The sequence below is a fragment of the Chelonoidis abingdonii genome, chromosome 11 (genome assembly GCF_003597395.2).
Source record: "Chelonoidis abingdonii isolate Lonesome George chromosome 11, CheloAbing_2.0, whole genome shotgun sequence".
Classification (NCBI taxonomy): Eukaryota; Metazoa; Chordata; order Testudines; family Testudinidae; genus Chelonoidis; species Chelonoidis abingdonii.
In genome coordinates, this window is record NC_133779.1 from 33,411,999 (window position 1) to 33,484,087 (window position 72,089).

A 72,089-nucleotide genomic window follows, 5' to 3' on the forward strand; every position below is an offset into this window, starting at 1 on the left:
GAAGAACCCTGATGAAAAGGGCACCAGGGTCTGGGAGGGACACAGAGCCAGTGGCAGGCGAGACACTGGCCTGCAGAGGGTGCTCCATAGGCTGGAGAGCCAATTCCCAAGACGACCAGCAGGAGGTGCCACACCGGTGACTCGTCACTTCGCTACAAGGCCCCAATCCTGCCAAGAATAATGCAAACGTTTAACGTGTTTGTATGGGGTGTTGTGCTGACAGTAATGGTGTTGCCAGACCAGATCTCTCATTAAGCTCCTTCCCTCCCCATCTTAAAAGCTCGTTTCAGGTGTAAGTCTTTCCCAGTAACCACGAATAAAGGCTTGTCTACATCTGAAATGCTACAATGGCACAGCTGCAGGGTTTCACGCATAGGCCCTTCCTACACCAACAGGAGGGGTTCCCCAGTCGGCGCAGGCAATCCACTTCCCTGAGAGGCTGTAGCTGGGTTGGCAGAAGAATTCTTTCATCAGCCTAATGCTGTCTATGCTGAGGGTTAGGTCGACTTACTATACGGCTCAGGGATGTGGCTTTTTCAGATCCCTGAGTGATGTAACTTTGTAGAGTGGACTTTACACTAACCAGCGAGGTGCGCAGCCCTCACCCAGGAGCTTGTAGCAAATGTGTGTGTGTTTGCAGCCATCCTAAGTGACCCTACAACAACAAATCCGTGTGCGCAGCCCTTCCGAGCCACCAGAGAACTGTACACCACTGATAGGCCCCACGCCCCTCCAGGAATTAATTAAACATTTTCAAACCATGATAAAGCTTTCAGGTCAATTCTTGCTTAATCCAAACTGGTTCTCCTGTCCTTAGTCATAAATGCTTCTGCGGGCACTTCTATACTGATAAAAGACCCATGGCACAGCCTGGGTCAGCTGACTTGGACACCCAGGGCTGAGGGGTATAAAATTGCACAGTAAATGTTCAGGCTCCCGCTGGAGCAACGAGGGATAGGTCTCAGAGACCAGGCTCCAGCCTGAATCCGAATATCTACACTACAATTTTACGGGCCCACAGTCTGAGTCCTGTGATCTGGTGTCTGAGACTCAGTGCTGTGGGTTTTTAATCGCAGTGTGGACATACCTTGCATGTATAGGATGTGCAAACAGTGCATGTGCTTAGTCACATGGTTTGCTGGATCGGGGCCAGAACGTACAACATCTTGTAGGGTCCGGCCCTCAAATACCACAGATGAAATGCAAGAGAGGCCAATGATTAGAGAGAAGATGCAGCTGGTATTCAACTGATCCTAAATGTGATTTCAGCCAAAATGCCAAGAAGAACAACTTAGCCAGTTGAGCAGCAAGTTGGTGATGTAAATGAAAGAAAACGTGGATGTCAGCCAGTGCCGGGTCACCTCCTCACTTGGGAGTCCCACATTCCCATTCACGCCCTCGGCACACGCCCTGGATCTACTGATACGTTCTTTCCTCACAGCGGATGGTTTGTCATGTGGATGCAAAAGGCTGGATGGTCACAAAGGAGCTCCTAGGACACAATTCCCTCTCCATGCTGAGTGTACACGAATGGTGCAACAGGCTCATACTGGTAACTGGTGGCCATCCCATATCAGTGTTCGGTAGACAGAACCAGGAAGGGAGAGTTCTCACCACACCAGCCAAGGAGGAACTGCGGAGGGAAGCACTTCTTACCTAAGCCCCTCCGTGTCCCACAGGGGTAGGGGAGCTATGCACCCCCTTACTGTCACGCCTACTTCATAGAATCACAGAATCTCAGGGTTGGAGGGGACCTCAGGAGGTCATCTAGTCCCACCCCCTGCTCCAAGCACAACCAATCCCCAACTAAATCATCCCAGCCAGGGCTTTGTCAAGCCTGACCTTAAAAACCTCTAAGGAAGGAGATTCCACCACCTCCCTAGGTAGCCCATTCCAGTGCTTCACCACCCTCCTAGTGAAACAGTGTTTCCTAATATCCAACCTAGACCCCACTGCAACTTGAGACCATTACTCCTTACTCTGTCATCTGCCACCACTGAGAACAGTTTAGATCCATCCTCTTTGCAACCCCCCTTCAAGTAGTTGAAAGCAGCTATCAAATCCCCCCCTCATTCTTCTCTTCTGCAGACTAAACAATTCCAGTTCCCTCAGCCTCTCCTCATAAGTCATGTGCTCCAGCCCACTAATCATTTTTGTTGCTCTCCGCTGGACTCTTTCCAATTTTTCCACATCCTTCTTGTGGAGCCCAAAACTGGACTCAGTACTCCAGATGAGGCCTCACCAATGCTTGAAGGGCAAATGCAGTCCATGATGGTGGTAGTATTCTCCCTTACCCTGTTGAGCAGAAGATGATGGACAGGAGCAGAGGAGGGATAGTGCAGAAGATAGTGCACTCACCTGGGCTGTGGGTGATCCAGGTTCATTTCTACCCAATCCCAAACATTCTGGGTTATTTTGTGCAAGTCAGGCTCTGTGGGCCTCCATTCTGAGGCAATTTCCGGCAGGTGTACAGGAGCCTCTGAACCTGACAGCAATGTAAGAGACTGCTGGAGGCAGCTGAGTTCATACCGTTCTTTGAGGATTACACTGTCAGACAAGCTCTTCTACTCCTGTTCAGCAGGAATTCCATAATGTGCCTTGTAGCTTCACACTAGTAAATGATACATCTAGAAGGTGCTTTAGCCAGTTATGCTTTGGGCTTCTGGTTTTTGACCTTTTATTTTTTTAAATGTTTGCATTCAAGGAGGTTTTTTTTAATTATTATTCTAGAACCATGGCGATAGGTAGCTTCATCTGGAATACAGATGTAGAGACTGTACCTAAGTGAGTAGTCCATTGCTTTTAATAGGCTATGCATGTGCTTAATCACATGCTTTCCTGGATTGGGGCCAGAATCAGGGCTGCCCAGAGGTGGGGGCAAGTGGGGCAATTTGCCCCAGGCCCTGCAGAGGCCCCGTGAATAACTCCAGGTTTTCGGCGGCACTGCAGCGGCGTGCTCTTCACTCGCTCTGGGTCTTCGGCAGCGGGTCCTTCAGTGCAGCGAAAGACTTGGAGCGAGTGAAGGACCCACCGCTGAAGTGCTGCCGAAGCCTTGGAGGGCTGCATGGTGAGTACAAGCGCCGCAAGCGGCGGGGGAAAAAGAAAGCCACGATCAGGGGCACTTAGATTGCTCTACCGCCTCTGCTTCATTCTTTGGCGGCAATTCGGCGGCGGGTCCTTCCCTCCGAGAGGGACTCACCCCTGAATTGCTGCCGAAGACCCGGCCCTGCCCCGGGCCCCTGAATCCTCTGGGCAGTCCTGGCCAGAATGCACAGGACCTTGTAGGATCTAACCCTTAAATACCACAGGTAGCTAGGTACAATGCAGAAGAGTCCAATGGTTAGAAAGAACATGCATCAATTGATCCTAAACCTGATTTTAGCCAAAACGCCAAGAACATCTTATATGCTGCCAGCTGAACAGCAAACTGATAATGTAAATGAAAGAAAACTTGGTTGTTTGTCAGTAAGGGGAAATCTGTGCAAATTCAATCAATAAATTATAATAAACTTTGCTCTTACCTAGTGCTTCTCATCAGTAGGTCTCAGAGTACTTCATAGCTGAGGTCAGTAGGGTTCATTAGCCCCACTTTACAGATGGTAGTTAGTTTCAACAGAATCCAGGGATAATTTTTGATTTGGTGCAGCCCCACGTATCGTGTCTGGTTTTGAGATTATGCTGGAATTTATTTTTTATTTTGGAGGTGGTGGGGAAAGTAGGGGCAGGGCAAAGGGAAAACTCATCCGAAAATAAATCCAGAGCTAACGCTCCTCCAAGCCCAGTCGATAACAGTCCCTCCCCTTCCAGGGACGAGGTAAAACTGACAGCTCTGAGCAGTCTGGGAAGCGGAGTAGATTTGCTCATTGCTCAATTGTACTTTGGATACAGTGGTTTTAGTGATTCTGCACTGACTCCCTTTAAAGGGAAGCTCTCCAGTCACGCAGCCCACTGGCACCTTTGGAAGAGAACATTTGGCCACATGCTTTTAAAAAATCATTTATGTGGCCTGTTGCCTTCACAGGCTGTGGCTCCCTGCCCTGCTAGCAGGAGACGTGGTCTTCAAAGGGACTGAGAGAGCAACTGCTTCTGTTTGAGGCAGCAGCAGTGCCTGACTAAAAACCCCAGCCCAGGCTAAAGGCAGATGTTCCCAGCGTCCACCAAACTGCCCTGCACCTGCTTCTTAATCCTCACTGAAATCCAGGCCTAGTTCTGCTTCAGCTGCTCTTTTCCTTTGTGCCTTTTGCTGCCCTCTGCTGGCTCTTGTGTGGCTCAGATTTCGGTGGGCCTGAATTTTCAAAGGATGCGTTTGCTACCCTAGCCCTTGTAGGTTTTCGATACAGGCAGGAGTGAATGGGGAAGGGGCTGCCGGAGTTTCTTGCGTGGACTGGGGCTCCTGCTCCTTCATAAGTTTATCACCTCTTTTCCTTCCCTTTCCAGGCAAGAAAAGGTTGCTCATGTCATATTTATTTTTCCCTTCGTGTTCTGGTTTCTCTGAAAACTTCTCTCTCTATTCAGGACATGTTTCCTTTCTCCTACGGCCTTTCCCTTGCTACATATTCTTACCTTTTTGTCCCGTTTTTACCTTTTCTCTCCTCCATGTCTAAATAACTTCCCGTCCCCACTCTCCTCCCATTCCATTCCTGTCTCCCTTGGAAGAAGAGTTGAACAGAGTACGCTGCTGGCCCTACAGAGGCAACTAATGAGCATTATGGAGAGTGAGTGGGACTCTGTTACAGCTGGCAGCAGTAGCCAGTCTTACACACCAGCCACTAGGGGGCAATATCACATTCAAGTTCCAGTTGTCACTTTCCAAGTGCTGGGTGTGCTGAGCACCCATGCCCTGCTCTCGTGAAACACTTACGTACACACTTGACTTCAGGCATAAGCACTACTGACCTAAAGATGCAAGTCTCAAATGTGTGTGCCGACAGCCCTGTCCGCTCACTGAACTCCGGCACTCTATCCCACTGTGAGGATCTAGAAAAATCTCACGCTTTTCTGGGGGGTTGGGCTGTTCCCAGTTTCAGGGCAAAGCCAACTTCTAATGGACCATGTTGAGGAAGAAATGTCCCCCATGGGCAGGTTCTTCTATCCTTGTCCATTACGGAGTTACTTGTACTTTTCTCTGCAGCATCTGATACTGGTGACTGTCAGAGGCAGGACGCTGGACTAGAAAAGTCCCTGGCTTAGTCTGACCCAGAAGCTCCCTTTACTATTCTAAGTGGGTCTTTGATTTGTCAATCCCTGAACCTTAGAGAAACCAGACAGAACTTTCAATCCATTCATCACAACACTCAAAGCTCTCATAGCAAGGCAAAGAAACAAACACGTGGTAACGACAAGTGACCAAGTTCATTTAGTCTCTGTACATTTGATGAACATCCACTCCCTCTCCCACTCCCCCTCAAAAGCGCCAGTCAGATGTGCTGGGCTTCCGCCAGCAATTGTTTGTGGTTATCAAAGATGAAGAACTTTTAATAAAAACAGCACTTTATTTGATCTTATCAGATGAAGCCATTTTCTTCTTCCTTTCAAGTAGTGTCACTAATCTTTGTTTTTGGGAGCAGGGAAAGCTCTCAGGGCTGGTGGGAAAGGACAGCTCCCACACTCAGCAGAGTCATTCCCACCAAAGTCAGTCGCAACGGGAATATATTTTATATACACATGGGAGCTCAGGGACTGGGTGAAAAATTTTGAAACTGTCGTTGATCGCAACATGACAAGGTAGTCTCACCTCCTCCATTTGGATGCTCCCAGTGGTACGCTCTTCATGGCAGATTAGTTTTCACGCTGTTTTTTCACGCTGCAGCTCTGATCTGATAATTATACTCTTAAGGCAAAAGTTTAAAATGTCCTCTCATCCCTTCAGTCTACGTATATATTGCAACAGCAGGAGATCACTTCCCAATAGAAGGTGTGACAGTACGATAATACACCATGGATAGGGAAGGGTCTAGGATCTCAGAGAACTCTAGTGTCAGGAGAAGCTTGACACGAGAGAGGGCTGTATATGCAGAGGAAGGAATAAAGCTTGAATGTGGCACTGTCTTAGCTCTCTGTCTTTGTAGGCTTGAACACTGAACGTGGCCTAAGAAGTCAGCTTGCCCTGAACACTGGCTGCACTCCCTAAATTACAGTCGCATTGAGACACCACTCAAGACCAGGGCCTCACTGTGCTGGATATAGGGTGACCAGACAGCAAGTGTGAAAAATCAGGATGGGGGTGGGGGGCAATAGGAGCCTATATGAGAAAAAGAACAAAAAATCAGGACTGTCCCTATAAAATTGGGACATCTGGTCATCCTAGCTGGATACTGCACAAACATCATGGCCTGCCTCTAGGAGCTCACAGTACTTCATGCCTGTCCCCAAGAGAATCAAAGCCCCAGTGACATGTTCAAATCCTCCCTTTGGTCAGAGAGTTCAGATATCCAGTCAGGGGGGCATTTGCCAGGTGGACAGTCAATTGTGCAGTGGCCTAACCATAGGGTATAGGAGATGGCCATCTTCTCTGAGGGCAGCCTGGCTTCACTTCCATTGGAAGCAATGGGAGACAGCAGTCCTCATTACTAGGGGCAGACTCATTTCCATGTGCAAATGCTGTAGGGAAATGGTGGCCATTGTGACGGAAGGCAGCCTGTTGACCACTCGGGGCTGGGGTGAGATTAGCATGGCTAGTCCTGGAGGGGTTGAGACCCGATGCATCAAAACTGCTTGCGTCCCATCTCCCCTTGAGATCAGAGAACAGCACAGTCTATAGCAGTATTTAGAGACCAGAAACCTTTTCTGAACTGATCCAGAGTCAGCTGGGTGCAGATGAAAGCTGTCACTGCTGTGGTCCTTGCTGCATCAGGTGTATTAGAAATGAGTGATCTGGATCTCTTGAAGTGCATGCAAGATCCTGGGCGCTGTCTCCCCCGGGAGACTGTCAGGGGTCTGACTCATGCTGAAGACCCCCCCACAGCAAGAACTCAGTTTTAGACCATGGTCCCAGAGGCTGAGTGCTGGCACACCAAAATGGGTCTGGCCATTTTGGAGTCTCACACTAGTGGAAGAGAGGCTGACCTTGGTTATGGAGCCCCAAAGCACCCTCAGTAAGTACTAAAGCAATGCAGCATTTCGAATCAGGATCACAGCCTGATCCGTATGCCCTTGACCTGCCTCAGCCAAGCTATGACACTCAATCCCCAAAATTCCAGCATGAGAATAACAACATTGTGCCAGACTTTGACGGGGTGTTCACCCCACACTAGCCTAGAAGGAGTTAATGAGGCTGAGAAGGGGCCAATTAACCAGAGGAGCCACAGCTGAGGGGAATTAGGTGGCCAAAGTAACCCCCAAATGATGATGGAGCCCAGCTGAGAAGGGCTGGGTGGGGCTAGGATAAAGCCAGGCAGCTGGGAGCAGAAGGGGGCTGCAGTAAGGAAGCCTGCAGCCACCTCTGGACATTAGAGAGAGAAGGAGGGAAACCTAGGGGAGAGCAAGGAGGAAAAGGCTCAGCAAGAGGGCAGCAAAGTTTAAGATGGTGCAGACCTTGGTTGCTGATTAGAGGGTCCCTGAGCTGGAACCTGCAGTAGAGGGTTGGTGTGGGTTCCCCTTACCAGTCACTGGCGGAGTGGCATAATCTGGGTAGTGAATGGAAAAAATACCAGAGACAGTGTGTATGGAGGGACTTGGATACTCCAGAAGAGGAAAATACACAGTGACCTGGCCTGAGAGCCAAGCCACAAAGATGGAGCTAGTCAAGTCACAAAGAGGGACGTCCTGAGTCCCAAGGGGTGGCAGGGTACACTAACGAGAGGCAGAAGGGGGTGTTGTGCCTGGAAAGAGCTAATTCCAGAGCAGCCAGGAGGGGATGAGTGGACCCCATGACACGGACCCAGAAAACAATGCAGACCCATAGCAGCATGGCAAGTGTCTCAGCTGTGTGCTGCCGTGTCCACTGCTGGGAGATAACGTCTGGCAATGCATTCAGGTCAGCACCACTCAGCTGATCCTCACACGTGGCCAGCACCATTCATGCACAGGCCACAGTGCACCGCAAAGGGTGGAGCGTGGCATGAGCCGGGTCCATGCTATCTGCCATTGGATGAATGGGGCATGAAACATTGCATCTTTGGAGGCCTCTGGGTGCTATCAGAAAATAAAATCACAATACAAAGCCACCATACTTCATGATTGTCTTCTGTTCCACAATGACGGCAATGAACGTGCATGTCAGACCTATCAGGAAGCAGGTTACCCCAAGAGGTGGGGATGTTTGGCTCCAGATTTGGATCTCAGCTTTGTGACTTCAGACATTCTACACCAGTAGTTATTAGAAGACACCACTATGGCAACCCCCGTTCCTCAGATTATGACTCTGCAAACAGCCTGAGGTTGTTTGCAACGGGTACAGCGAGTCTCATGCAGGTGTGAAGGGAACAGACTGAACACGAAGGAACGTGAGCTTTCATAAGACTTAGATTTGTTTGCTTATACCTATTCAGGGCATTGATGGGACCTTTTGATCTTCTACTTTAAATGTTAACACTACATTTGAACCATCAAATTCCTAATCACCACCAAGTTCCCAGGAGTTAGGTGCCTGGAGTAGCATGTAGTCACCATACCATTTTAGTGCAGTTTTATCCAAGGTCGATCATTCCACATACCCAAGATAATAACCACACAAAGTTCATCCTTTACCCAGACTTTTGCTGAGGGAGCCTAGCTGGAGGAGAGGCCTTTTGAAGTTGACTTCGATCATTTTATTATGCTCTAAGCAGATCTACTTTTAAATTGTTGCTCGGAGTTTAATGATTTTGCGACAAAGTAAAATGACCCTCCAGGGTTCAGAGTGAGAATCCCACGAGACTTAAAGTACCCTGCCAGGCATTAGGTCCTAGAAATGAAACCTGTTACCTTTGTGGCTACTGCAGGAATGTATCCAGGGCCAGCAGGGGTTAAGAAGTTGGATGTGTTTGGCAGGTGGCTCTTGTTACCTGGCCAACTAACCTGGAAGCCTGATATGAACTCCTGACCTTCCCTGGAAGGGTGGCTGGAAGCTCACAGAGACAAGTCAGAAAACCTAAAAGGAGGTAGTGGGGTCCAAACAGCTAGGCGGGGAGATTAATACAGCACCACCAGAAGTGGGGGGGGGGTGGTAATTTTGGATAGATATTAACACACATTCTTTCTGGTTTTACTGGGGGAAGGCCAGCCCCCGTTACAGACTGTGATGTTTTATAAACACTCAGAAGTCAGATTTAATGGGAGAACCCTTTGCTATCCCCCAAGCAGTTAGCTCACTGTCTGAGGGCTTGCGTGCACGTACAGGGCTGCACTGGGGCTGCTGCTCCATTGTATCACTTAGGACGCTACCGCCTGTTGGCGTAGGTACTCCACCTCCCAGAGTTCACATAGGGCTTTACACAAGCATCAGCAGAAGCAGACCCGTCTGAATATTAATCAGCCTATTTGCATATCACCACCCACACTAATACCAACTTTTATAACAACTGGTGAATTAGAGATGGACTTGAACCCAAAAGATGTATCAGAACCCCACTAAATGTTCAGGAAAATCTGAATGCATATTGGGATCTAATTCTTGCAGCCTACCTCTGGTATGAAGTTAGTACAAATAATCAACATGGAAATAAAAATTTCCTGAACTCTAGAAACATTTATAGCTTTATGCAAGCTACAATGAGAGTGGTGAAGTGTCATGTTTCAGGGTATAAGATGATCACTTGCAGGGGTCAGGAAGGAATTCTTTCCCCTAACCATAGCATTGCACAATTGACCAAGTAAATGATTTGCAGTGTTGTTGTAGCTGTGTCAGTTCCAGGATGAGAGACATGGTGGGTGAGGTAATGTCTTTTATTGGTCCAAGGTCTGATGGTGAGAGAAACAAGCTTTTGAGCTTCACAGTGCTCCTCCTCGGGTGTGGGAAAGATACTCAGAGTGTCCCAGCTAAATACAAGGTGGAACAACTTACACTAAACTAAATTGGTCGACCTTATTTTAGCTGGGACACTCAGAGTACCTTTCCCACACCCGAGGAGGAGCTCTGTGAAGTTCAAAAGCTTGTCTCTGTCTCCAACAGAAGGTCATCCAATAAATGATATTGCCTCCTCCACCTTGTCTCTCAGGTAAATTATAGATGTTTCCACTTTCTTTGAAACAGCAGGCACTGGCCTCTGCTTGGAGGCAGAGATGGACAAATACTCTGATTCCAGTTTCAGGCTGCAGGACAAACCAATGCTCTGCTTGTTTGGTAAGCAGCTGCAAGCTATGAGATTAGCAATACCTGAAGTTTGATCTGATATAGCAATTCTTACATTTGAACCAAGGTGCAATTGGGCTCGGTTTGCATTGTCTACCCAGGAGGGGCCCAGGGCTGGACTAAGAGGAATGCTGCAAGTCCGGATGGAGGTGCAGTGTGCTGGGTGGAGGAGATGGCTCTGTGCCTGGGCTCGAGTTAAAGTCTGTCAATCTCCCGCTTTCAAAAGCAATGGAAGGCCCAAAGTTCGAACAACAATAACAATTTGTGAAAGAGAAACAGTTTCCCAAGCCCTGGGCGTTAGGTTATGACAATGAATGTGAAACAAGATCCATAACCACACCAAAGGTTTCAACATCTTAAATTCTGTACCTTGAAGTGAAATTCACATAGGATTTATCTAAGGTCCCTCCCAAAAACTTTCACCCTGGCCTTTTCTGACTAAGATGTTCTTGGGGCCAAAAGGAAGGAACATGCTCTGCATTTACACATGAGTTCTCCAGGCTGTCCCTGCTCTTGCATCTAAAATAGGGGCGGGCAAACTTTTTGGCCCGAGGTCCGCATCGGGTTTCTGAAATTGTATGGAGGGCCAGGGCCCCACCCTTATTTGACCCCCCCATGCTTCTCTCCCCCTGATGGCCCCCCCAGGATTCCTGCTCCATCCAACCACCCTTTCAATGTCCCCTGATGGGCCCCCTAGGATCCCTGCCGCATCCACCCCTCTCTGTCCCCTGACCTCCCTGACTGCCCCCCACCACCCCATTCAACCTCTCCTCTCTGATTGACCCCCCGGGACCTCTGCCCCATCCAACCAGCCCTTCTTCCTGACTACGCCCCCAGGACCCCGTCCAACCCCCCCTCCTTCCTGACTGCCCTCCTGGGACCCCTGCCCCCATTCAACCCCCTGTTCTCTGCCCTCTGACTGCCCCGACCCCTATCCACACCCCTGCCCCCTGACCACCGTCTTGAACTCCCCTACTCTCTATCCAATCCCCACCCCACCCCGTTCCCTGCCCCCTTACCGCACTGCCTGGAGCACCGCTGGCTGGTGGCCCAGAGCACCAGGACAGGCAGCTGTTCTGCCCAGCTGGAGCCAGCCATGCCACCGCGCTGCCCAAAGCACCGGTTCAGGCCACGGCTCTGTAGCTGTGCTGCCTGGCAAGAGCTTGCAGCCCCGCTGCCCAGAGCATTGTGCCAGGGGTGCAGTGAACTAAGGCTGCGGGGGGCGGGGGAGGGGAGCAGCAGGGGAGGGGCTAGGGGCCAGCCTCCTGGGCCAGGAGCTCAGAGGCTGGGCAGGAGGGTCCCGTGGGCTGGATGTGGCCTGTGGGCCATAGTTTGCTCACCTCTGGTCTAAAACAAGCTTTGGTCAAGATCATGGAAGATTTAAAAGGGAATTAAATGGGGCTGGCTGATTCAGAGGCAGATTCACAGCTGGTTCTGACTATTCACAGCAGCTGAGGAACTTGTCCCTCTGGGTATTAGAAACTAGCCCAGATCTGGGGATGACAAGAAGTAGATCCCACCTAATGGCTGTTCAAAAACTCATGTGAAATGAGTTGATAATCTGTACAAATAGCCACGCCAATAATCAGAGTGGGCACAGAATTCCTCTGGCTTGGGGCGAGAGCCAGCTTCTCCAGCCCCAGGCCATGGGGAAAGGAAAGTCAACTCCTCCAGTCCCGGGGGCACAGAATACGCCCTCCAAAAGTGGTCAAATTTTTATTCTTGCCCATGCCCCTACAATCAATCTAAATATTCCTTAATGAACTCAGGCTGGGAAGGATTTGATTTTTGTATGTAACACATCAGTTTCACTGCACACACACAAACCGACTACATTTACAAAACGGCAAAGAAAGAAAATGCTGCTTGAGAACCTAGAGTGTGATTTAAGGATATGTATTTTGTATATGTTGCATGTGATGTTGACAATCTGTGTTTTAATGGTGACGAAGCTTTAACTTTTTGAACCTCAACTTTACCGTCATTCGATTATTGTCTGACCACAGCTGTGGTGACCCTGCCTGTAATTTCCCACAACGGTGAAAATATATACATAAAAATAGAAAAAAAATGCTTAATTAAAAAAAAATCATTCTGCCAAGTCTATTCATAGGATGATCAAATTACGTACGAAATCCCATATAAATGATACTGTCTATATCTGTACCTTCATCTGCCTGACCCAACAGAAATATGAAGTTTGTCAGCTGCAGAGAAAAGCTTTTCTAAATATATATAATTAAATTAGCCCATCAAAAAGATGACCTAATCATATCATGTTCAATTATTTAGACTCATGCAAACTAGAACCCTTAATGTTATTTTAACCAGAAAACACTTTGGGCTGCCAAATTTTTCTCTGGTGTCAATCCTCTAAAGCAAATGGACTTACACTATAGATGAATTTGGCCATTGTTATTCTTCAGTGGGTAATTTTGAATAAAGAAACCTCTCAGCCTGATAACAATCAGAACAAAGTAATTTATCCCAGCTAAAGTACAGTGTAATTTTGCAGGATAAGAGTGGCTTTTATGATATTTTGGCAAACTGGAAGCAGAAAATTTCACAATATAACTTCATAAGAACAGGCTACCAGGCCTAGTTTGCATGTGGCCTTCTTGTTTTTAATACACTTTTCTGGACAGCGAAGTTATACAATATAAGGCCAGAAGGGACCCCCAGATCATCTAGTCCAGTGCCTCTCAACCTTTCCAGTCTACCGTACAAGGACCGGGAGTACGCGTTCTTTGGTCTGTTGAAGTGTTGGCGGTGGGACATTTATTTGAGATGTGAACGGTTTAGTGTAGAAATCTTTGCAGACTGCTTCCATCCCTGTTCTGTCAATTACTGCTTTTCCATCCTTGTTCTTCAGCGCTGTTATTGTCGACCTGTACGGTGCCAGTTCTTATTTGCATTTTTGGGGCTTCTGTGATCTTCCGTTGTCTTTAAGAGCCTTTCATTTAGGTTCTTCTCAAAGGCCTCCTTTAGTCTTCTTCTGATCAGCTTGCGGAGGAGGGAGTATTCAAGTTTGTCACCATCATTTTGCTTCATATTCCTCCGCTTCTATAGCAAGTTCCTTGTTTCCTCTGAGATTCTTCCCTTTGCTCTTTTTGGTCTTTCTTTCTCAGCTAATTTCACGGATTGCCTCAACTTATCAGCAAAGTTTTTATAGTCCTTGTTGCAGTTATCTGTGAGACTCCAGTCTTCCTTGGAAATGTTTGCTTTCAGGATTGCCTTGTCGAATATTTTTGGCCACTGTCTCTGATTTTCCATCTGTAGTGCTTTCTTCTCCACCTTTATCTAGAAGTTGAGCCTTGTTCTGAGCAAGTGATGGTCACTACCAGTGGCGAATGATGGCACTACTGAAAAGTCTTGTACAATGCGCCATTTATCGGTCAGAATATAGTTGATCTTTCCTGTTCTTCACATTGGACATGATCCATGTCCACCTTCTCTTGGCCTTTTTCTTAAACCAGATGTTACCAATGAACATTTCTTTTGTATCCGCCAGTGTTGCCAGTCATTCTCCTCATGAATTCCATTCGCTGATCATATATGTGGATTTTCGAGTGAGGGTTTCCTCAAGCTCCTGATAAAATTCTTCCACATCATCATCTCCACTTGTGCTTGTGGGAGCATAGATCTAGATAATCTTGAGGGTGCTATTCTTGTTAAGTTGAAGGTACAGTACTCCAATGCATGATGACTTGAACTTGCAGATGATTTTTGAAGATCGTTCCCTGATGACAATAAAACCAATTCCTCCAACAGTTCTTGTGCCTTCTCCTTTTCTCAACATGATGGTGCTTCTGTCTCTCCACTTCACTTCCATCTTCTTTCTTCATCATGTTTTGCAGAAATCAAGGACATTGCAGGCTGTCCTTGCCTTCTCCTCCATTAGATGGTTGATCGAGTCATCCCTCATCAGTGTCCTGCAGTTGTAGGTACAAACTTAGAGGGAAGTCCTTTTTCTGGCCCCTGAGATTCTTAGTGGCCTCTCATTGATCAAACTTTGCACCACCACCGTAGAATGGATTGAGGGACATGCAAGGAACTGCAAGGAACTGGGGTCCATTTATTCATGTTGTTTTAGCCATTTTTAGCTGAATCTCACAGATCCTGGACAAGCAGTAGCCGAGAGAGCAGGCAGGTTTTAGAAGAAATTTCAGCACACTGGACTATATCTTCACTATAAACCAGCTATTGGAGTGCTCAAGAGAATAAGAATTCCCTTTATGCATTGCCTTCATTGGCTATGAAAAAGCATTCGACAGTGTAGAGATCAATGCAATGCTGAAAGCTCCTGCAGAGCAGAGCATCAACACAAACTACATCAAACTGCTAAAGGAAGCAAACTCTGACTGCACTATGGATATAACTCTGTTCAACACTCCCCTTTGCATCCCAGTCAAAAAAGATGTGAAGGAAGGAGACATGGTTTCACTATAACTCTTCACAGCCTGCCTTGAAATGGTAATGAAGTAGATGAACTGGAAGGCTGGAACCAATGGAGAGCAGTTAAACCACCTCAGATTCATGGATGGTACAGTGTTGATTGCCAAAAACATTATCAAACTACAGAAAATGCTGCAAGAACTCGACATGAAAAGCAGCCAAGTTGGACTAAAAATGAACCGCTCTAAAATGAAATTTATGTGGTCTGATGCCTTGCCAAAACTCCAAATAATCAAGGGAGAAAAAATAGAAGAAACTGAACAATACATCTATTTGGACCAAGAAATTAACATGTGCCACCATCAGGGAGGTGAACTCTTTTGAAGAAAGAAAGCTGGTTGGCGCACATTTAGTTCTATCAAGGATATCCTCCAAGGAAAAATCAACAATGCAACACATGCCAACCTCTTCAACTCAACAGTACCGCCGGCAATGTTGTACAGCAGTGACGGTCACAGATAGGATGATGAAAAGAAGAATTCTGTCCACGACCGAGTCCCCAGTGAAATGATCAGACAGCAGAGTGGAGTGCAGGACATCGTTGTTGAAAACAATAAAATGCTATGGGCCAGGCGTAAAGCTAGGCTCACGGGCAATTGATGGATTGCAGTTGTCGCTGAGTGGTACCCACCAGAACTGAAATGATCACTCGGACGATCTCCAAATTGAGGGTAAGAGTTCACTGCAAAAAGGCATGGCCACACATGCAGAAGGAAGGCCAGGATAAGAGAAGAATGGAAGATATGTTGTGATCTGCACAATCTATATGAGGGCTGAAAGATCGATCGATCAAGGTGATCAAGGTGAAAACTGGTGCAGATTTAGGTTTAAAGGTGACACCTCCCACTCATGGCTGGCAAAGGCAAGGAAGGGGCACCAGGAAATATACACGATGCCTTATATAACTGTCTCCACTTCACTCCTTGCCCATTCATTTTCTGACACTTCTAGTCTATCATAGAATCATAGAAGATTAGGGTTGGAAGAGACCTCAGGAGGTATCTAGTCCAACTCCCTGCTCAAAACCATGTTCTCCTAAGAGTTTAACAAATGCTCACGGTCCATTATGAAAAGGAAAAAAGTGGTTTAAAAAAAGGGCTGGATAGATCAATCCCTGACGCTTAACAGTTGGTTGCTGCAACCCCTCCCCTGCATTTTCAAAAACACATCTTTCTCAAGACAGACACCACAAGTCCACTGCAATTGTGGGTTTCCAAAAGTGGACACTGTAGAGGATAGTTCCACTTATTGGACTTTCTGCAACCACTGCTCTGCCAATACATCTCAGTCTTAGGGTATCTCTATCGTACCCACCAAACCGGCGGGCAGTGATCCATCCATCTAGTCTAGACGTGATAAATCAACCACTGAGTGCTCTCCTGTTGATTCCGGTACTCCATCAGAGTGCAAGGTGCAGGCAGAGTTGACAGGGGAGCATCAGCAGTCAACTCACTGCAACGAAGACACCATGGTGAGTAGATCTAAGTACGTCAACTTCAGCTATGTTATTCACATAGCTGCAGTTGCGTAACTTAGACTGATCCCCTGCCCCCCCCAACGTAGATCAGGCTTTAGAATCATAGACCTGTAGGGTTGCAAGGGGCATCTACTCCAACCCCTTCCAAGATGCAGGATTTGTTGTGTCTAAACCATCCAAGACAGGTGACTATCCAGTCTCCTTTTGAGAACCTCCAGTGAAAGAGCTTCTACGAACTCCCTCATCAGTCTGTTCCATTGTCCTACTGTTCTTACAGTTAGGAAGTTTTTCCTGAGATTTAATCTAAATCTGATCTGCTGTTGTTCGAGCCCAGGGCCTCTTGTCCTGCCCTCTGTGGCAAAAGAGAACAACTTTTCCCCATCGTTTTTACATCTCAGCCTTGAACAGCAACACCTTGTGGTAGCTCATCTTGCCCTTGATTCCTTGCCAAAGCAGCTAAATCCAGGCCTACAGCATCCCTGCTATTCCTGTCCTCGGTCCCCAGGCAGCTCTGCCGATTAGCCATATTCCTTCGCCTGCCCTTCCATTCCAGCCCTAAGTCAAGCATGCAGGATGATTCTGTGATGCATACCTATAAGGACCATACTGTGGACACCAAATGCATTTTCACTTATGACCCGAGTCAGAACTGGGGTCTTGGTTTCCAGAGATGAAGTGATTTCATGCTCACCTGCGTGTCACTGCCATCTGATCTGGTTGTAACATTTCAACCTGCCATGAACTCAATTCTTCCTCCCTGAGAAAAACAAGAGATGACTGCGAGAAAGATGAGTTTGGAACCTGAAGCCACCCCAAAGATACATAGAGGTTGGCACTGACTAAACAAAATCAACAAGCACACCCCTGGAGCCGCAATAATCTCCTACTTCCTGGCAAGTTCAGACTTGATGCATTCACCTCAAATTCTTAAGCTTGAAGAGGAGTATCAGGAGAATGCAAACCATTCAGTTGCAGTGTTTGTTTCTTTATTTTAATTTAATGTATGCAATTCTAGAAGCCTTTCACTGCAGTGAAATAAATAAATCAGACGACCAGAGAATGAATCATACTTATCAGATGTGTCTGTATTGTAAGAGTCATGGAGAAAATATCCCACTCTTAGGATGATTTGAGTACCTGCCACAAAGATGAAAATCAGGCTGCCTCGGAGAGGATGTGTATTTTCTTTTTTCTTTTTTTTTACTAGGGAATGTTGGTAATGAAAATACAGAGTTAGATGAGCATGTTGGAGTCAAAGCAGCATGAATGGCTAGGTAGCTATGGAGTGAGAGGAAGAGTTCTGTCGTGGATGAGAAGCTCATTAAATGTTTAAAATCAAAGTGTAGGAAGAAGTGGTCAATTTTCAGCACAGCAAGGTTAATAGCTGTGTGTCCCAATGGCACAAACAAGAGGCAGGATTATTTAGTAACGATCTGGAAGAGAGGGCAAACAGTGACCGGCGTAACATTTATGGAATTCAAAAGTAATTAGTAGGGGTAGCCATGTCTGTCTGGATCTGTAAAAGTGGCAAAGAGTCCTGTGGCGTAACATTTATGGAATTCAAAAGTAATTAGTAGGGGTAGCCATGTCTGTCTGGATCTGTAAAAGTGGCAAAGAGTCCTGTGCATCAATGTTAGTTATAAACTAACAAACGTGTTGGAGCATGAGCTTTCAGGGGTGAATACCCACTTGGTCAGATGCATGTATTTGGGTTTGTCAAGACTACAGAGGAATTTCCAAGGACCTAACAAAGCTATGTGTGGGGGAGGAAGTATGTTGATTTGAAAACGGTTTGATCTGAGATGCTGTCATAGGAGAAATGAAAAGCAAAATTGTATGATGGGGGATGTTGTGGGACAGAGGGCAAAAGGACCACCTGGTGCTGGGTGCCTGGAGACACAGAGGCTGGGATCCCTGGAGAGAAGCACTATTCAGACTGCTTGTTCAGAACCTGGTGTGTGTGTGTGTGAATTTGGAGGATTGTTAGTTGGCTCCCGCGAGGGAGGGAGCAGGCTCACAGAGGGTTATGAGGGGAAGAACTTCTGGGCTCTTATAAGATTAGGCTCGCCTTGTTGCACTGGGAAGTAGGAAGATTACCGAACACTATAGTGTTGGTTATGTTTACTTGGGTTAAATAGAAGCAGGGCCGGCGCCTCCATTTAGGCAACCTAGGCGGTCACCTAGGGCGCCAGGATTGGTGGGTGGCAATTCGGCGGCAGGAGGTCCTTCCGCTCTCCGGGTCTTCGGCGGCAATTCTGCGGTGAGTCCTTCACTTGCTCCGGGACCTGCCGCTGAAGTGCTCCAAAGACCAGGAGCGCGGAAGGACCCCCGCCTAGGGCGCCAAAAACCCTGGTGCCGCTCCTGAATAAAAGTACAGTGCTTTGTCAAATCCAGGAGTCAGAGATGTGGTCAGTCGGTGGGTTTTAAAGAGAGTGGCAGGGTCCTCAAAATAGAGTTAAGAAAAGCACCCACAACTGCCCAATAAAAGGCTGTTCTAGCACCCTAGAGACACCCCAGTGCTGAATAAGGTGTGAGCCAAGGAAGGGGCAGGTCATGAAACTATTTACCTGTGCAACGTGAGGGTGGTGAAGCCCAGGAATGGGTTCCCTAGGGAAGTTGTGGAATCTCCATCCTTAGAGGTTTTTTAGGCCCGGCTTGACAAAACCTTGGCTGGGATGATTTAGTTGGTGTTGGTCCTGCTTTGAGCAGGGGGTTGGACTAGATGATCTCCTGAGGTCTCTTCCAAGCCTAATCTTCTATGATGGCAGATGGAAGTAAGTGTAGACAAGTGCAAGGTGATACCCATTAGAAGAAAAAGTTTGAACTACTCATAGACATTGATGGGTCCTACATCTGCTGGAAGACCCAACCATCATTGTAGAGATCTCATTACAAACACATGCTCAGTGAGCAGCAAGACATTAGGTTATATGTGAAAATGAGTAGTAATGCTGAAAATATTATCATGCCATTAATTATATAAAGTGATGGCACATTTCCACCTAAAATATTATATTCGGTTCTGGTCACCTTATCTCAGAAAGTATAAATCAGATCTGGAAAACGAGAAAAGAGTCTTGGAATGATTTCCATTTGAGGAGAGATAGCTAGGGATACTTCATTTTTAGAGAAGAGATGAGTAATGTGGGACATGCTAGAAGTAATAATAATGAATTGTTTAGAGAAGGTAAATCAAGTCCACCTATTTGCCCTGTATCCATGGTAATATGAGCACAAAGGAAACTAAATATAATTAAAAGGCAATAACATTTATGTATGTATGCACCGTAATTAAAGTTAAGAGGAAATAATTTTCTACATGAGACATACTTAACACGAGGAATTCATTGCCACAAGATATTGAGGCCAAAAGCTTAGTAGAATTTCAAAAACAGGATTAGACATTTGTATAAAATTAAAATATCCACAGTTATTCTAGCCAGGATAAAAATATATTAAGCACAGAAACTCCCTGCTTTGGACCATAAGCCAATCCACCACTGCCTGGATTACTAAGAAAGTTGTCCCAGGAAAGGCTGCATTTTTGCTGCCCAAACCACAACCCATAGCTAGAGCTTGGCCAAATTTTTCTGGCATAAAATGCAGGTTCGGCAACATGAAAGCATTCTGTGAATTCATGTTGATTTCGCCAAATTATTTTGGTTAAAAAACTCTGAAAAGGTCAAAACATTTAATTAAATATGTTAGTCCACAAACTCAAAAGGTTTTGAGTCAGAATTGTCAGCAAACTGGAAAATCGGTCATTCGCTCAGTTCATCACGGGTGCCCAGCAGTCTAGTTCCATTGGTGACAGCAATAGTGAAAGCTGCAGGGTATAAGACTCTGATGGGCTCTGATGTGCTCACAATTATTTTGCCTAAAAACGCTCCCATCCTGTCTCCACTACAGCTTCTACCAGCAGTGGGACTGGTGGAGCTGCATGGGCACATTAAGCCATGAATTTTTGCATCGGAATGGCTCACTTGATGATTCCCTCTTCTGTTCATTCCCTCTGGGGCACCTGGCATTGGCCACTGTCGGAAGACAGGACACTGGGCTAGATGGACCATTGGTCTGACCCAGTATGGAAGTTCTTATGTTCACAATATAGCCAATTCCCACACACAGGGTATAAGGAAGACATTTTTTTTAACTCCTGTACGAGATTTCAGGTGGATACAATCCTTACCTCTTGCAATGACTAAATCATAATTCTGCAGGACCCTCTTCCCAGCCTAGTGTTCTGTGTGAGCGGGAAACAGCCAGAAATCTTGATGAATGATTTGTAGTTTCAGAGGAAGTCTACACTGCTGGGCTACATTGACACACTATGCTGACAGGAGAGCGCTCTCCCATTGGCATAATGACTCAATCTCCGCGAGAGCTATGTTGGTGGAAGAGCATCTCCCCTCGACGTTGCGTGGTGTGGACAGCACTTAAGTCAATGTAATTTACATCGCTCAGGGGGGTGTCTTTCTCACCCCAAGAGACGTAAGTTACATTGACTTAAGCGGTAGGGTACACCAGCCCTAAGATTAGATAAATCCAGACTGCTTTTATCTGCCAGCCAGCTTAACTAACCATTTAACTATTAAGCAATGAGAAACATCAAGAGTAAATTCATGCATGAAGTTCATATCTGAATTTTATCATCCATATGGATTCCCCAACTTATCTCCACCCCTCAAAAAATAAACCCACCTACCCCCCACCACCACAATCCCCACTCACTCACAGATCAGAAACTGCATTATAGTCCCTCTGTTTTCATCTAACTGCTGGATGTGACTCTTTGTGGAACCTTCACCAACACTACTTGCCCAGCATTAAGTTCCACAAACCCAGCATTGCATTGGTTTCTGATTTTAATACCTTTTGCCATTGACATGGTCAACAGGAGAAGACCTGTGATGGGTCTGCCTCAAACTGAATTTTTTTGGAAAATTTCAGCCAAGATTCTTCAGCCATTTCCAAGAATGAGGCTAGTGAAAAAGCACTTTGGTCTCCTGTATTAAAAACGCTGGGCAACCTCTTCTTTGAGAAGCTCTAGTGCCCCCCAAGCATTGGAGCAGGGACTTGACATTTGGCTGCAGGGTGGCCTTTGTGGCAGGGATGTGCCCTTTGCCACCTTGTGAAAATTTGACCATGTTCTAAGCCTCTGGAAAAAAAAATCAGAGTTCACACATGCTCAGCAGAGATTTGCTAGAAACGAGCCTTTAGCTGCAAAATAAGAGTTCATCGGCAGTGAGCACGCTCAAGCCCAGCCACATTTTCCTACTTTTGCAGCCATGGCTTGTAGTGGTCTGTTCGGGTCTGGGGCCAGACAGCGGAGCTGAAAGCAAGGAGACAATCTCTCCTGTGCTCACATTGCCCTCGCTGCTGGGCTCAGCCATATGGAGGAGGATGCTGCTTAATCTGAAGGCAGAGGGGATAAGAGCCAGACCTGAGGGGTGGGGAACAGATTGGGACAAGAAATCCTTGGGGTGGGAAACGGAAACTTGGAATTGGGATGTGGGAGACTGGGAGTGGGAGCTGAAGGTGGGCAGGGGAGGAGGGCTGGGAGCTAGCAGGTCAGGGGCTAGTGGGGTAGCCTATGGAAAAATAGCAAGTGATCAGGCAATTCAACCCTGTATCATAATGTATACACACCAGGGAACTGAATTAAGGTTGCATAAGGCAACCATAATTCTGGCATTTCCTAACTTTTGAGTGCTTGACTTTGCAACCTAATAATATTCTTTTAATCCAGTGGCATTTTTGTATAATATGAACTCTGTTGCTGATATGCTGAACTAAGTAGTGTAGCAGAGACTTCACTTACCCAAAAACCTAAGGCCAGACCACTTCCACTAAAGCAGTTAATCAGATGAAAAAGAGGAGGATTTATGAATACACATTTCACAGTGAGAATATTCAATATCCTTGGTCAGAACTCTGCCACAGAAACAAATAAATGAGCCAGATGAGATGTCCAGATCCTTTGCAACGCGGGCTGTGCACATACACATGCTTAGTTGGCATGAATAGGACAAGAGGAACTTTAAGGGGCTGTAAATAGGCAGTAAATCTTATTGTCACAGTTGGGTACTTCTCTTTCTGGCACTGACCCCAGAATCAAAGGAACAGACACCCAGCAGACCCAGACTTAGTTAACAACAGGCATATGTTTATTAAGGCATGGAATTCAGAGAGGGGGTGATGCTTTGCCTTGCCGATAGCTGTCCAGAAGCGTCTGTCTGCATTCTCACAGAGCTAGAGCGGGCACTAGGGTGACCAGATGCCCCGATTTTATAGGGACAGTCTTGATTTTGGGGTCTTTTTCTTATATAGGTCCCTATTACTCCCACCCCCATCCCAATTTTTCACATTTGCTGTCTGGTCACCCTAGGGGGCACACAGCCTTTGACCAGATTGGTGAGCAGGAGTCCTTGGCTAATATTCAGAGTGCGGTCTCTGGCATACCACTGATCACATTCTAACCTGTTCTAAGGGCCACTGCCCTGTCAACATCTACTTTGTTGGTAACCGTGGGGCAAAGTCGGGCACTGCATGCTGCAAAGAGTGGAACCTGGCACAGGCTAGGCATCGGTTGTGGTGCCAGGCATCAGTCCATGCAACATCATGTCTAACGGAGACCTGACTATAGCTATGTCTGGGGCAGGCCTGTACCTTGAAGCATTGCACCCCTAGAAGGTGACAGGGAGAGAGCCTCAGTACCACGAGAACGTGGGCCTAGCTGAATTCAGCAGAACTTCACATTCAGGGGGCACAAAACAATGTTCGTTATTTCATTACTCAGACCCCAAGACAAGGTCTATTCCTACTTCCCAGCCAGGTACAAGCATGGAGCACAATCACAGAGCAGGGCCACCATTGATTGTCACTAGCCATTGGAAGCAGGTCTGCCCAGATGAACGATCGCAGGACACATGGGGCTTGCAAGAGTCAGACCTGAAGGGAGAGGACTGGGATTCCACATGGGCAACACTGCACTGCGTCACCAGACATGCCCCTGTCACCACAATGCTGGGCCCAGAGGACACCCTACCCAGGAGGAGAATCAGCGTTCAGCACACCCTGGCGGGCACATTGCTCCACAAACTGAACCCCTGCCTGTGGCATCAGCTGAAGGTAGGTCTCTGCCACAGAAGCTCCCTATCTTATTCCGTACATGCCAACGTGGTCAATGGCTGGATAAATGGCTTCGCCAACATATAGACATTCCCTGCAGAACCAGCACAGGGCTACTTCAGTGCCTGCCATCCCACAAGATGCATAGCCCCAAGCCACCACACAGGTCAGATGGCTGTGCTCTCCTAAGTGCACGTGAGGACACATTTCTCCTTGCTGTCCCAGGGTCCTAACTATCATGCATGAGTTGTCGGAAGAAGGTGATGCCTTTGGCTCAATTCATTATTGCCCTGCATCTTGCGTGGTCATTCCCGCCACTATGAAGGGACTGTACAGTAGATTGTGTATGTGTTTGTGAAATATTTCAGCTGAAGGAAGCCAGTCTCCAGCACTGTCAATTCAGCCCCTTTCACCAACACTACAGTTAATTGCCAAGTGTAACAAGAGAAAAACTTGGAACATGGCTTACTTTTAAATTCTATTGCTAATTAGGGCTTGATCTGTTGGTCTTGAATCAGAGTTGCTGATTCTCAGTACTCCTGAGGTTCAAGCACTTGATAAGTCATCATTAGCTTAAATATTAACCACCAAAGAAGTGAATCAGAAACATGCACCTCAGTGGCTAGACCCCAAGCAGGGAATAAAGAGTGTTGTAATCTGACTGCATGTCCATACAGGCCTGTGCTGGAGCCGCTTTAAAATGTTAGTGAATAGTTCAAGAGGGACTCACGGTTTAAGCTTCTGTTTCTACAGATTAATGGGTTTGTGGCTTAACAGTCAACAAAGCGGAGTTTTGTTCACCTCTTCCACTGACTCTCGTAAAAAAGCCACAATTGTCACTTCCTCAAAGCAGTGATAAATCTTGTCTCCGTTAATGGAAGTTAATTCCATACAGCAATGGCTTTAAGTTTCTTTAATGTGTACTGTGAATCAAAGCAAATAGATCGTAAAGCAAAGTGCCTCTCATCTTTACAAAAAATCCAAGTGTTGGGTACAATTTGTAATCAGTCTTACATCAGAGCATTTTATTCTATCTGATTTCACTAAGAGGGTGGTGAAGCACTGGAATGGGCTACCTAGGGAGGTGGTGGAATCTCCATCCTTAGAGATTTTTAAGGTCAGGCTTGACAGAGTCCTGGCTGGGATGAATTAGTTGGGGACTGGTTCTGCTTTGAGCAGGGGGTTGGACTAGATACCTCCTCAGGTCCCTTCCAACCCTGAGATTCTATAATTCTGTGATAGAGCTGGGACATAAACTGGTCTCACTAATCCTGCTGGCCAGAGAAGACAATTTACAAGGAGTTTAAATAGTTATTCACATAGCTTATTCATTAATGCATTGTACTGGGTTTTTTGACTCACTGGCTGAACCAAGGTTTTGGAGAAAAAAATTGTTTTATGTTGACCTGAAACAGATATGTGCTACATTTTTCAGCAAAAATATTTAGTTTGAGCGTAACTTAAAAAAACAAACCACAAACCTAAACTAGAAGTCACATTTGAACAAAGAGTTGTTTTGTTTTGAACCCTAGGGACAGGGAATGGGACAGTGACTCCTTTGGAGATCAAGGTTTACAATTTGAGAACCAGTGCAGTAAAACACACAGAGACTATTGCTTTCACCATCTAAAAATGCCAAGTCATAGCAAAGAGAAAACAGATGTTACATCTACAGATGTGAGGATGGCCCTTACAGTATGAACTGGTGAAAACTAGACTAGCATTTGAAGGAGGATCAAGGAGAATATTCTCTAGTGCAGGGGTCCCCAACAAGGTGCCCACGGGTGCTGGGGCATCTAAATGCGCCCACGTCCTGGCCGGCGGTGGAGCATCCGTCGAAATGCCGCCGAATTTCTGCAGCATTTCGGCAGCGACGCCTCTCGATGATGCCGCTTGCCGCTAACAAGTGGCGTCATCGAGAGGCGTCGCCCCAGAATTTCTGCGGCATTTTGGCAGTGATGCCTCTCAATGATGCAGCTTGCTGCTGACAAGCGACAACATAGAGAGGCGTCGATGCCGAAATGCCGCAGAAATTCAGCAGCATTTCGGTGGATGCTCCACCACCACCACGGTCCTTTGTCTGGCGCCTGCCAGACGAAAATGTTGGAGACCACTGCTCTAGTCTGTAGCCTACAGGGCTAGCCTGCTTGCTTGCCTATATATCTTCTCGTATAGGTTTCTTATTTTCTTATGGTTTTGATGGTTTGTTTTATGACAATAGGTTTATAAATTTATATTAAAGTAGTTTGGCTGTGCAGTGGATGGACTACTCTCTGCTGTGGCGCCCCCTGTTGGTTGTCCAGGGAATTAGCTCTCCAGCCTCCGGAGCGCCCTCTGCAGCCCAGTATCTTGCCTGCTGCTGGCCCCCGTGTCCCTCTTGGACCCCTGTGCTTCTCTACGTCAGGGTTCTGCCCCAGCAGTAACCCACAATCTGGGTCTCCCCACCCAGGGGAACCCGCAACCCTCTATCTCCACCTTGTCTTAGTGACTACAGCCAGTCATCATCTAGTCCCCGCTCACTGGGGCAGACTGAAGTCTGTAAATCACTCATCATCGGCAATGCCTATCTCTGGGCTGCCCCTATGCAGCCTCCCCAGCTCCTTCTGCCCTTCCCCAGCACTGCTTCATCTCAGGAACCCTTCTCAGCTCCCAGGCAGCCAGGTCCTTCTCTCTCTGAAGCTAGAGAGAGAGTGTCCTTGCTAGCTTCTGGCCCACAGCCCTCTTAGAAGGGCCAGCTGGGCCCCGATTTAGCTGGCCACAGCTGTGGCTACTTTCCCCATCAGCCTCCCTTTTCCCAGCTGCAGCCCTCTCCAGGGTTGCTTTAACCCCTCCAGGGCCAGAACGGGTGACCACTCCGCTACGGGCTGTAACACAAGGGACCTACAAGTGACATCCTGTATGTTGAGCCAAGGCAAAGTTAGCATATATATGTCTGGGACTTTTCACCTAGATAGACAGTGATGAGTTAAAGCATAGGGTCCATATATGACTGCAACCTTTAACACAGAGAGATAAAGGATGCGTTGAAGCAGGTTGGCATAGGGGGCTTTCCTAAGTTCATACCCTCTGGAAACAGGTACAGCGCAAGGAAAGAACTGAAATAACTGGGAGGACAAAAATAACAAATGATCGAATGATTGAATGTCGTTATTATACATGTACGTGTCATCCATACATACAAACATACCAGCCTATGGAGGAAATGTCCTCCAACATTTTGGTAGGTGAGGAAATGAAGTTTGGCATAGAAGGGAGGCTCCAGCATCCATGCCCTATAAGAGGGGTGACCCACCATGCCAGGCTAGTTGTTTTTCTGAGCTTCAAAAAGTTGCTTTCAAAGTTTTCTAAGCTCCAAGCTTCTTCATTCTTTGTTTTACGAGTCTATTCGTCTGTGAGTTCTTAATTTTAAGGTTTAAGTCAATAGCTCTTAGCTCTGTAGCTTCTTCTAAGCTCTGCGCCTCCCACACAGAAATTGAGGAACCTGGACCTGAGCTCTTTTGGCATTCCAGAGGCGAGGCTGGTCCTTTGTCTCTTACCACCAGGTCATCAAGAAAGGTTGTGAGTATACTAATCAAAAGCTTTACAGTGTGTAATGTCACATGTGCCTTTATAATAATAGAACTGCATTTGTAACTCTGATTATTTGACCTTTTGATTACTATTTGATTGTAATTCCATTTATCTCAATAAAAGTCTATATTTGTCTCAGTGTGAGCGTCCTGTCATACCCCCGAGGATCCTTTGCAAACTCTGTGTAGCCTGATTCTGGGACAAGAGCCTTATTATCTTCTGATCAGATTAATTGGTGCGCCTATAACCCATACTATCCAAACTAATAATATTAACCTCCTAAAATCAGGCAAAAAGTGAACCACAGAAAAAAGACGCTGCACAAGCTTCCCCTGCACGTCTCATCTCCATGCAGAGCCAGAGCTTTGCACCACTAGGGCTAGAGGTGACTCTTGTCCCCATGGTCAATCCAGTCCTTTGTCCTGATTCAATAAGAGTCTAGGCCACAAAATTCACTTCCAGACTCTCCAGCATTTAGGGCTGTTCAGATCTGGGGTTTTGGTTAAGCCCATTTTACAGATAAGGGAGAGCTGCCAAATTCGGATGGCCAGATTCCGAGCCCCTCTTAAAATTCAGAGTTCTTCTGATATAGGGTTTAGTTTGCCCCATTTCTAATGCTGATGAACAGCATCTACAATATTGTGAGGTCACTTACCCACTAGGGCCAACAACAAGATAGCAGTAATGCAGTTACTATTGACCTGGGCCAGATCTGCCCAGGACGAGAAGGGCATTAGACCCATCTACAAGCCCTCTGACCCATTCAGTTTCCTCCATGGCTTCATTCTGAGTCTTACCCCTTTCTCTAGTGATGGTTTGTGCTAGGTCCTTTTCCTTTTCCTCCACCCTCCTTTCCCCTCTTTGTCTTTTTATTCTGCATGCACCATTTGGCATCTTTCTGCCAGTGCATAGTTCCTAGGTCACAGGAAATAACACAAAAGGCTCTCGTCACTCAGCACATGGCTTTTTGCCAGTAGAAACACGGTGTTGGATGAATTGGCACTCTCGCTATTTTTAGCCATGCTTCGTTTGATTTCTGGCTGATTTGGGGAGCTCCCGTGCTTCTACGCTGTATTTCTGACTGATTTACTCTAAGGTGGGAGAACATTTTCCAGGAGGGGAAGACGAAATACAAGAGGGCGGCCACTTGGAGTGTGTTACAGCCAGAAAGCAGTGATGAGCCATATGTGCTGAAGACTCACTGCTGTGCTGGAGAACCAACAGCACCAGGGGCATGAAAGTGGTCCAGTCAAGTCCCCATTCAATCTCCCCAAACCCAGACTAGATGCAGGGGGCGGGGGGAGCAGGAAGGGGCAAGTGCCATGGGTATTGAGATCCATTCTGGCCTCTTGGACTATCACACAAACTTGGGGGAAGTAAAGGCAGCAGCAACTGGGGAGCTGGCCTTGGAAGATAGAGACTTCCCTTGCAGCAGCCACCGGAGAACTGGAAGCAGTGGGGGAGCTCCACTGGGGGTAGTTGAGGAAAGACAGGGGGGAAAAAGCAGCTCTAAGTCATCTCTCTACTCTTCCAATCCTGGATCAGCTAGGGGCCAAAATGGCACCTGGGATATCTTGCAGGATCATAAGCTACCCCAAAGCTACGCATGCTGCTGTCTCTAGGGAGGTAATTCTTATTGTTTGTAGAGTATAGACTAGTGGCTGTAATGTGCTACGTACAGTAAATGGTCAGTATTACTGTGTTTTGTACGTGAAGGGGCTAATTACACTCATCCGCATTCTGTAAAAACCCCACCGCTGGATCTTCTTCTGATTGGAGGCCTGAGGACTGATGTCACCTAAGTATGGTAGGAACAAAGCTCTTGCCGACCTATAGAGCTGCTGGGAGGCTCCAGGGGGGCTGTGGAATACTCCCCGAATTGCCATTTCCTGCCCTTCATGGAAATCTCCTTACAGGAAGGAATTAATATTGGGAGGGCAGGAAGCAAAGCGGCCTAGGTCTGAAATGAAATTTACATTGGTTATATTGTGCATGTAAACTGGCTGCTTATGATGAATTCCACATGGTTTGCAGGAGGCCCTTTCATTCACCAGTAAAATACTCCTGGTTGTATATGTAATGCAAGAGTAGTCGTTCTGGCTCAGCTCAAACCAGGTAGATCAGACTAGATTCACTTCTGCTTGCACAGGAAGGTATCAATTACACCTCCTTGCAACAACCTGTTCTCTTGCCTCCTAGGCCAGGGGTTTTCAAACTTTTTTTCTGGTGACCCAGTTGAAGAAAATTGTTGATGTCTGTGAGCCAACGGAGCTGGGGATAAGGGGTTTAGTTTGTGGGAGGGGCTCAGGGCTGGGGCAGTGGGTTGGGGTGTGGGCTGCGGCTGGGAATGAGGGGTTCATGGGGTGTGGGGGGGATCTGGGCTGGAGCAGGCTCTGGGTGGGGCTGGGGATGAGGGTTTGGGAGCAGAAGGGGGCTTCAGGTTGGGGGAGGCTCAGGGCTGGGGCAGGGGATTGGGGCACAGGGTCGGGGCATGGGCTTACCTCAGGCAGCCCCCAGCCAGCAGCACAGCGGGGGTGCTAAGGCAGGCTTCCTGACTGTCCTGGCACCATGGACTGCGCTGGACCCTGGAAGCAGCCAGCAGCAGGTCCGGCTTCTAGCTGGAGGCAAGCAAGAAGCTCAGCACGGCTATCGCCCGCAGGCACCATGGCCTTCCTGCCTAGGAGTCAGACCTGCTGCTGGTTGCTTCCGGGGCACAATGTGGTGTCAGAACAGGTAAGAACTATCCTGCCTTAGCTGGGCAGCACTGCCGATGGGACTTTTAACAGCCCAGTCGGTGGTGCTGACCAGAGCCTCCGCCACCCAGTGCCTTCCATTTCGTGACCCAGTACTGGCTCGCAACCCGCAGTTTGAAAACCACTGTCCTAGAGGAAACCCATGCTATGGGAGAGCACACGGTGCCCCCGCCTTGCTTTTTGCTGGAGGGAGTAGCGTCAGTGTTCGTTGGGAGGTCTACAGAGGCTGAGGAGACTGCGGTAGAAACAGGCTTGAACTGGCCTGGCAGTGCAGACCACTTCTTGCTGTGCTATCCCCTGGAAGAACTCCCAGGAGAAGTAAGATTACAGTAGCTTTCTGCCTCTCCAGCAGACATTCGCACCCCATGGACATGAAACTATTGCTAGTGGAAGCTTTTTCAGCCCAAATTCCCTTTTATTTTAGGTAACAGTGTAGGCAACAGAGGAAAAAAATGAGCTGTTATGAGTCAGCTAAAAACATTGTGCTCAACAGTTCTGGGTCTAGTAGTTTTGGCCAGGCGTAAAGTGTCCCTTTCCCATCAGAATACTGACATACGGCTTGCGTATAAGCAAGCCGTGTAATATTGGTCACCATAGCATAAAGACACAGTGTCCTCAAACAGTACGGTCCAGCGAAGCGTATAATGCAGCATCAGTGAATGTCCTCTGTGATAAATCCAAACAGGATTAAAATACCAGTCATTGAAAGAAGGAACGCAATGCATCTGACCGACAGCTTTTTTGGCCACTGTCGGAAGACAGGATACTGGGCTCGATAGATCTTTGGTCTGACCCACTATAGCCATTCTTATGTTAACAGCTTGTTCCACGACAGTGGAATGGAGTGTTTGCTTCAAAAGTACAGGAAACCCAGCAAGCTAGAAGGAACAGCTTCATTAACACAACTGGCAGAGAAAAATGTAATATTGATGTTGACTTCTTCCAGCAGCGATGCACATAAGAACAAATTATTCATCAGAGTGCAAGATTCTCTGAACCTTCCGGCCAATGTGTTTTAAATCCTACAACCAAAAGTGAGAGGGTAGTTCAGTCTCCAAGACTGTTTTGTTCCTGGCTTCTCTGAAGGTGCCAAAACACGGTGCCACTTATGATAGCGATTGAGCTTGCATGAGATGTGCACATTTGCCCCCAGGGACTGAATTAAAACCACATGAACTACATTCCCATCGGGTACTGAAGGAATTAATATGTTTTCTATCTAGGCATTTATAAAGTGCCCATCGTTGTGGTATCTGGGTATTAACAATGTACATATTCTATATTAATATAAAATCTAGTATAGTGCCTTTGTTCTGAAAGATCCCAAGGGCTGCACAGCTCTTGTGAAATCAGACCATGTCACAATGGGAGTTTTTGGTTGCTGAACAGTTTGGAAAATGTGACCTTATTTCGGTGCCTGCATAGGAGATGAGCTCTTTTTTGAAAATCTGACTCCAGATGTGGGTGCTAAGTACTTGAAAACCTGACCTTGAACTCTGTTGAAAATCTAGCACTGTAACCACCACGGATTATACTGACACGCTTCAAATGATGACAGGAAGTGGAGGAAAACATCATAAAATGTTCAAATTCAGATTTTATGTTTTGCATATCAAGAACGCTTACTAAGGATTCAAGAAACTACACTGCAGTGACTTTATTTGGAGTTCGGGTGTGCAAGGAATAGAAGATGAGATTCACTGGGGGGAGGGAGGGAGAAAGTTATGCTTATGAATGTAATTGCAAAGTAAAAAGCCCCATGAGTAGCTTTGCTCCCTGTCACGGCCCTGCTAAGAAAACTTTGGTTATATTTGAATCTTCAGAATAGAAGCGCACTGGGCTGCATCTGGTTGGCTGGCCACGCCCCTTCCAATCAAGTAACAAAACAGCAGAATAAACAAACAAGGGCCCAGGTGCTCGGTCACTGATCCAGCTGTTTTGTGCTAAAGGTCCATGGCTTTCTGAAGCTCCCATTGGCCGGGAACAGTGAACTGCAGTCACTGGGAGCTGCGGGGGGCCGTGCCTGCAGATGGTCAATGTAAACAAAATATCTCATGGCCCACCAACAGATTACCCTGATGGGCCACGTGCTGAAGGCTGCCAACCCCTGTACTATATATTTTTTAAAAACTCCTTATTTTCCTTAACTGTGCTGGCCAGAGATTTCTCCTTGAGTCTCTATGCTTCCCTTCTGAATTTTCTACAATTTCTAACTTCTGATTTATATTCATTACTTTTAACTTTCCCTCTTTTCCATTTCTAAGATACTATTTATTATTATTATTAAGAATAGCTGCCTTGTTAGGAGTGCTAGTGACAATGTAGGATTCAAGCCTGTATTTTTGCCCGAGATACAATTTTAGGTCGTTTGCCCGTTTGGTTCTTGATACACTTATATTCTTACTAATCTGTGTAAGCAAAGGGAAAAGATACTATATGTTGCTTCTGCCTAGCCAGATGGGTTTGTTAGTATAATGGGAACAGATAAGAACAGTTAAAGTGTTGCTGGGCCAGGTGGAAGTATAATATATGCGCTCAGGAGGGGTAAGAATGGGACACTGGGAAACAAGGCTCTGCGGTGTCAGAGTTATGGACATGCTGGCTGGAAGCTAACCCCGACAAACATCTCATTGCCTGCACCTTGGACTTCTGGTCTTCTGCGTTCCATCAGATTGACAAGAACCAGGGGAGAGGGTGAAGGGAAAGCCCTCTGACATGCCTCTACTTCCCCTCTAAATCAGGTTGGTTTTTTAACCAATATGAGGCCTTCCTTGATTGTGTTTTTTGGGGGCATCTAGTGAAGTGTTCTTAAACGACTCCCAATTATCATTCACATTTTTCTGATTAAATTCTTCCTCCCAGCTGATTCGGCTCATAGATGTTCACAGCTATGTGAAATTGGCCCTGTCAAAGCACCAAATATCTATCTATCTATCTCCTTAGGGTCAGCACGTGAGAGAATACCACCCGCAAAGAGAACAGCACATAGAGGGATATTGATCCCATGGAGAGCAGCATGCTGGGGACATATAGATAAGCACCAAGTAAAATTAAATAGATAGATAGATAGATAGATGAACACCAAGTTAAATATATATATATAATCTCCATAAGCTACCACTAATTTTTAGTTCTGTGATCAGTTCCTCTTTATCTGTTAAAAAAACATCTAGTACAGAATTCCCACATGTTGAAGGCAACACTTTTTGAGTTGGGAAATTGTCATTTATAATGTTTAAAAATTGCAAGAATGTTTTGGTAGTGCCAGCTTGAGACTTCCAGCATATATCACTCAAACTGAAGGTCCTCTTGATCATACTTTTTTTTCTTTACATATTATAGTTAGGTGCAAACCAAACTGGTCATCCTGTTCCCAGAGATGACTTGGGGGTCTGTAGCAAATACCAGATAACACCCCATCTTGTGCTTTATCTGTTAGGACACTGATCCATAAGCATCCAAGATCACTGTTGTCCAAGTTCTCAGTGGCTCGGAAACAGGTAATGCTTGGGGCAAGCTGACCCTGGGGAGGTCAGAACCTAAGTTCCCTCTAAGCTTCAAGGCCATGCAGCAGACTATCAAGGGCCCCACAGGCGGGGAGAGGGTCCCATCCCCTGGCCCAGTCCAGTCCAGCCCAGCCCAGCCCTGCCCCACCCCACCAGAGCTGTCGAAGCCGGGGAGAGGTGTCCCTCCCCTGGCCTGGCCTGGCCCAGCCCAGTCCTTCCAGAGCTGCTGCAGTGAGGGAAAGGTGCCCGCCTGGCCTGGCCCAGCCCAGCCCTGCCCCAGCCCTAAGCCCTTTTCTGCAGCCCAATCCCCTCATCCCCAGCCCACCCCAGAATGTGCATCCCCAGCCAGAGCCCTCACTCCTGCCCTCAACCCAACCTTCTGCCCCAGCCCTGAGCCCCTTCTCACACTCCAAACCCCTCAGCCCCAACCCCCCAAACACATCACCTCTATATTGGTGCACATAACAAAATTCATTCTGCACATGGATGTAAAAAAATTAGAGGGAACGCTGGTCAGCGCGTCAGAGATTACCACCCCTCCAAAGACAACAGAACATATTGGGATATTGATCTCATGGAGAGCAGCCTGCTGGGAACATAAACTCCTTGGAAAGCAGCATACTGGGGGCACTACCCTTGACGACAGCTGCACATCAGGTGACACTGCCCCTGTGGAGAGCAGCACACCCCAACAGCAGCAGTGCAGGAGCTGTCAGAGAACAGGATGTGGGTGGTCATGCCTAGTGGTTGGAGCATGAGTTCAAGCCAGTGATTGGCGCAGCCTAGTGGCTGGAAGAGGAGTTGGTAGCCAAGAATAGGAGCCCAGAGCTAGAGGCAGAGCCAAGGGTACGAGCTAGGTTATCTGGAGTGACTAAAGATAGGGACAGAGCTGGGAGCCAGCAAGCACAGACGCTAATGCAGTCATAGGTCAATGCTTTGAGCACCCACCAAACTGCTGCTGGGCTTAAGCGCTGGTCAGCTGACTCTTCCCCCCAGTCAGGCGGTGCAGCCAATCCGGCAGCCTGCTACATGCCAGTTATGTTCATTAGGTTGCCCGAAGACTGGCCAGGCTGCAGGCCCTGATTCCTGACATCAGAGAACACTGCCCTTCTAGAGAGCAGAATGCTGCAGGATGCCTTTCCTCTGGAGACAGCCATGCAACCAGGGACTGGACCCCTGTGGAGGTCAGTGTGCTGAGGGATGCTGCCTCTGGGACTGCAGCAAGATGTGAAACGTTGCTGTTTCAGAGAGCAGCCCCCAAAGACAGCAGTGCCCTAGGCAATGCGGCCCTGGAAACATCAGCTAAGGAATATTAAAATGCTATGGTCTAAAAAAACCCATCACTGTCCCATCTCTGGTTTTATCAGAGCAACTTTAAATGGATTAGAAATGTATTTAGAGATGCCCTTATGAAAAAGGAAGAATGTCCCAGTGGGTAAAGCACTAACCTACTACTTGGGAAACCAGGGTTCATTTCCTTGCCCTGCCACAGACTTCCAGTATGACCTTGGGCAAGTCACTTAACCTTACTCTGCCTCAGTTTCCTATCTGTAAAATAGGAATAATTGCCCCACCGTGTGGGTGTTGTGAAGATTAAATACACTAAAGACTGAAGTGCTCAGCTACTACAGTGATGGAATCCATATAAGTATCTTAAATAGGAAAATGTTTATTCTATAGTTTCTAATCCAGGAATCCCACATTGTATTTTAAATTCTAAAGCAGGCATCATGAAAGGGGGATTCTGCTCAGCTGCTGAAGATTGATGCCATCTGTCATGACCTGATAGAGTCAGAATTCAATAGCCATTTGTTACAAAAATGAAATGAAAAATAGCTTTTCTACAACATAATTCTAGAAATGCAGTTATACTGGATCCCTGCACGTCTTAGGGGCTGAAGATACTTGACCTTTACATGAATGCCTCATAAAACACCCTAGGAGTACAGTATAACCTCATGCCTCCAGTATCTATTGTTGCTTAATTGCAATGAGCTATAATGTCTCTCTTTGTTAACTCTGGTTTGTTTTTATCATTCATTGGTCTTTCCACCCAGCCTGGCTCCCTTCACCATTCACTTGTTAAACCATTTGATAGCTGAACAGATGGGAGTAGTTGATTTCAAATCCAAGATCAGGGCTTGGATTTTAACCTTTCCAGAATTCAGAAGTATTTAGATCTGGGATTTGGTTTAATCTCATTATCAAGAAAGGGACCATTTGCAAAATTGGGAGCAAGTTTCAGGTTCTGACTCACCCTCCTGCAGGAAGTTTAGGGGAATTCATACTTTGGGTTTTAGAGCAAGCCAAAGGATTTCAAGGGTGTTGCCACTGCTAGCTAATGTCCTTTAAATGTAACACAAAAGTACATTGTACAAAGATTTACCTTCGCCTCAGATGCCAGTTGAAATGGAATGCACCTGCAACAGGGTAAATTTAATCCATGGAACTGTGTCCCTGCAGAATTCTGGCCTATTTCCCCCACTCATTTCAAATAAATGCCCTTTGGACTCTTAAATACAGGATTCATTTCTGTTATTTGCAAACTGAGAGGAAAGAGGAAAAAGAGAGAGAGCGAGCAACCAAACTTGCACTTAGCTGAACAATGTAGAGTTCCTCCTTTTACTAATGCAGCTACGCAATTATATTCATACCCACTGTGTTGTGTAAAATTCAACCTTTTGAAATGCCCTTTTGCAGAGAATAGGCACACATAGTTTACGAGTATCTGCCTTCGACTGTCAGTGACTCAAACTGGCTTCAGCAAATTGATACCCTTAATAAAGTGTTTGTGTCTCTGCAAAGTTTACACACAGGTTTCCCAACAAAAGAACAGAGAATATATTACATGGGAAAAACTGTAAGTGAATCTGTGGCCTTTGAGGAAGGTACACAGCACACATTCTTCATGTCCCTGCCTTTGCTAATGTGTTCCTGATCAAAGGAAAAGCAAGGAAAACAAGCAGTGGAACTAGAGATTAAAATGATACGCCATCTTTCCTCTACACTCAGAATGCTAGAACTGGTCAAGCAGTTTAGAAGATTATTTTTTAGACTAAAAAGGCCCAATCTGGTTCTCGAGCATTAGCGGGGCCGTGTTATTAATGATTCACGATCAGTGTGACAATGTTTGTAGATCCTGAGTTTCACACACATGTATGGACCGGGTCTTCTGTGTTGCATGCAGGGCTGAGCCCAATGTCACTGCCCAATGACAGGTGCTGAGAGAAACAGCGTCCCTTTGAAGATGTGTGTCCTCAAATTCTCTCCTATATTTCAAGGGGCTGAAACTGGAGTGGCCAAACATAAAGGTCCCTTTGGAAAATACAGGGGCCACTCTGATGCATGGAGTTCCAGATTAACTGAGTTATTGGACTCAATCTTAATCCACCATTGTGCAAATATTAAGTGTACAGCTCTAACTGGCAATATAGAAGCAAACTGTTCCTGTTTTCTTACAAACTATTTAGGCAAAACAACCAGGCAACCAGTATAGTCCAAGGAGAAAGGAAACCATATACCGTACTTTAAGTATATATATTTATCTTCAAAAACAACAAGAAGTCCAGTGACACCTTAAAGACTAACAGATTTTTTTGGGCATAAGCTTTCGTGGGTAAAAAACCCCTCACTGCTTCAGATGCATGGAGTGAAAATTACAGCAGCAGGTATTATCTAATGACACATGAAGAGAAGGGAGTTACCTCACAAATGGAGAACCAGTGTTGACGGGGCCAATTCGATCAGGGTGGATGTGATCCACTTCCAATAATAGATGAGGATATGTCAATTCCAGGAGAGGCAAAGCTGCTTTTGTAATAAGCCAGCCACTCCATATACTTATCTTCAAACCAAAGAATTTCTACATCTGTAAATGGTTTTCTATTTCAATTGCTGTGACACAATATCTTTATTTTTCCTTACAGAGATCAATTGCTAATAAAATAACTATTTACTCTCTCTCCTGGGTGCCCATCTATTTGTATTTTGTTAGCTCAGTTTTAGGTCATTTCTACTGCCTGCCTCTATTGCATAGAAAAAGTACTTTCTATTTATAATTTTGATTAGGTGCCAATTTAAAGCAAGGCCCCATTGTGTTAACTTCTGTACAAATATATAAGGTTGTCAGCTCTCAGGATCTGGTGGCCTGCGAGCCTCACAGTATTTAGAACTTTCCTTCAAGTCTTGCCTTGTGGAGTCATGTTACGTAGTGAGAAACTCAGCTTTCATTTTGAAAACAGAAGTAAGCCTCTAGCCTTTTTGATTGTGGAGAAAAACTTGAAGTTGTGACCCCTTAAAGCTCAAAATCCAGGAGAACCCCCAAATGTATTTATTTTTTAAAATCTCATGATTTTTAAGCCAATATGTTTTTGGGGGGACCTGACTCATGATTTTTGAACACCTAGAGTTGGCAATACTTCATAGAAAATATGGCCCCTTGAAGACCTTCCGAGGTACTGATCCTCCAGGTCAGGCTATTATTTCCTGAATGAGGTTTGGAACAGAGCAGGGGAAGTGGAGTTGGGAGGTTAAAGGTAGCAAGGGCCTGTTTTAGTAGCGGTTTGTGGAGGTGCAGAAGAGAGCAGGGGTAGGGGGCAGGCAGGTGGATTGCACTGCATAACAAGCTGCAGAGAAGGTTCTGGAAGAACGTGGCACTGACAGACTGGCACTTACAAGGACTTTGGGTGGTGGGAGAAGATTCTGGAAGGGTGGGGCAGCTAAGTGAGGGGAAACAAACTGGCATCGAGTCAGGGCTGTCACAGGGAACAGGGTGGCAGAGAAGTTTCTAGACTGTCAGGGCATTTCCATGGACTTCAGTAGGGTTTGGATCAGGACCTTGGTGAAAGGAGACAAGCCGTTCACTAGGGATATTATGGAGCCCTGGGGGAGCTAATGGGTGGGGAGGAGAACGGCCTGGAAGGGCAGGGCTGTTAATAAGCAGGGTGGGGAACACATTAGCCTCTTCTCCCGCTACTGAGGGAAACAACAGCGTAACCCACACACCTCCTGGGGGTGGTGGTCTGTCCCATCTAGTGGCACCCAGACCACTTACAGAGAGATTAATGAGTCTACTCTACAGCCTTAGCTAAGAACCAGGTGGCTTTTAGCTCATGCAGTAGAGGCTCATGCATTTTCCAGAGGTCCCAGGTTCGATCCTGCCCGCCCACCCACTGGGGGCTGTTGGCCTTACAAGAGCAGGGCCCCAGAAGCAGACATCCTGCTCACTGAGTGGGTCTCACGTGTGTCCCCACTCAAACTTTCACCTCAGTTTTACATCACAGTTTAGGACTACTCTGGTCTCACCGGAAATGAGAATTTTTGTTTAGGATTTTTGTGCTAAATCAGTGATAAGTGTGACCACCTCATGGTGGGGACACTGGATCAGGAGACCCTGCTCAGTTTCTAATCCCTGCTCTGCCAAGCCAGAGCCGAGAGACGGGCAATGTTGCCATTTCAGTATTGCCAAAATCAAATGTCCAAAAATCATGAGTCAGGCTTTCCAAAAATCATGAGCTTGGCTTTAAAATCATGAGATTCTGTAAAAATAATAAATTTGGTGTTCTTTTTATTTGCCTTGTGCTTTTTGACACTTTTGGGGTGCCCCGGGGTCATATTTTGAAGCTTTCTTCACAGCCACGAGGGCCACGAGGGCTAGAAACATACTTTTCCTTTAAGAATGAAGGCTGAAATCATCACATCTCCACAGAACTCCAGGAGCTGGGGCTTTAAGAAAAACAATAATTACCATGAGACTCACGACAAAATCACAAGAGTTGGCCACACTGCAGATTGTGCGTTCATTCAGATAAAAGCCCATTGTCACTCTCTAAAAGACACCACTAGAGCTACTTTGAAGCATTTACACGATGAACCCATAACACAGGGTGTGAACTGGGGGAAGGATCCGCAAAATTCAGCACAATATTGTTGGTGTCTGGGGAACTTTGGTCCCTTACTTAATGTCACACAGGTGGGAATGGCACAAAGGAGCCCTGTCTCTGCTCTGCTGCCTGCCTGGATTATGGACAGAATCATATAATGAACCTCTGTGTCAGGCAGTTGCTTCCTCTATAGGGCTTGGGAAACAGCAGGGAAGAATAGGGCTGGGAGGCTAAGCCAGCAAATTAAGGGCCTGTTTTAGTAGCAGTTTAGGGTTGGGGAAGCAGAAAAGTCGGGAAGGGAATGTAGTGTGTGTGGCAACCAGGAAAGAAGATTCTGGAAGAGTGTGATGGTGGGTTGGTTACATACTGGCAGTTAGTCGAGGATATCACACAGATGGACAGGATTAAGGAGGGCACTTTTTGGAAGGGCAGGGCAGTCAGTGAGGGGGAGACAGAATAGCAGTTAGTCAGGGATGTCACAGGGAACTGGAGGGAAAAGAAAGTTTGGTAAGACTGGGGCAGTGAGGCAGCGGGGCAAGCAGGAGAGAAAGTTCTAGAAGCAGTTAATGAGGGGAGCTAGGCTGGCAGAGATATCATAGGTGTCAGGAAGAGAAGGACAAGTCATGAGAGAGAATCAGACTGCTTGGAATCAGAATCAGTGATTCTGTAGCAAACCGATATCTGAGTGGCATTTACTTTGTTTTATCTGATATGCTATTTACAAAGGCCACTGGCTTCTAGCACTTCCCTGTGTTTATCTGTGCTCACAATAAACACTCACCAGGACAGTTCACTCAGGGACTGTAGGTTTCCCATGCATTTCCTCTATCACAGGGATTGGCAACCTTTCAGAAGTGGTGTGCCGAATCTTCATTTATTCACTCTAATTTAAGGTTCCGCGTGCCAGTAATACATTCTAACGTTTTTAGAAGGTCTCTTTCTATAAGTCTATAATATATTACTAAACTATTGTTGTATGTAAAATAAATAAGGTTTTTAAAATGTTTAAGAAGCTTCATTTAAAATTAAATTAAAATGCAGAGTCCCCCGGATCAGTGGCCAGGACCTGGGCAGTGTGAGTGCCACTGAAAATCAGCTCACGTGCCGCCTTCGGCACCTGTGCCATAGGTTGTCTACCCCTGCTCTATCAATTTCTATGCTTAATAAGCAGTCAGGGGTCTGATTTGTCCAGAGAGGAAGCCCAGCAGTTTCTGAAGCTTCATGAGCTTTCAAAACAGTCTATATATGTACAGGCTTCTGGCAACATATTTTTCATACCACACAGGCTTAGCACAATACAGACATTTACATAATAGAAACTTTATTCCTATCCTTACTTCACTGCTTTGGAGCAACCTTAATTCCAGCAGGACAACACTTTTAAGTTCAAAATAACCTATAACTAAATGGATAGATAAAAGATTTTGAAATTCTTGACCAAGTCACTTATTATTGATAGCTTATTTCAGTCCTCAGACATTTTCTAGGAACACAGCTGCTGGAACACAACTCACTCGAGTTATGATTATGTTATGCCTACAGCCAGTAGCTATTTGATTAGTGACATTTTCAAGGCTGATTATCTGTGATAATTCCGCACTTGAGAACTCTCTGACATTGCTGCGACTTGCAATGGTTCTGTAAGTATTACATAGACTCTCTCTTTCCCTTATCTACTTATCCCTATACTGTTATTTTATTACCTAAATATGAAATTAGTTTTGCTTCAGACTTCTCTAAAGTTTCCTTATTATCTGTCTTGACCTAGTATTGCATTGTGCTCCATTATCTAGTTTAAGGGGTACAATTCTGCCATGTATATTTAGCCCTATTTGTCATTCTGAAATATTTTTCTTGAAAGTCACTGTATCTACACAGAGATTTGAGTCACTGATCTGAGATGTCTTGGCTTTGACTGTGACACACACCTTTGTTCCTCACCCTTCTCCCCAATTGCATTTTTGGCATATTTGACCATGACCAAATGATGGGAATTTTTTTTGTTTCCTATTCTCAGCCACATCTAGTGCATAAGAGCATATGAAAGGCCATACTGGGTCAGACCAAAGGTCCATCTAACCCAGTCTCCTGTCTTCTGACAGTGGTCAATGCCAAGTGCCCCAGAGAGAATGAACAGAACAGGCAATCATCAAGTGATATATCCCCTGTCGCCCATTCTCAGCTTCCGGCAAACAGAGGTTAGGGACACCATTCCTGTCCAGCCTGGCTAATAGCCATTGATGGACCTATCCTGCATGAACTTATCTAGTTCTTTTTTGAACCCTGTTATAGTCTTGGCCTTTACAACATCCTCTGGCACGGAGTTTCACGGGTTGACTGTGTGTTGTGTGAAAAAATATCCCCTTTTGTTTGTTTTAAATCTGCTGCCTATTAATTTCATTTGGTGACCCCTAATAATTGGGTTATGAGAACAATTAAATAACACTTCCTTATGTACTTCCTCCACACCAGTCATGATTTTATAGATCTTTATCATATCCCCCCTTAGTCGTCTCTTTTCCAAGCTGAAAAGTCCCAGTCTTATTAATCTCTCTTCACATGGCAGCCGTTCCATACCCCTAATCATTCTTGTTGGCCTTTTCTGACCTTTTCCAGTTCCACCATATTTTTTTGAGAGGGGCCGAACACATTTGCATGCAGTATTCAAGATGTGGGCGTACCATGGATTTATATAGAGGCAATATGATATTTTCTGTCTTATTATCTATCCCTTGCTTAATGATTCCCAACATTTGGTTAGTTTTTCTGACTGCTGCTGCACATTGAGTGAATGTTTTCAGAGAACTACCCACAATGACTCCAAGATTTCTTTCTTGAGTGGTAACAGGCAATTTAGACCCCATCATTTTATAAGTATAGTTGGGATTATGTTTTCCAATGTGCATCACTTTGCATTTATCAGCACTGAATTTCATCTGCCATTTTGTTCCCCAGTCACTCAGTTTTGAGAGATCCTTTTGTAGCTCTTCGCAGTCTGCCTAGGACTTAACTACCTTGAGTAGTTTTGTATCATCTGCAAATTTTGCCACCTCACTGTTTACCCTTTTTCCAGATCATTTATGAATATGTTGAATAGAACTGGTCCCAGTACAGACCCCTCGGGGACACCACTATTTACCTTTCTCCGTTTTGCAAACTGACCATTTATTCCTATCCTTTGTTTCCTATCTTTCATTCAGTTACCAATCCATGAGAGGACCTTCCTTCTTATTCCTTGACAGCTTACTTTGCTCAAAAGCCTTTGGTGAGGGACCTTGTCAAAGGCTTTTTGAAAATCTAAGCACACTGTACCCCCTGGATCACCCTTGTCCACATGCTTGTTGACCCCCTCAAAGAATTCTAGTAGATTGGTGAGGCAGGATTTCCCTTTACTAAAACCATGTTGACTCTTCCCCAACAAATCATGTTCATCTTTGTGTCTGATAATTCTGTTCTTTATTATATTTTCAACCAGTTTGCGCAGTACTGAAGTTAGGCTTACCGGCCTGTAATTGCCAGGATCACCTCTGGAGACTTTATTAAAAATTGGCATCACATTATCTATCCTCCAGTAATCTGGTACAGAAGCTGATTTAAATGATAGGTTACATATCACAGTTAGCAATTCTGCAATTTAACATTTGAGTTCCTTCAAAGCTCTTGGGTGAATAACATCTCGTCCTGGTGACATGGGTGGTGGCTTTTGACTGAAATGCTACTATGTGGACTATTTCTGCATCCTCTGCTATGTCACTAAATGCTGACATCTGCATTGCATTAGTATTGCTGGCTCTGCAAATGGCTATAGCACACATTATCTTCAATCAGCTTCTCACAGCAGTCTGTGCATTACAGTATATTTTGCCTTCAACATACAGGCCCAACTTTTATTAATTTCCCCCATCATATATTCATCAACTCGTTCATATTGTCCTTCATCAAAACCATCTCTTCTATGCACAACTTTATTCTCTGCAACACACTACTATAGTCACTTAATCTGCTGCTACAACGGTGAATTTATTTAAAGGACCAACACCTAGGCAAACTTTAATAAACTGATAATATATTTTGCTAACTCTGAATGTTTGAATGGTTGGATGTGAGGGTTAGGATTTAGAGGCCGTGCTGCATGTTGCATGAAAAGTAATTTCAGATATATATGCAGTAAGGCCTTAGGTTGATTTCTGACTTTGATTTTTGGGTGTGATCACCTTCTACACTATTAGGAGTGGAGGCATTGCTATATATCAGGAGAAAAGGAATTTCCTCCACATTTGCAATAATTACTTGAATTCCACATATGACCTCCATGGCATGATATTTTGGGCAGCTGTTAGATCTGCGTTCCCCAAACATCATCCCCAAATGGGGCTGAGACTATGGTAATATTGATTTAATTAGGTTACATCATAAGTCAGGCTAAGATTCTGTCATGGATATTTTTAGTAATAGTCAGGGACAGATTAAAGGCAATAAAGAAAAATTCATGGAAGCCCCCTGACCTGTCCCTGACTTTTGCTAAAAATATCCATGACAAAATGGGGTGCCTGGGCAGCTGCAGGCTGACTGGGATCTCCAGGGGCCCCCTCCACCGGTAGGAGCTCTGAGCTCCACGGGTCCCCCCTGCCACCCACAAGGGCAAGGAGCTCCGGGAGCCCAGTCTGCTGCCCGCAGCAGCCCAAAGTTCCAGGGGTTCCCCGTGCTGCCTGTGGAGGCGGAGAGACCTGGGGATCCCCCTGCTGTCTGGGGTGGCCGGGAGCAGGGCCGACGAGAGGAGGGGGAGAAGCTGGTACAAATTATCAGGGCCCAGCAGTCTGGAAAGGAACTCGGGACCTGGCTTCGTCGGCCCTGTTTAGCTGGTCTGCCCTTGCTGGGGGGGCCCGAAAAATTTTTTTTCATTGGGACCTGAACCCGCTCTCGGCGGCCCTGGCTAGGAACTCCGGGGGTCCCCCTGCTGCCCACGAAGACAGAGAGCTCTGAGGATCCCCCTGCCACTCACAGTGGCCAGGAGCTCTGGGGTCCTCCTGCCGCCCACAGCGGCCTGAAGCTCCAGGTGTTCCGCCGTGCCATCCGCGGTGGTGGGGAGCTGCAGGGGTCCTCCTGCCAAGATTGCAGCCTTAATCATAAAGGTGTCTCCCCAAGGTTAATAGCTTGTCAGAGCAAGCTGCTGATTCATGTTCACATGCAAATATTGTGGCAAAAATGAATAGGAAATATAACTATTCCTATTCGTAAGTCTTATATTAAGTAGCAACCGTTGGTCATTAGATGACTGTCCTCACCATAAATCCTACCAGTCCCACAGGTTTTGTGTTCTTTGTCTTGTGTTCCACATAAGTGATAATCCCACGTTGACATTCAGGTAAGGCACAGGCGATTATTACAGACTATGAAGCGACTACCATACAAGGAGAGTCTAACTGAATCGACCTGGTTTGGTACAACAGGAAGAGTGATTGACAGTGATGTAGATATTCTTAAGAGAAAGAAAGAAAACCCAAGATAAACCAGTTTATGACTTAAGCACCTTTTGTATATTTACGTGTAAAGAAACCCTGGCAGGCTGATTAGCAAAACAAGCAGGGAGAGTTATGCAAGAGAAGGAAAATTAGAAGAAAATCTGACATTTGAAAACAACCACATCAACTAGAAAACAACAATGGAAGAGGATTTAAGGATTAAGGGAAACCCAGTAATAAACAAAGAGAAAACATTCAACCTTCTGTCAGCCATAAAAGCCACTGGGAAACCAACCAGCTGAGGGATCTGAAACCTCCCTGGTGTAGAGAGAGTACAATTCCACAGTAACAAAGCACAGATCTAGGCCTAGTCTCTCTCTTCACCCAAAGAGCCAGAAACTTCAGCTTGTGGGCACAGAGCACAGATGCGTTATGAGGAAAGAACATAACGTAGACAGTAGGTTAGCCAACTAATGACAAAAGAAGAGGAAGGGTGGGATAACATAACTGTGCACAGTCGTATAAAAAATATAAACACCAAGGAGGAGACAAATGGCTTAGGGGCATCATAACGGCGGATAACTAAGAGTAATGGGATGAAATCAATCAAAGGATAATGCAGGCTGAATATCATGAACATTTCCACTATAATTGTTGTGGTAGTAGCACCTTGGGCCCCATCTGAATTTGGGGGCCTTTGTGCTAGGCACTGTACAAATCCATTGTAAGTTGGAACTGTCTCTTACTATCTAAATACCCAAGACAGACAAACAGCAGGACCGAAAACAGAGGCAGAGAGGTGGGGTGTCTTGCGAAGGGCACTCAGTAAGTCAGTGGCAGAACTGAGAACCCTGGTTTTGTGATAGAACCCAGTATAGTGCCCTAGCCACTGGACCCCACTACCTCTCCCACGGAAAAATCTATTTAAAATGCTGGCGGTCCCCTTCAGAAGACATTTATACATCATCTTTCCTCTGTGTATCTCACATCTCTTCATGGACTTTTAAACCAATTCTCACATCCTTGTGAGGTTAGGTAGAGTATTTCTGCACTCACCAGAGAGGTGCATTTATGACTAGAGATGTTGAAATGATTTGCCCAAGGTTGCAAAGCAAGTTAATAGAAGAATCAATAAGAGAACCCAGGAGCCCTGACTTCTAACTCTCTGCTCTGCCCACTAGAGACAGATGTGAAGAGTAAAAACATCATAGAATCATAGAATCTCAGGGTTGGAAGGGACCTCAGGAGGTGTCTAGTCCAATCTCCTGCTCAAAGGAGGACCATCCCCAACTAAATCATCCCAGCCAGGGCTTTGTAAAGCCGGGCCTTAAAAACCTCTAAGGAAGGAGATTCCACTACCTCCTTAGGTAACCCATTCCAGTGCTTCACCATCCTCTTAGTGAAAAAGTTTTTCCTAATATCCAACCTAAACCTCCCCCACTGCAACTTGACACCATTTACTGCTTGTTCTGCCATCTGCCACCACTGAGAACAGCCGAGCTCCATCCTCTTTGGAATCCCCCTTCAGGTAGTTGAAGGCTGCTATCAAATATTAAGTCTTCCAAGATTGCAGAGAAATACAGTCTATGGGAGCAACCTTGGCCTAAATTTGATAGACATTTGTGTCAGACTAGGATAAGTACCGTTGACCAAAGTCTACCATAGACTGGTTGTGATCTATGAATTACCAGTACAAATGTAATCTCTACTATTCAGAGAAATCATTATTAGCAGCAGCTGTATCGTTTCCACAAAATGAATGGATAGGTGGTGCAGTGACAGCAAAAGGGGCTGTTTGAGAGGGCCCCGAATCCTGAGTGGTGGTGCAACCCTGGGCACCAGGTTGCAATATCGCTCATTGAAATTTGGCCTGGTGACCCCTCTGTCACAATGGTAGGGTGGCTGGATCAAACTTGAGTGTACTGCGACCCCACGTGCCATGTCATGTGGAGCCAGGCCTAATGCTTCAACACAGGAGTTGAGTGCTGCTGCAGGATGAGTGTGGGATGGGCTCACCTGCTGGGTTGCAACAAGTCCCTCTTGCAAATATCCTTGAATCTGAGCCTTGGTGGACCCAGTGGCCTCGGAACATCCAGAGGTTCTCCACGCAGGAGCTCCTTTGGAATGCCTCCATTGTCCATCTGCTGCAAAGGGCCAAGCTAGCAGAGACGTCTGTGTTCGAGAAGAGGGATTAGACTTGGCAATTTTGCTTTCTCAAAACATGTCAGGAACCATAAGTGTTGACTCTGTGGGTGCTCCAGGGCTGTAGAAGACCACGAACACTTTACACAACCAGTCACCTTTTTGTCTATCATGTGAGATGAGAGTTGATCTTCAATGGACTTAATTAGAAATTCTGATTATCTAGTATGTCTGCCAGGGAAATAATTTAAGCCCAATGATGCTAAATACTAATATCAGCTTCACTTATGAGGCCTCACTCCCCGCACCCCATAACATGCTGAGAGACCTATTACAGGTAAAAGTGATGTGTACAGCTGTGTTTTGGTGCAAAGGAGAGGTTAACATTTTGGTACTCTCACCACTGGAAATACTCTTACCTAGAGACCATTGGAAACTCTATGAGATCTGTCCCCAATACAGTTTTTTGGAATGAACACTATTGACTGTAATGAGAAAACCTGGCTTAAAACTGCAGTGGTATCCGAAAGAAATGGTCAGTCTTGCATTATGAAGCCTTTAACTTTGGATCAAATAGAGGTAGCCAGTTTCACCTGCTTCATACTTAACCATGCATAAAGACAATAGAGGTTTGTTCTCAGTCTTAGCAATTTCCTTTAGAGTCATAAATTTTCTCTACTCCCAAATTTGCGATTGAATAAATGAAGAAACAATGGGTCCCTATCTGGCAGTTGCATGGAGGCAGGCACCAAACAGACCTCATAATTACATTATTGAGTGACAGTCATAATGTCTAACGAGTGACTAATGGGCAACTCCCAAACAATTCTAAAAGTTCCAGATGCTTATCCGGGCCTCTTTGATCAATAAATCAAGTCAGAAATATAGTGAGAACAGCTTGGCATCTTGACATTTACTTCCTGGCCATTACCAGGAAGTAGTGGAGAGGTGCATGAAAAGTTTAAAGTGAAACAGACAAAAATTTACTTAAAATACATTTTTGGGACCTCAAAAATGGTTAGCATTTTGGATCAAGTTCTGAGTCTGTTCTTGTTTGATTCAGACTAGTTTCTCTATCCTTATTTCTTACCAGTGAAGGAGGCTTGGCGATTTACAGGAAATGCATGAGGATTGTAAAACACAACTAGGTCTTTTTCAGAAATGTAATAAGTATTATACAGTTGGTCATATTAAAAAAACACTTTATTAATCTACAGGTAAGGTTTTATACACATTTAAACTCGTAAAAACAGAAATTGCTACATTAAATTATAAAAAAAGCCACCACAGACATCTTACACCCCCAAAAATTAATTTAAACAACCACCTTAATCAGATCTTTATATTGTATACATATTTCAAAGAAATTCTAAGTGAATGTTTTAAAACTGTAAAAATGTATCTTGTGCTGTCACGTTATTATATTTTTCTATGACACTTATTTTAGATGCATTCACAATTTCAATATAATGATGATTCTTGTTTATAGGAATACAAACCATGGGCATAGCTTTTGTAAAGTGTTTTATCTATCTAACAAATTGCCTGAGTCCTGGGCAATTACTCCTAGTAACCTAACAGAACTTGCTCTAGGTGACAAAAAATATCCAAAGCAAGCCCTACCTAATATGTATTTGTATGCCTGGAAACTTTACTGTTTCTCTTTGGGTGCTTTAATCACGTAGAGGCAAAAGCCTGAGCAGAAATGTGATCACCTTACATTATAACTGTAGTCAATGCAATGTTTGGAAGGAAATAATAGAACACGAGCCTGCATCATAATAAACTACAGTCTAGAAATGATTGTCAGATCAACTGCTGGAGGACATTTACAGGAAGTTTGTTTCTTTGTCTATAAGAGCAACCTGCTTCAGAGGAGCAGTCAGTGTGACAGCCTGAGCCCTTCACACGCTATTGCCATTGGAGCGGTAAACTCTGGAGGCATCTGGGGGTAGTGGGCGACATTCTGTATCTAGCCAGGCAAAGCCCTCAAAATCAGAATTGCTGCCTGACCCAAACCTTCAACTTTTTTTTGTTTTTTCCATATCTCTAACTGCTAATGGGATCAGTTATTATTGCACTGTTGTTGAGTATTCGACCATGTCTTTTCCTGAGTAACTATGTTAATAACATTAATTATCATTTCTTTCTGTAAAAGTAGCTGGATAGCTACCTGGGCTCTTGATTAAATTGCAAAGGCAAAGAAATCTCACTAGTAGATTAAAGGGTGAGAGCTAAAGACACAGTGGGCATTCCAACTTGTCAGTCACGTGTAAAAACTGCGTCAGTCACGTGTAAAAACTGTCATCGTCACAGTTTGTTTCTACATATCGGATAGGTCTCTTCAAAACTGATATTAGTTCTAGTGTTGAAAAGCTTACAATCTAACATAACAAGAATGTGCAGAAATTCAAACCTATTTATTTATTCTACTGTATAATTGTGTCTCTCAAGTTCTCTATGCACAAAAATTGGAGGTAGCCAAGAGATGGAAATATTGCAGAGCAGTGTGTATTTATGCAAGTAATACACATCTTGAAGCTAGTAAGTCTAGTGTAGGTACCCTATACCTACATATAGAGGGGATGCATATATATATCTCTCCAGATAAAAGCTTTGTTAAAAATGAAGTTAAGTTTGAGAGTATATATCAGTAATTTAGGGTAACTAAACACAAGCATTATAAACCCAGGACATTCAAAGTTAAGATTAAACTTAAAAGAAATCCAAATATGTTAAGGTATGGAAATGCACACTTAGGTTAGCCAGACAACCTTAACTCTGCCCTACAGTGACATTTATACATGTATGTATATATATAAACACACACACACACACTTTGACAAAATCTACTCATCCATCACTTAGGATAGGTAGTCTTTTTATGGGCAAGTAAAATATATTTGATATTGTTTAAATTATAATTTTGCAAGACTGATTTTATATATATATAAACACACACACACTAAGTGGCTGACTTTGCCAAAATGGTTTGATTAGTTCTTATCTATTATTCACTACATTCTCCTGGATATACTGTTGAGCGGGATGTAGAACATATATGTGCTAGAACAGGGATTGGCAACCTTTGGCACACGGCTCGCCAGGGTAAGCACCCTGGTGGGCCAGGCTGGTTTGTTTACCTGGCTGCAGTTCACTGCTTTGGGCCAGTGAGGGCTGCTGGAAGCGGCGCGAGCTGAGGGATGTGCTGGCTGCCATTTCCTGCCTTGCCCATTGGCCTGGAGTGGCGAATCACGGCCAGTGGGCGCCATGATCAGCCGAACCTGGAGAGGCGGCAGGTAAACAAACCGGCCTGGCCTGTCAGGGGGCTTACTCTGGTGGGCCACATGCCAAAGGTTGCTGACCCCTCTGCTAGTTAGTCCAGTGCAAATTCTGGTGTTCAGACAGTGCAGTAATAACGTATTATCCCTTAGATGAATAGATAGAAAGTTACTAATTTGCTTCTAATTGTAATTTAAGACCATAACTTAAAAAATTTCCATTTCCTCTCCACAAAAATATTGTTGGGTTTGTTTGATTTTTAGGTCAACAATTTGTGCTGATAGAAAAGACAGAATGTTGGTCCTTTAATTACAGCACATTTGGATTTCCAAATGTTGGTAAGAGATGCTACTGTTCTCTGACATTATCACAACCAGTTCTAGTATAAATACAGATGCTAGACAAGCCACAACCAAGAGCAATAAAGAACTAGGAGTTGTTCTTTACAATCTTCTGAAAAGCCATCAGGTGATAGGTCGGGACAAAGAGATTTATTCTGTGCCTGAAAAGGAGGAAACGTTGAGCTTGAGATTACAGTTGATCACTCTATTTCTGTAAATAGAACACGAACAATAACATGACATGGGCCAAAAAATTCCCTCAGTTACACTCATGCAATCACTGTGATGTAAACGTGTAGCTGACAGCAGAATATGGCTTCCTATTTCTAAACATCGGACCCTCTGCCAGTGTGAGCAGAAGGGATGAGAAACTGACAGATCTGACATGGGCTGAGCCACCCTAACTCCAGAAGAGCCAGCCATCTCCTGCAATAACCTCACCACCTCCCCGCAACTCCCTTGGCCTTTTACAGGAAAGTTAATCATAGAATATCAGGGTTGAAAGAGACCTCAGGAGGTCATCTAGTCCAACCCCCTGCTCAAAGCAGGACCAATCCCCAACTAAATCATCCCAGCCAGAGTCTTAAAAACCTCTAAGGAAGGAGATTCCACCACCTCCCTAGGGAACCCATTCCAGTGCTTCACCTCCCTTCTAGTGAAATATTGTTTCCTAATATCCAACCTAGACCTCCCCCACTGCAACTTGAGACCATTGCTCCTTGTTCTGTCATCTGCCACCACCGAGAATAGCTGAGCTCCATCCTCTTTGGAACCCCACTTCAGGTAGTTTGCTGCTATCAAATCCCCCCTCACTCTTCTCTTCTGCAGACTAAATAAGCCAAGTTCCCTCAGCCTCTCCTCATAAGTCATGTGCCACTCTCAGCATTTCAAGTTTCCCCTAAGTAGGTCAGAACTACCTCTCGGGGGCAGCCTATGAAGGCGCTGGAGAGGAACACCATCCTAGCCTCCGTGGAATCACTGAAATTCATACAGACCTGTTAGTTTGAAGGTCATCTGACCCGCTCATTCCTGAAGGTGGAATTGTCTCCCTCCACTACCTCTGCCCCCTCAGTGAATGATGCCTTAGAAATCTTGAGGTGTTTTCTGTTTCCTCCCTGGGTAATTTCCACAAAAGGGACACTCTGGCCCTATGATTCCAATTTATTTTGGGCTAAATGCAGCACAAGAATAATAGGAAAGTGAAGACAGGAAACATAAAACAAAATCTAGACAAGCAGGGTGACTCTCTTCTAATTTTCTAGACTTTGTAATGACTGAACTCAAATCTATCACGAGAACCAGGAATGACAAGAAGCATAAGTCCATCTAGCAATCCCACAGAAAGGGAGAGGAAATGGGATTTCTCTGATTCAATCTGAACAGCCCTTTTTATGAAGAGACAGCAACGTTTTCTACATTAAATCGATCCACAAGTCAGTTGTGAACAGGGTGACCAGATGTCCCGATTTTATAGGGACAGTCCTGATTTTTGGGTCTTTTTCTTATATAGGCTCCTATTACCCCCCACCCCGTCCTGATTTTTCACATTTGTTGTCTGATCACCCTAGCTGTGAATGAGCTGTGCAGAAGAAAGCGGTTTGGACATGGGCTCTGAATAGCAGGAGAAGGGCAGAAAGTGGGTCACAAGATTTGCTGGTGTACTGGTTAGAGATAAGGGTCAAATTATGCATGAATGAATACCGGAAATTAGAATCCTGACTCTGTACTAGAGGTGGACATTATTTTAACAACATCTCTGAGGATTAATTTAATGCCCTTGAAAGTGAGAAAGAATTAACGCTGACTGAGCCAAGCATAGGGCAGACCACCATCAAAAAAGTTGCCTTCACACAGCTCTTCCAATGCACCCAAGTTTCAAATCGTAGTACACGTTGATGGCCCAGTCTTGCTCTTGGTCAGTGAAAAAACTCTTTGGAAGGTGAGTCAGACCCTTATGCAGAGATCAGTCAATAATGTGCCGTATTTTTGACATAAATTGTTGCATTGCATCCTGAAGATTGCAAGATTTTAACACCATTGTCATTAGTCATAGCAAATTCCACTGCCAAAGACCTCCCACTAAGAATACCCGGCCCCTGTACATTTGAACCTGGATTCCACTAGCCACAAAATCAGTGCACGCAGGTGCTGTGACAGAGCAGGGAGCAAGAGCAGCTCTTTGATGGGGCATTGGTGCTAGCCCATTGAACCTTTAAAAATAAGGCCCAGGACCTAGAAATAGAACTGAAGCCAATGTGGAATGTGAAATTTGCAGATATGCATTTAATTCTTGGTTAGGCTCAAGCCATCAGCATACAGGGACCAAAACTATGCTCAGTGCCTGAGAGAGGGTGAGGGGCATCAAGGACCCCGTTAAATAACTTGGAGTTATTGCCAGGCAGCTCTAAATGGTGCCACTGACGCAGGATGCTTAATGGATTCTAGGCCAGAGGAAGAGTGGCTGTGTTCGTACCATCTCACACCTCAAACTATTTGAATTCCAATGCTCCTGAAATCTGTATTTCAAAAATTCAGATCGTTTTTCAGATAATAGAACGAAAGGCAAAAAAACCACAACCAATTGATTTCACAATCAGTTTGGCTAAAGAAAACGAACCCTCCGTGGTCATGTGCAATCAGTTTCAAGAGTTACAAGGAAAAAAAATTCTTTGGATTAGCAATTTATCTGAACTAGATTAAAGGTGTAAAACTGGGGGTGGGAAAAAGCAGAAATAAGTGAAATACATAGTAAATTATCCTTTCTACTTCTGCCAATACAGGAACAATGAGACAAAATTCAAGTACAGAAATGTCAGCTGGCACTACAAGGAATACGGGTAACGAATCGACACCTGTAATGAGTGCAGCAATACCGAGCAAAGCGGACACAACAACACAGAAAGACAAGCTGCCATATACCACTCATGAGAGAGCTCATAAGAGTTTTCTCTACTACCAAAACTCTTAGAACTAGAGAGACAAACCCATCCCCAATTACTGTGACAGAGGCACCCGCGGGACCAACTGTTTCCTCATTAAGTGCAGCAACTGCTGAGATGAACACATTCACAATACCTATAACCAAGGCAGACACAAATTCTCTGCCATAGCAAGTGAGCCAAATTCCATTGGCGTAGTCACATTTATTTGAGATGGTGCCTAAAATGGCAGGTGAAAAAGCTTTGGAAACCAGTATACCTGAGACAACTGAGGCTACAGAACACACAACCAGCTCTCCATTCCTCGCTAGCATCATCACGCTGGCAACAGTGCAGCATAACGGAGACCTGTTACCTACCACCAGGAAAGAGTTGAGCCCTGCTGCAGAAGGCAAACATGAACAAAGAACAAATGAATGCTGCCGGGGACTATCCCAGATACTCTGAAAAGGACATTCATAAAGTCAACTCTGCAAAGCGCAAATCTAGGACAGGGAACAAGCGAGACAACCACTTCCTCAATACCTCTCGCTGCTAGGCAGCGTCCCCTGTTGTTGATGTTATTACACATCCACTGTCTGTTACTGTTACCACCTTGGAGATGCTCTCTGCTACTTCCTGGACAACAGCTGTAAACAGCAGCGAGTGTGTGGAAACCACATCTTTACTCTCTCCGAGCACAAGCGCAGAGAAAAATGTTCAAACTGCTTATATAAAAATACCCACCGGAGAGCTGACAGAGGGTAGCAGAAACAAACTCTGCTACGTTAGGAGCACAAAGTAGTGTAGCTGTATTAATCACAGTGGTCCTATCACCAGAAACGGTAACCATTTCACCCTCTACAAAAGAGCCAGGTCATCCAAACCCGACTTTATTCCTAGGTGGAAAGGAGGAGACTAAGAGGGGATATGATAGAGGTCTATAAAATCGTGAGTGGTGTGAAGAAAATGAATAAGGAGAAGTTATTTACTTGTTCCCATAATATAAGAACTAGGGGCCACCAAATGAAAGTATTGAGCAGCAGGTTTAAAACAAATAAAAGGAAGTTCTTCACACAGCATATAGTCAACCTGTGGAACTCCTTGCCTGAGGAGGTTGTGAGGCTAGGACTATAACAGGGTTTAAAAGAGAACTAGATAAATTCGTGGAGGTTAAGTCCATTAATGGCTATTAGCCAGGATGGGTAAGGAATGGTGTCCCTAGCCTCTGTTTGTCAGAGGATGGAGATGGATGGCAGGAGAGGAATCACTTGATCATTACCTGTTAGGTTCACTCCCTCTGGGACACCTGGCATTGGTCGCTGTCAGTAGACAGGATACTGGGCTGGATGGACCTTTGGTCTGACCCAGTATGGCCATTCTTATGTTCTTATATTACCAACCATCACAAGATTTTGAAGCCACACGCAGCTAAAAAGTACAAAGAGAAAATGGCCGAGATTGTAATTACAGCCAAGGCAGAGAGCATCTCTTTGTGCTGTACCAATTCCAGGAGCGATCCGCACAAAAGAAATGACGACTAATGCAAAGTCGTCGACCTCTAATCCTGGGATAATCACTTCAGAAGGAAACAGCAATTGGAATGTATCATCCACAGAAAACGTAGGCACAACTACAACCGTGTTAAAAAGTGTCACCGCCACAGGAAGCCTAGATTCAGGTGTAACCACTTTTCTCCACCAGCTAAAGAAACAAAGAGGTTTTATCCACCTCCACACTATGCCCATCCCAACCATACTCGAGTGCAAATGAGAATGTTTCCCATTGCCTAGTCATTTATTGACATATCTTATTTTAGACGGTATATCTTCAGGATTTTCCATAAACGATGTTCTAAAAGCACCTACCATGGAGCTTCGATCCACATCTATTGGCACCACCGCGGTGTGAAGAAGATTGCTCTGTATAATTACTATGCACCTGTTACCTTGATAGCATGTGCGCTCTCAGTCTTCCTTCCAAACTGTATTACAGAATAGAATTTAATTTCCTACACTCCCTTGTCAGGTACAGAATAATCATAACATTGGTATTGCATCCACTTACATAACCTTGAATATTTAATATTTTGTTGCCACAAACTGCAAGGATCCAATATATTAATACAGAGGACAATGTCACAAGCCGGAAGATGATGTTATGAACTGTACCAGGATAATTCATTAGATGAAGTGATCTCACACTTAATATTCTAAATCATGGCAACAAATTTAAGTTACTATTCTATACCAATAGCTTCAAGGTTAATTTTTCAATTGGAGTAGGCAGGGAGGAAAGTTAGGAGAAAAAGAAAAATACTTTGAGAAAATAATATAAGATGGATTTAACAAAATTGAAGTTTACACTGGGTGCCTGGGTTTTTCGGTAGCCAAGAGAAATGGAATATATCCAGACTGTACCTATAATAAGACTATATTTTTATATTCAGGGTTCTAGCGATTACATACAAATTCCTCAAGCTTTGATTTTCCAGGTTATATTGTTTCCAAATAACTTCAATCAAGACCTAGTTTTATACCCCAGGATTCTTGAAAAATATTTCCAACGTAAAACCTAATCCAGGTGGTGACGTGCAAATCAGCCTATGAAACTTCAGAATGTCTCACCCAATCTGTACCTTGGCACATTGCCTTCAAGCGCTGCATACAAGAGCCAGGTGCAGACAGGTGTTTAAAGCCATAACTTTTCCCTATAGTCACAGAGCTATTTTACAGTACATTTAGGACATTTTTCCTTATAGCAATCTGACCTTATGGTTTGTCCCGAGCTAAAGTTGCACACTGAATTTATGTATTTAAAGGGAAGAAAACTCACTAATTCTCTCTTGTCTGCATGCAACAGTTTTCTCACTGTTGCGAAAGATCATTAAATGTCACCAGTTTCTAGGCTATCTATATATCTTTGAGCAGCTTTGTTACCCAGCGAAGCAGGCCCTGATTCACCAAAGCACTTCAGCACGTTTAATTTTAAGAATATTCTGAAGTCGCATTGAAGTCAATGTACTCAACAAAGTGCCAATGGCTGTATCAGAAGCACAGCACTCTGCCTAATCTTTAGCCAGCCTAGCTGCATCTGGTATTACATGGGGCTTTTCCCAGGGAGCCCGTGATTGTGGGAGCAGGAAAGGTTGCTTATAGGATTGAGTGCTAAATTTAAAAAAAACGTATTCACTTAGGGCTAAGTTATTACTAGCCCAAGCACAGCCATGCAGGGAATGGGAGGGAGTAAGGATTTCACATGCCCTTGCATATGGTAAGGTGTACCCAGATCTCAGCTCCAGGTACCAGGGGAAGCACCGGTGTTCCATCCCAGGCACTCTCTTCACTGATTTGGAAGGGATGAAGGGTGGAAGGGGGGGGATTAGATAAAGCCATGAGTTCACTCCTCCTAATCTGGCAACAGAGCTGGCTGGATTGTATGCTGCTTTCCACATGCCTATTTCAATTCTAATTTTGGGGTACAAAGTATTTCTTGCTTTTAAAAAAAATCTGCTCAAATGGAATGGTTTAAAAGAGTCATATTTATTGCTATTAATTTGTATAATGGTAGCACGGAGGAGCCCCAGTCACATATCTGAGCCCCACAGTGCTGGTTTCTGTACAGAAAAATGACAAAGACCATCCCTGTCTGGATGAGTTCAGTGAGTTTTATGCACATGCTTAAAGTGAAACAGAAAATCCTCATAAAAACCAATTCTTAATTTTGATACTGAGTTAAAGAAAAATATGACAATTCTACGCTACTGGAAAAATCAAGTGTGCATTTTAGCATGCCTTTGAAGAAACAAACAGCACATCAAAATGTAACTAGCATATAGTCATATTTCTAATATTTCCGCTTTTTCAATAATATCAAACTGAGCAGGTGAACTCCAATTATCTGAAACTTGGATTAGCCAAAATTAAGGAAAACCCTTTAACAAACCCTTCACTAGGGCCTCTAAGGTTCATTAACACCCCCAAAGCTTGCCCTCTGCCCTGCTAGAGAGAGAGTGGCAGAGGGGCTACGGAATTTCTCTTCATTGCCTCTCGACAACCTACGTGCCACCCCTACACACACCTGCATTGTGCATTCAAATTGTCACTTTGGGGGCCATCCAGGCCCATATATAGGAGGTCAGTATTTGGCCCTTTCTCTCTGGGGTCAAGTTTACCTCTTTCATATGCAGATGCAACACCTTTAACTTGAAAGAAGTTACAACCTCGTACCCCAGAGGTGAATTTACTCATCTATGTACAGTGCTAGGACGTGTTTCTCCTGCTGGCAAGTTAATACTATTTAACTAACTAAGCAGAGATCTGCATGGTGCCTCAGAGATAAGATGCACAAGGAAGTCAGCCAAGCAGAGCCACACTGGCTCGTGGTGTTTGAGAAAGAACCAGGCTGTGTTTCTGAAATGGGAAAGGCTAAAATTAGAAGGGAAAGGAATGCTACTTGGAAGGTGCTATATGGGAGATGCTAACAATGGAGTCGTTGAGTGCTGGTATTTAGTGGTAGTAAAAGCTGAGAGCTCAGAATCAGGAGATTTCAGGTTGTGCTTCTGTAACCCACACACCTTCTGGGTGTGGTGTTCTGTCGCATCTAGTGGCACTGACACCACTTAGAGAGAGAAAATGAGTCTGCTCTACAGCCTTAGCTAACAGCGAGGTGGCTTTTAGTTCATGCTGTTGAGGCTCATGCCCTAAGCTCCCAGGTTCGATCCCACCCGCCAATGACTGGGGTCTGTCGGTATTACACTTCCACCTCACCCCGCTCTGCTACTGTGTGGTCTTCAACTCACTGGCCATCAGCTTCCTCATGTGTACCATGGGGATATTAATATTGGCCCTACCTCACAGGTGGCATATAAGAAAGAATGAATGTTTATAAAGAATATTTCAGGACACCTAGAGGAAAGGAACTGTATCGATGCCATGCTGACCATTTTAAAAGCATTTGACAGTATATGAGCCTCATTCTCACTTACATAAAGATCCCTTTCAGCTTCCAGAGTGGTGTCCATGGACTTCAGTGCAAATGAGAAGCAGGCCCCATACCTTTAAAATTGCACTTGAGACCTCCAACTGGTGTAAAGAAAACGATGCCCTTGAGAGACAAGCTTATTAATATTTTGAGGCTTACTCATCAGCCCAGCTGTTAAAAACAGGGGGTAGGTGCTATTCCTCAGAGTGTGAGCATGTGACCCTTCCCCATGGTCCGCAGCTGCAAACCACACATATCCTATAGATTACTGTTGCATATTGACAACTGCTGGCACTTCCCAGGCCCCACACTGTAAATGTTAAGCCATTATGTCTCCTGTGTTGCGGAGAGGGAACAACCTGACCAAGTAACTCACTTAAACAGACACCGTCATGTTCACAATTATGGGTCTGGTTCTCTATTGCCCTCCCCCTGGTGTTGTCACTATTCATTAGGGCAATGCCAGTGCAAACACTACCTCCTGACCTGGTAGAGTTCACAGTGTACTGGCGTCAATCACGGCAGCAAGCACAGAGCCGTGGAAAATGAGGCCTCTTCTGTTTTTACCCCTTGCGATAAAATTTTAGAATTTTTTGAAAATCTAATGCACATGTTGCCCTTTGCATTTTCTCAATTTGTCCTGACTTCCCTCACCCCTTACCACTAGCTGTCTTTCTAGGGGGAGAAGATTCCACTGGTGTCCTTCTACTGCCCCTCCAGGACTTCCTCCATCTGCTTCTTGCACTATTCACTAGCCACACCCAAATGGCAACAGAGCAAATGGAAACACAAGCTGCTTAGAAAACATACCCGAGCCTGACTGCCCAAGTAAGGCAACAGAGGTATGTACATACTTGGTTATGAGGCAACAAAATTGCTAGTCATTAACTAGAGGAGCCTAAGACTTGCCGCGCTGGAGCCAGACCTGAGTCTTGGACAGTCGCCAGGACTGTCTGCTTCAGAGGAAGGTGCATGAAATCTCAGGTGGACAATTATGGAACAACCTGCCCACAGGGGAGTTTTCTTCCTAGTTACTTCAGTCAGAGACTGGTGTATGCCCTAAAACGTGAGGGTTCGCATCACTTCTAAAATAAGAATCCTAGCTAATCTAACTGTGGATGGCCACCGACATGTCAATTCCTTCTATTACTTTTATGAATCTACTGAGGTCTTGGGAAAGGAGGCTTTCCAAATGCCGCTGATGCTTGGTTTTAATGCACCGCCCTAGAGAGATAAGGAGAGATGGGGTCTAGTGCTGTCTTCACTTTTGGTCACAACCTTGGTGCAGGGCATTTCCTGGGGATTAATGAGCTACTGGCCGGAGCGGGTGGCCCTTGGTTTTGGATCAGGCTATGTGCAATCTTAGCCTCTTTCCCCCTCCCTTGCCTCAAAGGCGGATTGCTGTGATAAAGTGAAATTCCAAAAAGTCCCGTGGCCATGCAGGGTTATTTTTTTTGACCAATTCAGATTAATTTGGTGCATATAAGGAAGTTCTGAAGAATGAACATGCTGCACATTAGATTGCTTAAATCATCCCTCAGCTTTCAATTACTCTCATATTATTCTTTTGTTACTTGTTACTCTATACCTGTGTGTTTACTGAGGTGTGGGATGGCCTCTACTTACTCAGCTGGAAAGAGAAACAGAAAATCCATCACCTCATTTCATTTAGCAGGTTATACACACCGTGTAGGCTCCATATGGAGCTCACTGGAAGGCTATATAGATACTTACAGGGATCAGACAGAAACAGACAGTCTTGATGTAAGCAAGGCTGGCGCACAGATTCTGGGCTAGATTTCCAGCTGACTCTGAGGCGTGCAGAGTCAAAGACAGGAAGGGCTTCCCAGGTGGTTTTAAGCCCCTTTTGTGCTCTGCTGATTCTGAACTAGCAGTGCACTGAGCTAGCCCTCAGCGTAAGGGGGAGTTCCTACCTGAAGGGGGGATCCAAAGAGGATGGAGCTCAGCTGTTCTCAGTGGTGGCAGATGACAGAACAAGGAGCAAAGGTCTCAAGTTGCAGTGGGGGAGGAGGAGGAGGAGGAGGTGGTCTAGGTTGGATATTAGGAAACACTATTTCACAAGAAGGGAGGTGAAGCACTGGAATGGGTTACCTAGGGAGGTGGTGGAATCTACATCCTTAGAAGTTTTTAAGGCCAGGCTTGAAAAAGCCCTGGCTGGGATGATTTAGTTGGGGTTGGTCCTGCTTTGAGCAGGGGGTTGGACTAGATGACCTTCTGAGGTCCCTTCCAACCCTGATATTCTATGATTCTATAACTAACAGCAGCTTTAGGACTGCCATACGTTACATTGGTCCTATGAGACTATGCAGCTGGGGATCACTGGAGCAAAAAGAAGTCCTAGCCATGGGCTGCAGGGAGGTCTATGTTGGACTGATTCTTCTGTGGCCTGTTATAATGCCCTAATGGTCACTTTGTACCACGGGATCAGGTCTCAACAGAGGGAAGAACCTGATCCGCTGTGCCAAATACTATTCTCTGTTAAATATACTAGGAACATTTTTCATCCATAAAAATAAACACAGATGGTATTTTCCAGATTAGCATATTTATTGAGATCTCTGTGTAAGAATCCATCTGTATTCTGAAATATTTGAACATCGGCTCTGTGGAAGTAGGAAGATTGGTTTAATTTCATTTCATCAATGTACAAGGTACTTGATCAAAGGTATTGCTTTATTACCTAATGAGTTTGGGGGGGTCATTCTAGTCCCAGGAGACATTTTTGCACATTGCCAAACTACTGCACAATATTGCCTACTTTCCAAGAGTGACAGCCAATAGTTAGGCTACAGGATTAGTCTGTATGGGTATCTCAGTCCCACTTGAAATATGCTTGCCCAGGGCTGTGCGGAATCCACTCCATCCACAGCAGAGGCATTGGAAATCTGTTGGAAATGTTGCTATGTTCAGTGGAATATTCCTGCAGATTCCCTGCTGCACTGCCAGTACAGAGACAGAGTGGAGGCAACTTGCGTTTCCCCCCTGTTCAGGGGCTGATGTGTAACTCCAGGTCCAGGCTCAGAGCAGCCCTAAATTGCACCATGTTTCAGTGACCACTATGAGGTTTTGCAGGGCTGCCAAATCTGCACAAAGCCAAAATAAATGGGTTTTCTCAGAGGCAACAATGTGGAATTTGGCCTTAAGCAGAATACAGGGTGTGGAGCCACCTCTCTGCAGCTGCTTCTCCAAACCCAAATTCTCTCCATGTTCCATATGCCTGCAGTTGTGACCACTAGGTCTGTGTGGTGATGGATCCAGTGGCTACTCTTCTGTCCCGTCCCTCCCCGAACCTGTCTCCCATTCCCCATAGTGCAAGGTTATGTGGAACCAACACACCCACTCAGCCCCTTCATTGCAGAACCGTGATGGCTACGCTACATGGGGGGGCTTGCCATGGTCCTTGTGCTGATGGGTGAATTTCAGACAGAATAAACAAACACCTTTACTTATTGCTGGGCTACAGGCTCTTTTATCAGTGTTGTCTCTGATGGTATTTTCATGCACAATAAAGAGCAGGATGATAGTTATGGGATTTGGGCCTTGTAGGAAGTTTTGAACAGATGCATAAGCACAGCTGCATTTTTGTAATATTATCAAATCAAGCCTTTTGACCCACAGGCTTCTTGCCCAGGTAAAGACAGACTTATTACACTAGGCAGCACATTAAGGTGTGTCAGTCTCTAAGCTAACAGAACAACACGCTTGTGTTACCTGAGTTAATTCCACAACATTTGGAACCTGCTCTCAGAGGGAGCAGAGTTACAAGGAGACTGAAGCAGCGGCTCATCAGGAGAAATAATCTCAGGCATCAAAAATGAATTGGAAACTTCACTCTGTGCAATATTTCTTGCGGGACATATTTATAATCTTGGCACTTTATTTCCACACATGTGAAACAGGTAGGAAGTTCTGAGTCTTTCTTTTTTAATGTATAGAACTTTGAAAGGACAAAGTAAGTGTCTATAACAAAGTTTGGAAGAGGTTTTTTAAGAAGGCTGGGAATATGAAGTGCAAACGGAGGAGTGTGTGGAGATGTTTCACACAGTCTCAGAATATTTATTTTCCTATAAATGTGCATGCAACGTAGAGATAGATTAAGGTGCAAAATAGCAGAGGCATTTTTCTAGTGAACATTTATTATAGCAGGGAATTGGGAAGAGGGAGATAGAGAAAGAGAGAGAGAGAAAGAAGGAAAAAAAGAAAAGCTAAATGGGCTGCGGATAGAACTTTGAAATGTCTCACTAACAAAGGATAGCCACGTACTTCAGAGCAAGAAATCAAAGCAGGATTCAGGTGTGCATGCTCATCCGTAAGAAATTCAAATAATAAATGTGCTATGCTGCTCCTATTGCATTTTCTCTTTGCACCAACTATAGGGGATGTCTGCATTGTTATGTTTATAGCTGGTCATCGTGTTAGAACAGGCATTCTTTCTGTTTAAATAAAATAGTCTGCTATATTGCTAATGTAGCCAATGATTTTCATTTATTTAGTCTATGCACACGTTGCACTCATTTTAACGCCCACTAGTATGAGATGCATAAATATTTGTTTTCTGTACCTTGCCAGTGCTTTATGTTCAGAGAAAGATGTTTTTTCCCCTTATGGTTTAATTCAAATGGACTATTTCAGCCGTGCAAATAAAATGCTGCCTGTAGTATTTCATAGTGTAAGGTTAGGTGGGTAAATCAGCAAATGGCCCTTTCTGCAAACTTCCTCCAGGTGACTGTGGTGGTTTCTCTCCGTACATACACCCCATCTCAAAAGCCCCCACACAACTAGGCATGATGGCCAGTCCGAGATCAGGGTTAGGACAATAGTGTGAAGGGAATGAATAATGCCAGTCAGAACCCAGAACTGTGCTTAGGGTCCAGGACTGGAATAGCAAGGATTGCTAATAAATTGAGATTGTGACCTACTGTTGGAGTTAGACTGAACTCAGGATCGGAACAGCAGGCCAGCTTTTAGAAGCAGTGGTAGATATGGCTGGAGAACCTCATATTGTAATAATAAGGGTTTTTGTCTATCACAAATGAGGTACGTTGATGACGCAGCATGGAAGAGTCAGTAAAGGAATGGCAAGGCGTGCAGCAGGTCGGCATTCAGGTGCATTGACAGCTGTGTGAGGGCTCAGGGACGGCATACCAGCAAAGCTCTGCAGATCAGGCTTGCGGTGCTTAGGAGAGCTGTATGGATAAGAAGCTTGGACATCGCCTGCCTGTACTGTACCTAGTCCTAATCAGCACTGTTAATCTCTCTCTTACATAGAATTTGCTGTGCCTTATGGCTGGGACATGTGCTATTTACTTAACACAGATTCTCATATAGCAATGTCTCTGTTTTGACAGTGACGTTCCTTGTCACTGGAAACAGGCTCAGGCTTCTCAATTCACTGGTGGATGGGTGACAAGTAATGTGTGATATGTTCCTGCTATTTACGGTTCGTTGGAACCAAGAGGACTGACATGACTTCATTATTGACTTGGATAATGGAGCAGAGAGTACGCTTATAAATTTTGCAAATGAATTAAACTGGGAGAGGTTGCAAGGACTGTAGAGGGTGGGATTAAAAGAGGGAATAACTGGCTAGAAAAGGACCTGGAGGGCATAGTGGATCTCAAACTGTATATAAGTCAACAATGTGATGCTGTTGCAGAAAAGGCTAATACCATTATGGGGTGCATTACCAGAATGGTTGTATGTAAGACACAGGAGGTAACTGTCCCACTCTATTCAGCACTAGTGAAGCCTCAGCTGGAGTACGGTGTCCGGTTCTGGGCACCACACTGTTGGAACGAGGTGGACAAATTGGAGAGATTCCAGAGAGCAACAAAGTGATACATGGTTTAGAAAACCTGACCTCTGAGGAAAAATTGAAAAAACTGGGTATGTTTAGCCTTGAGAACAGAAGACTGAGGCGGGGACCTGATAACTGTCTTCAGATATGCTAAAGGCTGTTATAAAGAGGACTCGGATCAATTGTTCTCCATGTCCACTGAAGGCAGGACAAGAAGCAATGGGCTTACTCTGCAGCAAGGGAGATTTAGGTTAGGAAAAACTTTATAACGATAATTAAGCTCTGGACCAGGCTTCCAAGGGAGGTTGTGAAATCCCCATCACTGGAGGTTTTTACGAAATGGACAAACACCTGTAAAGGATGATCTAGGTTTACTTGGTCCTGCCTCAGTGCAGGGGACTCAACTTGATAACCTCCCGAGGTCCTTTCCAGACCGACATTTCTGTGATTCTATGATCATATTGAACATAAATACAGGTGTTTCGTTAGTAAACAACATTATTAATCTTTCAGGTTTTCTCTCTAGATAATGACAAAAAGACCCACTTTGGCGTATGTTGCAGTAGGGATTAATTGTAGTAAACATTAAGACTGCGTTTTTCAAAGCTGCTTAGTGAGTCTGGATGTCTAATTTCCATTAATTTTCATGGGACTTGGGCGTCCAAATCCCTTATAGTTGTACTCACAGGCCCCAAACGGGGTTGGGGACACAGCGTGCTGGGAATTGGGTGAACACGATAGGAGACAATCTCTACGCCAGTAGCGCTTACAATCTAAAGGACACAAAGCAGACAAACAACAGGGGAAGGGGATATGACATACAAACAAACCAATATACTGAGGAACTGGTAAATGAATATAGCGACGCTTTAGTTACATGTGGTGCTGGTGGTTTTAACAGAGACAGAGTGGGGCTAGCAGGAATGAGGAAGGTTAGTCAGAGTAAGTGATATGTGTGAGAACAGAACACTGGGATTTTTGGCTTTGAAAAAGAAGAGGAGTAAAACCTGCAAAAAGGCTGAGGGCCAGATTTTAGGTGCCCAGGTGCTTTTGAAAATCCCGTTAGGCACCTAGCTGCATCTTTTGACACTTAAATATCTTTAAAAATCTGCCCCTTAGTGAGATTTAGGCTCCTAAGTTATATAGGAGCCTTTGAAATTTTTCCTCAGGATTCATAAAAGTTCAAGAAGGGTTTATCAGCGGTGTAATTGGAAGCACTTATAAAAAAATATTGCTTGGGACCTATAGGATTCAGAAACCAATGTGTTTAGGGAGCTGATACCACTCATCTTTACAGTTTAACTAGCACTTTATGTCTTCAATGTATTTTCCAGACATTAACTAATTAATCCTTATACCCCTTGTTTAGAAAGTAAAGATTATTAGCTCTGTTGTACAGATGGGGAAATAGGCACAGGAAGGTGAAGGGACCTGTCCCAGGCCACCTGCTGAGTCAGCAGCAGAGCTGGGATTGGAATTTAAGAGCAAATTTGGGCAAATAATAGATTTTTCAGTTCTCTGGCAACTCAATTTAAAAAATAAAAACATTCAATTTCAGGTCAAACCAAAACCAAACACTTTCAATTTTTCTGAGTGACTTGAAAAGTTAGAAAATTTCAATTCAGGTTGAAACAAAAAGTTGAAATTTTGTGTTTCGATTTTGGGCATTTTTTACACCATGCAATGGAGCGGAGAAGGGTGCACCTCCCTTGTGACCTTTGCCTCGGTGATTAGAGTAGTCCCTGAAATGTGGGAGACCTAAGTCCTGTTCTCCCTCTGCCCGAGGTGGAGAAGGGATAGTGTCCTAGCCACTGGGCTATGGGATATTCTGGTGTGGGTCTTTCTCAATGAATAATTAAATACCCATTGGAGCACCGACTTGAAATTGGGTCTCCCACATCCTAGGCAAATACCCCAACCACCATGTCATAGATCATCGTCTCTCTCTTTCCCTGGTACAAGGAGTAGTCGTTGTTAGAGGACTTATTCCTTCACCTGCTCACTTCCCTGATTCTTCTCGCATGAACGGAGAGCAACAATATCTGAAGTGCTAAGATGCAAACAATTGGATGTGAACTTCCAGAAGCATGATTACAGTTTCCTTCCTCAGTGTCCCCTTTCCCAGCTCTGACACCACAGAGCCTTACCTGTGTCCCTGTTCCCATTCCCCCACCCTTAGCAAAAAATGATTCCAATTCCCCCACCCCCAGTCCCTGTTCCCATTCTCCCCACTTTACTTCCTGATTGATTGCAGATTATATAGTAAAACTTGAGTTCTGCTTAGCTATACCTTAACCAATCATTTACTGAAATGTAACTACCCAATCCTAAACATATTGTAACATGATTATTTAACCAATTATATCCCACCACCTTAATTAGTTTATGATGTATATTTGGTTGTCATGGTAATTGAATCTTGTGTTGCTGTGGCAACTGAGTTAGATTATTAGGGGATAACTCAGCCAGTTTTGACTAGTTAAACTGTTGCCCCCAAGGATATAACAGTTTACACCCAACAGAATTAATTATACAGCAGACAGAAACAATCACAGAACCAGACAGAGATTATACAGACAAACAATAGGGAAGTGGAGACTACAGTGACAGAACAATACAGAAATGAGGATTTTACACCCCAGCTATTGAAAAGTGAGTTCTTGCCAGACAGGATGCTATCAAACTAAGTTTTCTTTAAATCTTTTAGGCTCATCCCTTTCTCTGGAGGTGATAGATCGGACCGCCTTTCTAACAGCCCAGGATTGCCTTATTTCATTGTGACTAGTTTGGGATGTGAGGATGTGACCGTTCGCTTCCCAGCTTATGGCTGCCTCTACTGCTTAGCCAAAGGCCCTACTTAGCCTAAGAACAGGGCCTTAGACTGTCACAGTGAGAAAAGGCCCTCAACAGGCAGACAGTGATTTTGATTCTTTCTTTTATACCTCTATAACTAGCTAAGTGATAAGAATACACCTAAATTCTCAAAGTATAGACCTAGGGTGACCAGATGTCCCGATTTTATAGGAACAGTCTTGATTTTGGGGTCTTTTTCTTATATAGGCTCCTATTACCCCCCACCACCGTACCGATTTTTCACATTTGCTGTCTGGTCACCCTATATAGACCAGGGATAGGCAACCTATGGCACATGTGCCGAAGGTGGCACTCGAGCTGATTTTCCGCTGCACTCACACTGCCTGGGTCCTGGTCACCGGTCCGGGGGGCTCTGCATTTTAATTTAATTTTACATGAAGTTTCTTAAACATTTTAAAAACTTATTTACTTTACATACAACAATAGTTTAGTTATATATTATAGACTTATAGAAAGAAACCTTCTAAAAATGTTAAAATGTATTACCGGCACGCGAAACCTTACATCCGAGTGAATAACTGAAGACTTGGCGCACCACTTCTAAAAGGTTGCTGACCCGTGGTATAGACCTTTGCAGACGGGCCTGAATATCTATATTCTAACAATTGTCATCCTGAATGATTCTGTCGGATATTCAAGGTTTCATTTTTCTCTGATCATTTTTACCTGGAGTTACTCTATTGACTTCAATGGCCTTTCTCTTGATCTACACAAATGAAAGTGAGAAGATAGGTCTTCCATCTTGAATAGTCTCACAACCCTAACCCCATACAGACAGGCAAACCTCTTTTGCTTCAAGGTGCAATACAGCAAGAACAGACTCTTACCTATATTCTCCACGCACATAATCTTGGCCTAATGCAGTCCAGCACAAGACAAACACTAGAAGCTAAAATTACAGACAACACCGAGCAGTCATGAATTGAGTTCATATTGTCCATGTTCAATTTGTGTTACAATGACCAGGTTTCTTAAAGGAAAGTATTCCAAGTTCATCACGTGGGTCTGTTTCAGCAGAACTGGTGACGTCGTTTAGTGAAATTGGCATAGATCCATTGGCTACAGAGCAGCTATGCTAATTCACACCGGCGAAAGATCTGGACCAGTAGCTTCTTCCAGCTGCGTGGAACTAAAACCCAAAGAGTCTGCTGCCCATTCAGCCTCTGTTCTAGGCACTTATTAAAATTAAGTTATAGTGAACAAAAGGACGTTCAGCCTCCCTTGGGGAAAAAAGCATGTAAATATGCAGGTTATTACTGATTCCAAAGTATGAACACATTGTAATGCACAATGCAGTATTGTACATAGAGTCAGATCCTTATTGCATAGAACAGGGAACTGGTCGTGGTATCTGAATGTTTTGTTTTTCAAGGCTAAGCAGAATCAACTGATTTGTCAATCTGCCCACAAGATGTTAATTACACCTGAAGGATTTGCACTTAAAACTGAAAATAAAATGCACTGCAGTAAATCTAAACTGAGATTTCAAAAATACTAGGGGAAGTTAAAATTCCATTAAAATCAAAGGACGTTATGAGTCTAAATCCCGTGGATAGCTTTGATAACCTCAGTAAGAATGTCTGAGTCTCCAATCAGATAATTAGAAAATGATGACATCAAATTATGGCTGGCCTTGATGAGTGTACAGGGGAGTAGGAGAGAGCAAAAGGTAGAAGATATCAGCACAGTTAGCATTTGCAGGGATTTCAAAGTTCTGAGAACAGAAACAGTTTCAGAACTAGGCCTCAGAGTTCTGACCAGCTCAAAAAGAATTTCTATTGGTCCAACCTTAGGGTTTCTAGTACTATGGACAGGTAGACAAAATATCTTTCAGATTCCCAGAGGTAACACAAGGGTACAAACTAAAACTGACCAGCTGAAAAAATGCAGCAGACCTGCTGGTCACGTTACTTGTTATTCACAATTCTTTCAGTGACAGCATGGTTCTTAGGGAAAATATTTTCAAATTATAATTCATGCAAATATTTTTATCCACTTTTAACCCTACCACAGCTATTGCACTCGAGACTACAGACACCACAGGCCAGAGCACCATGGAGAAGTCAAGTCCACCCCCACTTGACACTACACCTAAGGTGGGCACCACTGATAGAACTGAGAGCACCATCAGCCTTTTTTTCTCAAGTTCATCAGCTAACACAACCTCGGAAAAGGAAACACCACATTCTCAGAAGATGAGTGTCACTGAGACCTCCAGCCAATTTGAGAACAACACATCTGAGTTCCTGACAACTAGAGACTCAGTTACAACAGTCCCACTCTCCAGTTACTCTTCTGGTACTGTAAGTCCAAAGGATGCCTTCACAACTGAAGAAAACACAACTGCTGTGTCACATATCAGCAAGCCAGCTGGGACGACAACTGGAGAAGAAACAAAAAGAATAGCAGAGACCAGCACAGTTCTCTTCCACCCCACTATGTCATCTGAGTCCACAAAAGAGTTCACAAGAACAGGTACACGTGCAACTGCTGAGAAGACAAGCGTCTCTCTCGCCACAAGCCCGGTCCAACACACTTCAGCCCTGGCCAGCAGTTCAGCAGCTGGATCAAGGCCAATGTCTAAAGGGAGCACTCCCTTCCCAGAGACGGACACTGTAGCAACCGAGACATCTCCTGCTGGGCCACACACCAGCACTGCAGCTGAGAAGACAACAAGCACGGTGCGCACCACTACTGAAAGAGGCACAAGCCCAAACACCTCCCTGCCCAGAACATGGGTGGAAACCACAGAGATGACTGGAAGCTCCCTATCTGCCGAGACCACCACTGGCTCTGTAACTAGTCCCCTCCCTGCAGAAACATCGACAATTCCACGTAGTGCAACAGCTGGGACACACAGCACTACGCACACAATAGGACATACTTCGGCAGAGGAAAGTACTACCCCGCTTCATACTACGCTTCAGGTGGGCACCACTGCTGGAACTGAGAGCACCACCGGCCTCTTTTTCTCAAGTCCATTAGCTGAGAGCACGACGGAAAAGGCTACGGCACCTTCTCAGATGACGAGCGTTGCTGAGATCTCCAGCCAAGCCGAGATCAGAACATCTGAATCCCTAACAAGTAGAGACACTGTCACAATCGTTCCACTCTCCTCTAGCCTTTCCGTTACTGCAAGTACAGGGGACATCGTCACAACAGCAGAAAGCACCACCGCTGCGCCACACACCAGTTCACCTGGTGGGATGACAAATGGAGAAAACACCACTAGAGCTGCAGACACCAGCACACTTTCCTTCCATCCCAATACATAATCTGAGTCCACAAAAGAGTCTACAAGTAAATCTACTTTCATGACAGACTCGTCTCAGATGACTTTCCGGACTGATAGGACGTTAAGTGTTGGGAGCAGCCCGTCAGAGAACTCATTTGAAAGAACCACAGAGAGCACTACGACATCAGCTACGCCTACCAGAGCAAGTACTTCGAGAGAAAGGGAAATATCCACAGTTCTCCCACGAATCAGTAGTCCCCAGGCAACGCCTAAAACTCTGGGCAACACTAATGCACCAGGAGAAACCACAACTGTCTCTCCTGCAATTCCATCAGGCAGCTCCACAGAGATGTCCGGAAGAACATCTCTCCCCACCACGTTTACGCCTCTCACCGCTGCTACAGAGAGGAGCCCAGGCACGGTAGTCCAGAGTACGGTGCAAAAATCAAGCTCTCCTACCTCTACTCTACCAGAGACCAGCACCTCTGAAGGCACTAGCGAAACAGCGGAGATGCCCACTTCTTCCAGAGCAACTTCTAGCCCTAGTGAGACGAGCACTATTCCTGCAAAGACAACTCCAAACTTCTTTCCGTCTAGTACAACAAGTGAATCCACAGGAACGGGTACAAGTTCACGCCTGCTGAGAACAGACCAGGGCAATCTTCGCCACGAGCTCTGTACATATAAACTCAGCCTGGACAGCAGTCAGCAGCTGGATAAGGCCAACGTCTCAGGAGGAACACCCTTCCCTGAGAAGGGCATGTAGCAACCGAGACTCTCTGCTGGACCACACAAAGCACTGCCAGCTGAGAAACAAAAGCACGGTGCGCACCACTATGACAGAGGCACAGAAGCCCAAACACCTCCCTACCCAGAACATCGGTGAGAACTGCAGAGACGGTGGAATGCTCCCTAACTGCTGAGACCACCACTGGCTCGTAACTAGTCCCATGCCCTAGCAGAAACATTGACAATACCAAGTAGTGCAACTGCTGGGATATCCCAGCAAAACAGACCCATGGGACACCTCGAGCTGCAGAAAGCGCTACCGCGAGACATCACAACGGGCCGCTTCATACTACACTTCAGGTGGCACCACTGCCTGGAAACTGAGAGCACCACCAGCCTCTTTATCTCAAGCTCCATCAGCTGAGACGCACCATGTGCCCTCGTTAACATAGCCCCCTCATTGCAAAAGAGAAATACACAATTTGGAAAGTCGGGTATGCAACTTCTTGACAACTGAGCATACGCACAACAATGTAAGAACATAATTGCAGTGGAATAGTGCTAGCCGTCACCGAGACGCTTCATATACCCTGAACTATGAGCAAGCGGCTGCATCGGAAATTGAGAGCACAAACCACCGGCTCTTTACTAAGTCCTCAGCTGAAGCACGACTGCTAAAAAAGGCAGCGCCACTTTTCAGAGACGAGTGTCGCTTGAAGACCGCCCAGGATGAAACATAGACGAGCCGAGTATCACAAATCTGAGTCCCTACCAGTGAGACTACTGTCACAAACTGTTTCCACTAAAATCCATAACCTTCTGTTTACTATGCAAGTCCAGGGCACACATGCACAACAACAGAAAGAGCCACCGGCTGGTCAGCTAACAGATTAACCCAATTCACCCGTAGGCGACGACAACTGAAGAGACACCAAGGTACAGACACCAGAACACTTCCTTCCATCCCATCTACATATCTGAGTCCACCAAAAAGAGTCTAGCAGTAAATCGACTTTCCATGACAGACTCTCTCGTCAGACGAACTTCCGGATGACTAGAAGAGTTAAGTGTTGGGAGCAGCCGTCAGAGAACTCATTTGAAAGAACCGCAGAGAGCACTTACGACATCAGCTACGCCTACCAGAGCAAGTACCTTCGCAGATGAAAGGGAAATATCCCAGTTCTCCCACGAATCAGTAAGTCTCCCAGCGCACCCTGAAACTCTGACGCAATCACTAATGCACAGCACGAAGACACACACT